Source organism: Lolium rigidum, chromosome 1 (genome assembly GCF_022539505.1).
Source record: "Lolium rigidum isolate FL_2022 chromosome 1, APGP_CSIRO_Lrig_0.1, whole genome shotgun sequence".
Lineage (NCBI taxonomy): Eukaryota > Viridiplantae > Streptophyta > Magnoliopsida > Poales > Poaceae > Lolium > Lolium rigidum.
The window spans coordinates 324,238,468-324,308,083 of record NC_061508.1 but is presented as its reverse complement, the minus strand read 5'-3'; the positions used below and the strand labels follow the sequence as shown (position 1 = coordinate 324,308,083).

The following is a 69,616-nucleotide window of genomic DNA, read 5'->3' as shown; positions in this document are numbered from 1 at the left end:
GAGAAGACGTTATTGTGGTTGTGTTGCTCGTGCATTAGCTCGGCTGGCGTTGATTCCACTTTGGTTTCGGTCTCATGCCGTCGCCATGTATGAGATATGCAGAGAAAGAGCAGGAATAGGGGCTAGTTCAAGGTACTGGTCCGGCACCATGGGGCAACACAACTTTATTTACATGTGCAGCCACTGTAAGGACAGTCGAGGCAGCAAAATGGCAAGATGGGTGGGACGGGAGGACTGGTGGAACATGCTGGTTTACACGTCCTCCGTCCCCGTTTCGCCACACATCAGTGAGATACTCAAGAAACAAGTGAAGCAAAGTCACAACGTCAACAAAGAGAACCCAGATCACATCCGGAACTCACGGGGTCGAGCGGCGCTGAAGAGCAGGCCAGAATTGTACGAGGAGCTGCGCTGGAGCGTGGACACTGGGCTCGGTGAGAGTATCCTCGTGTGGCACATCGCCACACATATCTACCTCAGCTGGTACGAGAGGAAACACGCACGCCGCCGCCCGCACCATCTTGCACAAGTGATCGGGAAGCTCTCGAACTACATGATGTTTCTCCTCGCAGAACGCCCCTACATGCTGCCTGACATTATTGGCCGCCACGGTTACCTTGCACTGTGCTACATATTGATCAATGAGCTCCAATGCTTGGGAGAGGATTTGCTTGGTTTACTACGGGACCATGGAGATGCTGTCATTTCGGGACAAACCGAGGATGCTGCTCGTGAGATTGGATCGAATACCACATTTGACAATGCATGTCGGCTTGGGGTCAAGCTCATAACCAAAGAGCTTGAAACACCCGATGCTAACATGATGGAGCTGATCAGCCAGGTGTGGGTGGAGCTTCTGTGCTACTCAGCCTATCAGTGCGTATCGGATTCCCATGCCAGACAGCTGAGCAACGGCGGCGAGTTCACCACCGTCGTTGCCCTTTTACTGGAGTACATGGAATATGATATTTTAACCTTTGAGTCCGTGCAAGATAGGTCTGAAGACTCCATGGCCAGCAGCGACACCGAACCATGTACAGAATACGTGTAATAATGAGGCACGATCAGTCTGACCAAAGTTAACCCATGTACCACACCGATGAATGATCTTATGTGTTGTATCTAAGGGATGTTTCATCTAAGTAGTTTACAGACCAAATTTATTTTATTTCATTTCACTGGCTTAGAGATCCAATTTGTATTTCATTTGATTGCTCCAGAGATTATATTTGCAATTCAACATTGTGGTCTAGCTTATAGCTTCACGATGTTTCATTTCACTTTAATCGGTTCGCAGATCATGTTTGCAATTCAACTTGTCAATCCAAGCACTATTAGGTTGCAATCTAGATGTCTTGATATCCTGAACATTTAGGTTTGCAATCATCCTAGCAGCGGCAGCAACAGGGAGCCTACTAGCTTTTTCACAAAGGGGTGGCTAACTGTGATTCGAGCCTCCGTGAGCGTGAACTATGCAACTTTGGCTATGCAGTTGAACTGTTGAAGAGATTTGGACCGTGTGTCGGACCGTGGCTATCCAGAGGGATTCGGTTCCCTGTTCATGTCTCCTCTTGTCTCTTCTTGTTATCTTGCCGCCTCATTACTTCCTTTTAATTTTTCCTGACGTATCTATATCAATCTGTGGTTGTCTGCACAAATTATTCATACCAGTGCAGTGAATGGTGTATTCATACCAGTGAATGCTGTCCCTGTGGGTTAGACGAACCAGGCATACAATGAAAATGGATTTAAAAAGTCATTTTGCATAACCATGATTAATAATTTGCTCTCAGGATTATTGTCGTAGACGTAAAGGTTTCATATACAGGCACGCCAGACATTCAAGATTACAAAAGATTCCGGAACTAAATGTGTAAACATCGAGTTAGCTAAGCCAGACTTCCCCTATTGTGAAGTCAGAGCTGCGGTAGGTCCTGCGGCATTTGTCTCGCATATCTCCTATTCGAAGCCCATCAGAATCAGAGCTGCTAGTGTACCACGCGAAGGTTCATTTGTTTGGCTTGGCCGATGTGGGCTTCGCGAAGCCGTTACTGCAAGAGGTGCTAGTCTACCATGCGAAGGGTCATTTGTTCAGCTTGGGCCGATGTTGGCTTCGCGAAGCTGTTACTGCAAATTCTTCCTAGGTGGTCATTCTTCGTACGCTCAAAAACGAAGGTGGTCATTCTTCGGTGAAGTCGGAGTCGCTGGCTCGTGTAGAAGTGGTGACGATGATGCCAGTCGGCAACCTCAACGATGACCCTCGTTTCAGTGGTTTGCGTTTGGTAGCCATGGCGGTTGTGTGTGCCGCTGGAAAGCTTTTACACAAATGAAGCATTTTTTTTTACACAAATGATATCTGAAAACACACAAACTAGACTGGGATGTTATAACCACATTGTGAGCAGCATAGTGCTTTCTCAGCAGGCAAATCATACCCCGACTATACAAGTTGACATGCCATAAGAGCACCATCGGCTCCAATAGCTATTTGGGAGCTGGTGTGGTTTTTGGGCTAACACCTCGTGAATCGGGCGCGTCGGCGCCTCGCGGAACGTCGGTTTTCGCGGGTGGGGCCACCTTGGCAGCGACTCAAAGCGATGGGTGCATCATAAATGTGACGCCTTGGCTGAAGCGTGGCCTGCCGCCGATGAAACCATCGGTCCACGCGCAGATGCCGCCGTAAATGCGACACCTTGGCTGTTGTGCGGCTAGTTGGCACCGCTATTAGTACGCGCTCCACCGCCGCCGCGCTATCCTCTACTCTCCACCTTCGCCGCGCTATTCTCTCTCCTCTCCACCACCGCCGCCGCGCTACCATCTACTCTTCGGCTACAGTGGTGGCGGAGGAGGCATCTGTGGTGCTGGCGCAACGACAGGCGCCGCAGCAAGCTTCGACTTCTTCGCCCCCATTTTCCTCTATACTGCGGCAGCCGCCGTCGACCGCTTCGTGACTGAAAATGCTCTAACCTCACTTAAAATTTCAGCACAAATTATAATCTACACAAAAGTATACCATACCCTAAGGCCTTGTTTACTTCTAGGGTATTTATGGGGATGGGCTAGGATTATTTCGTATCCCGAAAAATCCCCACTAGTCCGTTTACTTCTCCGATTTTAAACGACATAATCCCGAGATATCCCATTTCAGCCCCTCCCATCCCCACATTTTTTTCCTAAATAAAAAACTCTCCATCATACTAGTGTATTTTTGGGAAGGGTATTTGAGGGGATTGGGTAAACACCAAATCTCCTCTCATCCTCATAACCATTGGAAAAAAAATTACGAGAGAAGTAAACAAGGGCTAAGGGCATCTCCAACCGGGCGACCCAAACGGACGCGCTGGGCCATCCGTTTTGGGCCGTTTGGGTGGCCGAGCGGACACGCGGACAGCGGCTTGCGTCCGCGTGTCCGTTTGGGTCGCATGCTACGCCCAACGCGGCGACCCAAACAGACGCCACGTGGTTCGTCTTCAACGCGCGGCGCTGCGCCATGGCAGGCCTCGACGGGACATCAATGGTGGACGGTGGAACGCGCGGGAAAGTTCCCGCGCGCACCAATGTTCCCGCGCGCGCGAAAAGCCCTTTAGCGCGCGCTCGCGCCCAAGTTTCCCGCCAGGCCGCCGGCTATAAAAGACGGCGGCGGCCAGAGACCGCAGCACACCCTCTCCGCCGTCCTCTCCCCCTCCACCTTCTCCGGCGCCATGCCGCGCACCCTGCAGGCCACGTGGGCCAAGCTCTCCCTCGCCGCCCGGGCTAGGTTCCCGCGGACGGAGGAGGAGGAGCGCGCGGACGCGCGGTGGGTCGCCGACGACGACGCGCTCCGCGTCGCTGCCGAGGCGGCGGCGAAGAAGGAAGGGGACGCGCTCCGCGTCGCTGCCGAGGTGGAGGCGGCCGCGAACGGCTGGTACGAGGGAGCGCGGCCGACAAGAGCGCATGTGGCGGCGGAACGGGACCCACGAGGCCCAGGCCGCCGGCCGCGTCCGCCTGGAGGCGCGCACCGCTGTTGAACGCGCCGCCCTGCAGGAACTGGAGCTATGCGGGAAGCGGATGGTGCCGCCTCAGGAGGCGGAGCGCGAGCGCGGCCGAGGCGCGCGAGCGGAAAGGAGGAGGATGAAGTCCTCCGCCGCGCCACCCAGCTCATAAGTTGGAGTGGAATCCTCACGTGTACAGGCCGCCCGCGTCGAGTGAAATCCACGGCCCCGACGGCGAGCCGGCGAGGGAGTCGCCGGCGAGGCCACCGGCCCCGTACATATTAGGATAGAACTAGTAGGCTAAAAAAAATTGTAATGATTCCTTTGAATGAAAAATAATTCTATTTCTATGACACGCGGGCCATGGGCGGACAAGGGGCAGACGCGAGCGACCAGCTTTCGGCGTCCACGGCCACGCAAACTCGCCCCAGATTTGGGCTGGGTTTGGATCGTCTGGACGCCGCGGCCATCCGTTTTAGGGATGGGTCCGCGCGCTGGGCCGCGTTTTTGTCCGGCTCGACCCATCCGGACTCGCGGCGCGGTTTGTCGCCCGGTTGGAGATTTTTTTTTTTTGAGAAATATTACTGCATTACCAAGCATACATACAAAGATGATACATACGCAGAAATCTCGAGAACGCTCGAGAAGACACAGGAGACCTGGAACAAAAGCAGAAAGACCCCTGAAGAAAGAAAAAAAATACAAACAAGACCCTGGAAGATCTTTCTGCCGCCGACAACAAGGCCACGACCAGCCGCCGCCGCCACAGGACGCCGGAATAGGCCGCGAGCCACCATCAATCCCAACAGCCGAGGTCGCACCATCGCCGATATCTGGCTTTGTGAGTCGAAGAATGTCCCCGCCGCGACCGGTGAGGCACAGCCGTTGTGGCACGTCGACCGGGGATTACCCCGTGCTTGCTCAGCCTCAAACCAGTCGCCCCCATCGAGCACGTCGACGGAGCATCACCGGATCCGCCACCTCGAGCCACAAACCTTGCTCCAAGGCACCAGGTCACCCGAGCTCGGCGTAGGCGAAGCCAACACCAGCCACGAAGCTCCTGCAAAAGCTCCCGGATCCACGAGCAGAGTCGGAGAACACTTTGCCGCGGCGACGACAGATCCGAAGCACAGAAGGCCAGGGTTTGGCCGACGCCGCCGCCTTGCCGGCCAAGCCCGAGCACACCACCACCAGATCCGCGCCCGACGACGCCGGAGAAAGCTTCGCTTGACTCGGATCTGGAGGAACTTTATTCACCGGCGACGCCAACCCCACCGGAACGTGATGGCGTGTATTTCACACGTTCGTTGGGCAACCCCAAGAGGAAGGTATGATGAGCACAGCAGCAAGTTTTCCCTCAGAAAGAAACCAAGGTTTATCGAACCAGGAGGAGCCAAGAAGCACGTTGAAGGTTGATGGCGGCGGGATGTAGTGCGGCGCAACACCGGAGATTCCGGCGCCAACGTGGAACCTGCACAACACAACCAAGCTACTTTGCCCCAACGAAACGGTGAGGTTGTCAATCTCACCGGCTTGCTGTAACAAAGGATTAACCGTATTGTGTGGAAGATGATTGTTTGCAGAGAAAACAGTAGAAACAAGTATTGCAGTAGATTGTATTTCAGTAAAGAGAATTGGACCGGGGTCCACAGTTCACTAGAGGTGTCTCTCCCATAAGACGAACAGCATGTTGGGTGAACAAATTACAGTTGGGCAATTGACAAATAAAGAGAGCATGACCATGCACATACATATCATGATGAGTATAGTGAGATTTAATTGGGCATTACGACAAAGTACATAGACCGCCATCCAACTGCATCTATGCCTAAAAAGTCCACCTTCGAGGTTATCATCCGAACCCCTCCGGTATTAAGTTGCAAAGCAACGGACAATTGCATTAAGTATGGTGCGTAATGTAATCAACAACTACATCCTTAGACATAGCATCAATGTTTTATCCCTAGTGGCAACGAGCACAACACAACCTTAGAACTTTCCATCACTGTCCCGAGTGTCAATGCGAGGCATGAACCCACTATCGAGCATAAGTACTCCCTCTTGGAGTTAAAAGCATCTACTTGGCCGGAGCATCTACTAGTAACGGAGAGCATGCAAGATCATAAACAACACATGTATAACTTTGATAATCAACATAACAAGTATTCTCTATTCATCGGATCCCAACAAACGCAACATATAGAATTACGGATAGATGATCTTGATCATGATAGGCAGCTCACAAGATCCGACAATGATAGCACAATGGGGAGAAGACAACCATCTAGCTACTGCTATGGACCCATAGTCCGGGGGTAGACTACTCACTCATCACTCCGGAGGCGACCATGGCGGTGTAGAGTCCTCCGGGAGATGATTCCCCTCTCCGGCGAGGGTGCCGGAGGCGATCTCCGGGATCCCCCGAGATGGGATCGGCGGCGACGGCGTCTCGGTAAGGTTTTCCGTATCGTGGCTCTCGGTGCGGGGGTTTCGTCACGGAGGCTATTTGTAGGCGGAAGGGCAAGTCAAGAGGCGGCACGGGGGCCCACACCACGGGGCCGCGCGGCCAAGGTGGGGCCGCGCCGCCCTAGGGTTTGGCCACCCCGTGGCCCCTCTTCGTCTCGTCTTCGGTCTTCCGGAAGCTTCGTGAGAAAATAGGCCTCCGGGCTTTTATTTCGTCCAATTCCGAGAATATTTCTTTACTAGGATTTCTGAAACCAAAAACAGCGAGAAAACAGAAGCGGCACTTCGGCATCTTGTTAATAGGTTAGTTCCGGAAAATGCACGAATATGACATAAAGTGTGCATAAAACATGTAGATAACATCAATAATGTGGCATGGAACACAAGAAATTATCGATACGTTGGAGACGTATCAGCATCCCCAAGCTTAGTTACTGCTCGTCCCGAGCAGGTAAAACGATAACAAAGATAATTTCCGGAGTGACATGCCATCATAAACTTGATCATACTATTTGTAAAGCATATGTAGAGAATGCAGCGATCAAAACAATGTGTATGACATGAGTAAACAAGTGAATCATAAAGCAAAGACTTTTCATGAATAGCACTTCAAGACAAGCATCAATAAGTCTTGCATAAGAGTTAACTCATAAAGCAATAATTCAAAGTAAAGGTATTGAAGCAACACAAAAGAAGATTAAGTTTCAGCGGTTGCTTTCAACTTATAACATGTATATCTCATGGATATTGTCAACATAGAGTAATATAATAAGTGCAATAAGCAAGTATGTAGGAATCAATGCACAGTTCACACAAGTGTTTGCTTCTTGAGGTGGAGAGAAATAGGTGAACTGACTCAACATTGAAAATAAAAGAATGGTCCTCATAGAGGAAAAGCATCGATTGCTATATTTGTGCTAGAGCTTTGATTTTGAAAACATGAAACAATTTTGTCAACGGTAGTAATAAAGCATATGCATCATGTAAATTATATCTTATAAGTTGCAAGCCTCATGCATAGTGTACTAATAGTGCTCGCACCTTGTCCTAATTAGCTTGGACTACCTGGATTATCACCGCAATACATATGCTTTAACCAAGTTTCACAAAGGGGCTCTATGCCGCCTGTACAAAGGTCTAAGGAGAAAGCTCGCATTTGGATTTCTCGCTTTTGATTATTCTCAACTTAGACATCCATACCGGGACAACATAGACAACAGATAATGGACTCCTCTTTTAATGCTTTTAGCATTTGACAACAATTAATTCTTTTCTCATTAGAGATTTGAGGATATTTGTCCAAAACTGAAACTTCCACCATGAATCATGGCTTTAGTTAGCGGCCCAATGTTCTTCTCTCACAATATGCATGCTCAAACCATTCAACTCAGTGTAGATCGCCCTTACTTCCGACAAGACGAACATGCATAGCAACTCACATGAAATTCAACAATGAGCTGATGGCGTTCCCCAGTAAACATGGTTATCGCACAACAAGCAACTTAATAAGAGATAAAGTGCATAATTACATATTCAATACCACAATAGTTTTTAAGCTATTTGTCCCATGAGCTATATATTGCAAAGGTGAATGATGGAATTTTAAAGGTAGCACTCAAGCAATTTACTTTGGAATAGCGGGAAAATACCATGTAGTATAGGTAGGTATGGTGGACACAAATGGCATAGTGGTTGGCTCAAGTATTTTGGATGCATGAGAAGTATTCCCTCTCGATACAAGGTTTAGGCTAGCAAGGTTGTTTGAGGCAAACACAAGGATGAACTAGTACAGCAAAACTCACATAAAAGACATATTGAAAGCATTATAAGACTCTATACCGTCTTCCTTGTTGTTCAAACTCAAAACTAGAAATTATCTAGACCTTAGAGAAACCAAATATGCAAACCAAATTTTAGCATGCTCTATGTATTTCTTCATTAATGGGTGCAAAGCATATGATGCAAGAGCTTAAACATGAGCACAACAATTGCCAAGTATCACATTACCCAAAACATTTATAGCAATTACTACATGTATCATTTTCCAATTCCAACCATATAACAATTTAACGAAGGAGAAACTTCGCCATGAATACTATGAGTAGAAACCAAGGACATATTTGTCCATATGCTACAGCGGAGTGTGTATCTCTCCCATAAAGTGAATGCTAGGATCCATTTTATTCAAACAAAACAAAAATAAAAACAAACCGACGCTCCAAGAAAAAGCACATAAGATGTGGCCGAATAAAAATGTAGTTTCGGGGAGGAACCCGATAATTTGTTGATGAAGAAGGGGATGCCTTGGGCATCCCCAAGCTTAGACGCTTGAGTCTTCTTGATATATGCAGGGGTGAACCACCGGGTGCATCCCCAAGCTTAGAGCTTTCACTCTCCTTGATCATGTTGCATCATACTCCTCTCTTGATCCTTGAAAACTTCCTCCACACCAAACTCGAAACAACTCATTAGAGGGTTAGTGCACAATATAAATTGACATATTCAGAGGTGACACAATCATTCTTAACACTTCTGGACATTGCATAATGCTACTGGACATTAGTGGATCAAAGAAATTCATCCAACATAGCGAAAGAGGCAATGCGAAATAAAAGGCAGAATCTGTCAAAACAGAACAGTTCGTATTGACGAATTTTAAAATGGCACCAGACTTGCTCAAATGAAAATGCTCAAATTGAATGAAAGTTGCGTACATATCTGAGGATCATGCACGTAAATTGGCATAATTTTCTGAGCTTCCTGCAGGGCAGTGGGCTCAGATTCGTGACGGCAAAGAAATCTGAAACTGCGCAGTAATCCAAATCTAGTACTTACTTTTCTATCAACGGCTTAACTTGGCACAACAAAACTCAAAACTAAGATAAGGAGAGGTTGCTACAGTAGTAAACAACTTCCAAGACACAAAATAAAAACAAAGTGCTGTAGGTAAAAACATGGGTTGTCTCCCATAAGCGCTTTTCTTTAACGCCTTTCAGCTAGGCGCAGAAAGTGTGTATCAAGTAACATCGAGAGATGAAGCATCAACATCATAATTTGTTCTAATAATAGAATCATAAGGTAACTTCATTCTCTTTCTAGGGAAGTGTTCCATACCTTTCTTGAGAGGAAATTGATATTTTATATTACCTTCCCTCATATCAATAATAGCACCAACGAGTTCGAAGAAAAGGTCTTCCCAATATAATTGGACAAGATGCATTGCATTCAATATCCAAGACAACAAAATCAACGGGAACAAGATTATTGTTAACGGTAATGCGAACATTATCAACTTTACCCAAAGGTTTCTTTGCAGAATGATCAGCAAGATTAACATCCAGATAACAATTTTTCAGCGGTGGCAAGTCAAGCATATTATAAATTTTCTTCGGCATAACAGAAATACTTGCACCAAGATCACATAAAGCATTACAATCAAAATCTTTAACCTTCATCTTAATGATGGGCTCCCAACCATCTTCTAGCTTTTTAGGAATAGAGACTTCGCGCTCTAGTTTCTCTTCTCTAGCTTTTATGAGAGCATTTGTAATATGATGCGTGAAAGCCAAATTTATAGCACTAGCATTAGGACTTTTAGCAAGTTTTTGCAAGAACTTTATAACTTCAGAGATGTGGCAATCATCAAAATTCAAACCATTATAATCTAAAGCAATGGGATCATCATCCCCAATGTTGGAAAAAATTTCAGCAGCTTTATCACGAGGCAGTTTCAGCAGTTTTAGCAGTTTCGAGCAGTTTTTCGCGCTTTGCATTAGAAGTGGAAACATTGCTAACACCAATTATTTTATTAGTATGAGTAGGAGGTGCAGCAACATGTGTAGCATTAGCATTACTAGTGGTGGTAATAGTCCAAACTTTAGCTATATTCTTCTCTTTAGCTAGTTTTTCATTTTCTTCTCTATCCCACCTAGCACGCAGTTCAGCCATTAATCTTATATTCTCATTAATTCTGACTTGAATGGCATTTGCTGTAGTAACAATTTTATTTTCAATATCCCTATTAGGCATAACTTTTGATTTCAAAAGATCAACATCGAGAGGCAAGACTATCAACTCTAGAAACAAGAATATCAATTTTATTGAGCTTTTCCTCAACAGATTTGTTAAAGGCAGTTTGTGTACTAATAAATTCTTTAAGCATGGCTTCAAGTCCAGGGGGTGAATTCCTATTATTGTTGTAAGAATTCCCATAAGAATTAGCATAACCGTTACCATTATTATAAGGATATGGCCTATAGTTATTACTAGAATTGTTCCGGTAAGCATTGTTGTTGAAATTATTATTTTTAATGAAGTTTACATCAACATGTTCTTCTTGTGCAACCAATGAAGCTAATGGAACATTATTAGGATCAACATTAGTCCTATCATTTGCAAGCATAGACATAATAGCATCAACCTTATCATTCAAGGAAGAGGATTCTTCAACAGAATTTACCTTCTTACCTTGTGGAGCTCTTTCCGTGTGCCATTCAGAGTAGTTGATCATCATATTATCAAGAAGCTTTGTTGCTTCACCAAGAGTGATGGACATAAAGGTACCTCCAGCAGCTGAATCCAATAAATTCCGCGAAGAAAAATTTAGTCCTGCATAGAAGGTTTGGATGATCATCCAAGTAGTCGATCCATGGGTTGGGCAGTTTTTAACCGGAGATTTCATTCTTTCCCAAGCTTGAGCAACATGTTCAGTATCTAATTGTTTAAAATTCATTATGCTACTCCTCAAAGATATAATTTTAGCAGGGGGATAATATCTACCAATAAAAGCATCCTTGCATTTAGTCCATGAATCAATACTATTCTTAGGCGAGAGATAGCAACCAATCTTTAGCTCTTCCTCTTAATGAGAAAGGGAACAATTTTAGTTTAATAATATCACCATCTACATCTTTATATTTTTGCATTTCGCATAGTTCAACAAAATTATTAAGATGGGCAGCAGCATCATCAGAACTAACACCAGAAAATTGATGGTTCATAACAAGATTCAGTAAAGCAGGTTTAATTTCAAAGAATTCTGCTGTAGTAGCAGGTGGAGCAATAGGTGTGCATAAGAAATCATTATTATTTGTGCTAGTGAAGTCACACAACTTAGTATTTTCAGGGTTGGCCATTTTAGCAATAGTAAATAAAGCAAACTAGATAAAGTAAATGCAAGTAAACTAATTTTTTTGTGTTTTTGATATAGAGTGCAAGACAATAAATAAAGTAAAACTAGCAACTAATTTTTTTGTGTTTTGATTTAGTGCAGCAAACAAAGTAGTAAATAAAATAAAGCAAGACAAAAACAAAGTAAAGAGATTGAGAAGTGGAGACTCCCCTTGCAGCGTGTCTTGATCTCCACGGCAACGGCGCCGTGAAAATATGCTTGATGGCGTGTATTTCACACGTTCGTTGGGCAACCCCAAGAGGAAGGTATGATGAGCACAGCAGCAAGTTTTCCCTCAGAAAGAAACCAAGGTTTATCGAACCAGGAGGAGCCAAGAAGCACGTTGAAGGTTGATGGCGGCGGGATGTAGTGCGGCGCAACACCGGAGATTCCGGCGCCAACGTGGAACCCGCACAACACAACCAAGCTACTTTGCCCCAACGAAACAAGTGAGGTTGTCAATCTCACCGGCTTGCTGTAACAAAGGATTAACCGTATTGTGTGGAAGATGATTGTTTGCGAGAGAAAACAGTAGAAACAAGTATTGCGATAGATTGTATTTCGAGTAAAGAGAATTGGACCGGGGTCCACAGTTCACTAGAGGTGTCTCTCCCATAAGACGAACGAGCATGTTGGGTGAACAAATTACGAGTTGGGCAATTGACAAATAAAGAGAGCATGACCATGCACATACATATCATGATGAGTATAGTGAGATTTAATTGGGCATTACGACAAAGTACATAGACCGCCATCCAACCGCATCTATGCCTAAAAAGTCCACCTTCGAGGTTATCATCCGAACCCCCTCCGGTATTAAGTTGCAAAGCAACGAGACAATTGCATTAAGTATGGTGCGTAATGTAATCAACAACTACATCCTTAGACATAGCATCAATGTTTTATCCCTAGTGGCAACAGACACAACACAACCTTAGAACTTTCATCACATCGTCCCGTGTGTCAATGCGGGCATGAACCCACTATCGAGCATAAGTACTCCCTCTTGGAGTTAAAAGCATCTACTTGGCCGGAGCATCTACTAGTAACGGAGAGCATGCAAGATCATAAACAACACATGTATAACTTTGATAATCAACATAACAAGTATTCTCTATTCATCGGATCCCAACAAACGCAACATATAGAATTACGGATAGATGATCTTGATCATGATAGGCAGCTCACAAGATCCGACAATGATAGCACAATGGGGAGAAGACAACCATCTAGCTATCGCTATGGACCCATAGTCCAGGGGTAGACTACTCACTCATCACTCCGGAGGCGACCATGGCGGTGTAGAGTCCTCCGGGAGATGATTCCCCTCTCCGGCAGGGTGCCGGAGGCGATCTCCGGGATCCCCGAGATGGGATCGGCGGCGACGGTGTCTCGATAAGGTTTTCCGTATCGTGGCTCTCGGTGCTGGGGGTTTCGTCACGGAGGCTATTTGTAGGCGGAAGGGCAAGTCAAGAGGCGGCACGGGGGCCCACACCACGGGGCCGCGCGGCCAGGGGGCCGCGCCGCCCTAGGGTTTGGCCACCCCGTGGCCCCTCTTCGTCTCGTCTTCGGTCTTCTGGAAGCTTCGTGAGAAAATAGGCCTCTGGGCTTTTATTTCGTCCAATTCCGAGAATATTTCTTTACTAGGATTTCCGAAACCAAAAACAGCAGAAAACAACAACTGGCACTTCGGCATCTTGTTAATAGATTAGTTCCAGAAAATGCACGAATATGACATAAAGTGTGCATAAAACATGTAGATAACATCAATAATGTGGCATGGAACACAAGAAATTATCGATACGTTGGAGACGTATCAGAACGCGGCGAGGAACGCCGGAAACCCAAACTAGAAAGTCTAAACCTAGACTACAGCTATACACAGCCAGGCGCCAGATCCATTGACCCCCCTTCCACCAAAAAGCACGAAGCTCTCGGGCAAGAGGAGTCGCCGGAGCCAGCGCCGGCAAAGCGGTCGCCTCCCTTTTCGCCTCTGCTAGCACCGTAGAGAGAGAAGGGAACGAAAGTTCGCCCGGTTGGAGATGGCCTAAGAACAGTGAAGGCCTAAAGGAAAAAAAAAAGGCTGCGGATCGTCCTCCACCGTCCATCTCCTGGCGGCTGATATTTGCTCTCACCTCCCATCACGCGCACCCAAATCGATCAACCCACCATACCAAATCCCCCCAAGAAAATTCTCCCCCCGCGCCGGCGCCGCCGCAGCCGCAGCCCCAACGCCGGTTCCGCCCGCCGTAACCCACCAGCCCTCCTCCCGCCGAAGCGCACCTGCGCGTGCGTCCCCGGCCGCCGCCAATCGCGGCCATGGACGACGGGGACCTGGACTTCTCGAACCCGGAGGCGTTCCTGTGCCCGTCGCTCGGCGCCGACGCCCCGGGCGGCTGCTCCATGGACAGCTACTTCGACGACATCCTCAAGGACACGGAGCACCTCGCCTGCACGCACACCCACACCTGCAACCCGCCCGCGCACGACCTCTCGCACACCCACACCTGCGTGCACGTCCACACCAAGGTCGTCTCGGCCTCCTCCGACGGCGCCGAGTCCCCCTCCGCCGAGGCCGCCTCCAAGAAGCGCCGCCCCTCGGGCAACCGCGCCGCCGTGCGCAAGTACCGCGAGAAGAAGAAGGCGCACACGGCGCTGCTCGAGGAGGAGGTGGTCCACCTCAAGGCCCTCAACAAGCAGCTCATGCGCAAGGTCCAGAACCACGCCGCGCTCGAGGCCGAGGTCGCCAGGCTCCGCTGCCTGCTCGTCGACATCAGGGGCAGGATCGAGGGCGAGATCGGCGCATTCCCCTACGGCCGGAAGAGCGCCGTCGATTTGGTCCCTGGCGCTGGGGTTGACCTTGCTGGCGGCGCCGCCCAGGTCATGAACTCCTGCGATTTCAGGTGCAACGATCAGCTCTACTGCAATCCCACCGGGATGCAGATGAGGACCATGGGCGACGACGCCGCTATGGGTGCCCAGGTCTTTGGACAGGGCCCCGGTGATTTCTCCAATGCTCAGTGCATGGGGACTGCGAAATCTGGATCCACAATGCCACCGGGCTGTGGGGGTATGGGCACGATGCCTTCGGGCTGTTTGCCCAATTCTGAACGGAATTGAAGGTTAGTTTGCTGCTATTCTGCTCTTCAGACATTCTTTTCTTGAAAGACCATTCCAGGACATAATTACTTGATTTTGGCCTTTCAATACTGCTCTCATCCCGTAAAATTTGTAAACTCGTGAGGTTATGAAAGAGCAGATGCTTGTGCTGTCCATAGGAGCGCACCTCAACTCTCGTGTTATTGAATCCCGTAAAATTGTGTAAACTCGTGAGGTTATGAAAGAGCAGATGCTTGTGCTGTCCATAGGAGCGCACCTCAACTCTTGTGTTATTGAACAGTTATCCTGCTTTGCATTTACGTTGCCGCGTTCTAGTTCGGTGCACTTTGATTTACTAGCAAATTGGCTACTTCAAGCATCACAGACTTGACTGATACAAAGAATTGTGCTATCCATAGTCTCAAAAAATGGACAAAAAATAAATTCATCAGGGTAAAGGGCAGATGCTTTTGCTATCCATAGTCTTCTGGTAAGAGCATACCTCAATTCTTGCGTTATTGAACAGTTCCCGCTTTGCATCTAAGTCGCTGCAGTCTAGTTGGATGGATAGTGATTTAGCAACTTGGCTACTGCCTCTTTAAAAGCAGCGTAGACTTGACTGATACAATGAATACTACAAAGCTAAGTAACTACCCAGATCAATCAGCTTTGTTTGGGAGTAAAAATAACATGTGGTTTTCCGACAAAACAATTAGAACTTATTGTTGTGAGGTTGTTCATGGTTGAACTTATCAGTATCACAAACTGACAGGGGTAAAGGCTACTTATCTGTTTGTTGGTAGCAACTAGCAAGTGATACTAAAAAGTAAAAACTGCAACTGTAAGGACCCAGTTTGCTTCATACAACAATCTGAGTTTACCTGGTGTTCAGAACCAATGGTTGGTTACAACAATTATCCTGCAGTGCATTTAAACTGCATACTTGTTGGTTGCATTTCGATATAGCAACTTGGATACTGCCTCGTTAAAAGTACCATAGACTTGATCCGTACAATGATACTAGAAAGCTAAGTAACTTTTTATTTGATCAAGTAGCTTTGTTTGGGAGTAAAATTAGCACATGGTTTTATGAGAAAGCAATTAGAACCTATTCTTGTGCGGTTGTAAAGACTATCGGTATCACAAACTGACCGGAATGAAAACTAGTCATTTCTTGGTATCAAGCGATACTAAAAGGTAACGGCTTCAACGGCCTAGTTGCCTTGTACTATAATGTGTTTGGGGTTCAGCACCAATGGTTGCTTGCTTCACTTTCTTATTTCATCGTCATTAGGTTGGCAGCAATGCTTCGTAGTACTGTAGTACCATACTACCATTATCCTGCAGTGCATTTAACTTGTTGGCTTGTTGCATTCTAGTTCGATGGATTTTGATTAAGCAACTTGGCATGATGGAACTTATTAGTTATCACAAACTGATCTCTCATAAAGCCTATTTGTCCTTAAAATCGTTGACTTTTTTTTGGCAAAGGTAGATTCTTATACCTTAGCTGTATTATAAAATTGGAATAGAACAGCGAAGGTTAGCTTTCCCCATGTGCAAAGATGAGGCACATATATCATAGACATATTGGTGTCAACTGTCAAGTTGTACAAAAAAAAATACAAGAGCCTACTGGATTCATGCAATAAAGTGTGCCCGTTTGCGTCTATTAATTCAGCACTTCAGCTCCAATTGTGCACTTTCTTACTTCGTGGCCTTCTAGGTTTCTAGATATGCATCTTATGTTCTTACCACTGTAGTACAGTATCAATTTGTTTCTTGCGAGAAGACTGGGTCGGTAGCTAGGTTTCCAAACCAAAGGCGGGCAGTTATTGCCAAATTCTGACTGGTGGGTTTTTTTTGTGGTCGCTTGACTCGGGATGTATGATTGGCCGTGACTTGTGACAAGTTGACTGGTTGCTTGATTCGTGAGTCGAGTCGACCGCCGAGTAACAATTTGTTGACTAGTCTGTTCCTACTACTGTAGTACCATAATCATGCAGTGCACTTAATTTATTGCATTCCAGTTGGATGCATATTGATTAATCAACTTGGCATGATGGAACCTTTCGGTTATCACAAACTGATCATTCATAAAGACTAATTATCTTTGAAACCATTGACTTTTCTTACAGAAAAGTAGATCCTTCTACCTTATTTGTATTGTAAAATTGGGACAATTCAATTGGAATATAGCAGAGAATATGAGTGTGTCCATGTGCAAGTGTGAGATAGATATGTCATAGACATATTGGTGTCAAGTCATCAATTGCTACACAAGATCTTAGGTGATTCATACAATAATAATGTCTACTTGTTTGGGTTTATCAGTTTAGCTCCAATGGTTGCTTCATTTGCTTATTTCATTAGCTTTTAGGTTATTAGAAAATGCATCTGACATTCCTACTACTGTAGTACAGTACTAATTCTGCCACAAATATTATTTCGGTGGAGTGTGCACTGTGTTCAGCCTAGAGTATGCTTTTAAAATTATAATTATGACATCAAATGTTGTAAGGTTGTTCTAGATACCAAAGAAAACAATTGTTTGTGAAGTAACACCTCCAATTTTTTATAATTATGAAGACTTCTTTTTTCATAGGCATTAGTTTTAGCAGTACTAGTCTTTAGAGATTATAGATTTATCCTTTTCGTTGGGTTGGTCGGTTTTGTGAAGTGTTAGTAGTAGCCCAGCGTATATTTATAAAATTATAATGCACCGACTGTTTTCTTTAAAATAGTCTAAGCTTTTTTGGCTTAGACATTCTCGTGTGGTATTGTGTAATATATACATCTGATGTTCCACTTGTTAATAATTTTTAGTGCCAATGACAGCAGTACAACATGTATAGAGAGTAACACCTCCACAGTTCACCATGGATGCAATTTTGTTCATCTCTAGTCATGTAATTGAGGTCATAGGAAAAAAATGAGCTTGTGTATCAGCAAACAATGAGATGTTGTACGGCTAGACTAATACTTGCTCATTCCTATAAACCTTGTGTTGTGTGTTTGGTCTTACCTAGTCCAGTTACAGTGTGCCAATCTGTTGTGAACTTGTGATGTGGCTAATTTTGCTACTCTTATATTTTCTGCAACCTTTAGTTAGTACTGATGTTTGATTCTAAGTGCTTTTTTCAGGACTTGCGAGGTGCTTATCTTCTCCTTGCCGGAGACTACCAGTCTCCGCATGCAAGGAAGACTGTACAAAGTGCTAGCTTCTATCTGTAGTGTCGTGTTCTGTCTTGAGCTGTCGGAGTGCTTGTGATGGCGTCGCCGATGACGTCTCAACGGTGCCTGAGGCGCTGCAAGTTCGTTGGCTCACAGGGGCATCCCCCTTTGTGTTTCATGTTCAGTTTTGTTCCTGGAGTTCGAAAGCCTTTCTCCTATCCCCTAGGTACTCTCCGGCAAAGAGTAGAAGTGGGCAGGATTCGACGGAACCGTGAATAAGTAGATGCTCACCATCTGTGAGGTCCAGGCCTCAAGCTAGATATGAACTTTGTGTAAAACTCTGTCCTGCATGAACTCTTCCTGAGTTTCGGGTAGGTGGTAATGGTATGCATGCGTTGCAATCGTGTCCGTGGTTCAAGCACAGGAGTAAAATTATTCTCTGGATGCTACATTATTTGATTCTTGTGCAGAAATATGTACCAGAAATAAACACGCCGCCGCTTTTGAAATTGAAGTGGTATTTGGTACTGTGAAAGTTAGGGCCTAAACTCGCCCACCACATAGTCCTCCCTTGCTGAACATAGGTGAACTTGCCACACAGTGCATCTATTTTAGGTAAAAAAAAAAGAGTTTTACAGTATATGATATGAACAGAATTTCAGTCCCTGTAAATTGCAGATGAACTAGCTAGCGGATATCTGAGGATATAACAGAATTACAGCCCTGGGAACACTAGCTAGCCAGCTAGGTCGTGAGCAACTCCATTGCTTTCGAGTCGCAATTCCTGGTTCCTTGTTGTGAAGACTGAAGAACTGTACGGATACTGATGTTATGATTCACTGTGTAACACGAAACAGATGAATTCTGAAGGAGCGCCGCCGCCGGCCAACAGCCTCCCCACGCTCTCCCACCTCCCCCCTCGCAGATCCCCGACCCCCGCGTCGTCCTCCTGGGCGGCTGGGGAGAAGCGGGTTAGCACAGCTGGGAGCCACATCTGCCATCACTCGCGGCCAGATATGTTCGCGGCGGCGGCGGGCCTTACTTTTTTTAAACGGAAGGCATAAATGCCCAACTTTAAATTAATAAAGCCATACGGCCACAGGTACAAGGATGCTGATAACAGCTTACAACACCACGCACAACACAAGCAAAAACAGATATGCAACAAGCCCTGCTTGCAATGGCGAGGTCCTTCACGCTCGGTGTCGAGGAAGAAGCTCACAGCAGCTAAGACCAGCCAATCGACCTTGATCACACCTCCAGAGGATCAGCACCAAGGAAACTCCGGCAGCGCACAAATCTCCTCCCTTGCTGCAGAGGGCCCCTGCCCTCTCGCCCTGGATCGAAGAGCGTCACACCGACGTACGAGGGTCCGTTCACCCTTGAACAAGGAGAATTATTGTCCAAGAGACAGTCACAGGATGCTCGATCTTGCAGGGCCTTCTCGCGGCGACGAGCACACCAATGCAAGCAACGGCTTCGACGGGAACAGCCGAGAGGAAAAGGGAAAACTTGGGGGCAGCCATCGAACACGGAGGTGCAGGGGAGTCGAGCGAGGGCGGGAGGCGCCCTAGCCCAGCAACCCTACCAGCTGCAGCAGCAGCCCACAGATCCCTCCAAACGGGCAACACTCACCAGCTACCGCCGGCCCCAGACGGCGCCTCCAGGGAGGGTGCGACGCCGTGACGCCGCCGCCGTCCAATCTGACGGATTTTGGGCTTTCGCCCGGGACGGAGGTAGGGGGTGGGAAGCAAGGGCCTCGGCCGGTGCCTCCGAGGAAGGTGAACGGCGCCCTCGGCGTCGCCACCGCCGTGGTCCACGACCGGGGATTTCTCCCGGCCCGGAGCACCCCACCGGCCTCCCTGCACTCGGCATCAGCGTCGGCGCCGAAGCCGTCGGCCGCCAAGAACCAAGGGGAGGAGAGAGCCTAAGAGGGAGGAAAAGATCTGACCTTCGAGATCTGGAGCAGACGGAACCGCCCACGCCCAGCTCGCACCCGCCGTTGCCCCGCCGTCCGCACGACCAGAGCACCGGTTAGCAGCACCCGCGAGCGTCACCGGCCGCGCGGTCAACGTCGCCTCACCACACGAGGCCGCCGCCTCGCCGCCCGACAGAGCCCCCGCCGGAGAACTACCAGAGGAGGCCACCCGTACCAAAGGCAGAGCCAGAGGCCAGCCACAGAGCAGGGGATCTCATCGAGCAGCAACCGCGGCCACGGCGAACCCGGCGCGGAGGTCCTCCAACTAGACACCACGCGTCGCGAGCTTGGCCGGCGGCGTCTCTGGGGGCGACGAGGAGGATGGGGGACGGAGGGAGGAGCGGCGGCGGCGGACCTAGGGTTTCGCCTCCTCGGTCGCCTGGAGGAGGCGACGCGAGGAGAGCGAAACGGTATCCCCGGCGGGCCTTACTCATCCCCGAAGGTGGCTGAGGATCGTGTTGCCTCTGCTCTAGCGATGGAGTCCGGATGATGGGGCGGCATCCTCGGGTCAGTGGTGGCGGCCGGCGGTCACAACGCTTGGCAGCTGTGGTGAACTGGCCCGACTGGTGTGGCCGCCCGAGACCGTGTTCCATCTGCTCGGTTCGTTAGCGATCTCGTGGCTGGTGATTATGATCTGAACAGCGGCAATCCTCGTCGGCACGTCGGGGAGTCTAACCCATGGTGGTGCCCGACGGGCTGTTGCTCGCGACTGTTGGACGCCCGATGAGCACAGCAGCTGCGTCCGATTCTTCATGATCAGAAGAACTGAAGAAGGCGTGGTCTGCTTTCAGTTCAGGTGTATCCAACACCGCAAATCCTTCATGGTTCCTTGCTGTGAAGTATTGTAATGGAGTATGTGATTCAGCCGTGTCTTTATTCTAACCTTCCCTCAGGAAAAACAAAACAGCCGTCTTTTATGCCTTTTTTTAGTATATGCGCTAGAGCTGCTCTGATGCCAGGCTTCGAAGAGCGTGCAAATGATTATGATAACCGGGCCGGGCAGCTTTTCATCAATCTCGATAGTTTTCTATCCCCAGCTCTTCAGTTTTCACCCACCTGCCGCCGTGAACCGAGGGCGGCATCCAGGGCTTGGTCTTCCGCCTTGGGCATCCAGGAGCATCCAGACGCCACCACTCCGTGCTTCAACGACATCGAGCAGGCCTGTTGCTGCAGCAGCTGAAGGTTTAGCTACAGTGCGTGATAAGAAGAAGAAGAAGAACAGCAAGTGAGTGTCTAATTTCTTATGCCAGATTGTTGCCTTGCTAGATTAGGGGCATCTGAGGATATTTTATTGAGTGAATACCTGATGCACAATATGCCTAATGGTTATCATGTTAGATGGAGGCTTGTGTGAATATGTGAGTGAGGATCCGTGATGTATGTTTCTTTAATTATTACTGTAGGTTAATTTGCACAACGATTCAGTGAACTAGTTAATTTGTACTGTGATTTCAGTTTCTGTACTCCCTCCTATTCATATTATTTGACCTTAATATAGATGTATCTAGACACATTTTAGCTATAGATGCATCCATTTTAATGGCAAGTAATACGGATCAGATGGAGTACTATCTTTTTAAATGCCATCAAACATCTTAATTCCATGAAAAATTCCACTCTCAGTTTACTGTTCACACTTTGTAGTGAATGAAGCATATTGTTGATAAACCATCCTTATTCTCTTGCTTGCTGCTCTTTGCTGGCGGTTTTATATTCCTCTTGATAACTGCTTGTTAACTATAGTCGCTTGCTGCTGCGGTTTGTTGTGTATAATAGTATAGCACAAGTGCTGCTACACTTCTGAAAAAATGTTGCTTTTTGCTGTGTAATATAGCAAAGACGGGTGTGGGAAACCTGTGAGGTTTGGTTTAAGTATGTATACACTTGATCGGTCATTCCATTCTTCTTATACCCCTCTCTTGAGGTCTTCCTCCTATATCTAGTAATTTTGTTGTGGTTATGTGTTATAGCTTGCTACCATAAGCTGTATCTACGTTCATATTGTATGCTTTCATAAATTTGCACGCGTGTGCTAGATATTATTAGATATGCATATGGTTTAATTTCTCGCTTGCAGGTTTGCGTATCAATGGTCACTCCAGCTGGAGCACCGACGCAATCTTGGCTAGAGAAGTGGAGTGAATGGGAGATCCAAGCTGTTGTTGCTGTCAGCTTCGGCCTGCAGGTTATCCTCTTCTTCCTCTCAGGGATCCGCCGGTACAGTGTCTCATCTGTTCTCAAGGTCTTTCTCTGGCTGGTATATCTTCTTGCTGATACCGCTGCGATTTATGCCCTGGGGCACATGTCTGCGTCATTGTCGAGAACATCATCTGACAAGCACCAGCTGGTAGCGTTCTGGGCGCCGTTCCTCCTGTTGCACCTCGGCGGCCAGGATACCATAACCGCCTATGCGCTGGAGGACAATAAACTCTGGCTGCGCCACCTGCTAACTATGTTTGTGCAGGTCGCCGGCACCGGGTATGTGCTCTACAGGCACATGATTGCAGACAGAGCGAGCCTTGTATCTGCCGCTGTGCTCGTTTCGGTGGCAGGATTTGTCAAGTACGGCGAGAGGATATGGGCACTCAGGTGTGCAAGCAAGGGTTCCGGTGGGCCTAATCCGCCTGTTCCGAAACTAAAATACGAAGCGAGTGACTGCTTCACAAGAAACAAAAAATTTAGAACTTATGCATTTATTGTGAAGACAGCGCACAGATTGAAGTATGCATTTGTCAAGCCTTTAATCATATACAGGAATTCGATATCCGTACCTTGGAATGATGAAAAATTATTCTATCCAATAACCCATGTAGATGAATATATTGGAATGGAAGACAAATCGGCACAGGAGAAGAGTTGTATGGAGGTGGTGTATAGAGAAATCGAGGTGGAGCTGGCCCTGACTTACGACATGCTGTACACCAAGGCAGAAGTGATCCACAAATGGTATGGCTACCTCATCCGTGGTATTTCCTCTGGGTTTTGCTTCGGTGCTCTTCTTGCCTTCACAAGAAGCAAAAGGGATCGTTATTCTACACCCGATACTGTTATCACTTTTGTTCTTTTGGGTGGAGCTTGCGCACTGGAGGTCGCATCAGCTTTCAAGGCGATTGGGTCAACCTGGACATATGCCATCCTCACAGCCCACAGATGGAAGTGGCTGGCCAATGCAATTCTGTTTGCACGTTACCACTTCATCGTCCTCAAAGATGGAAGGTGGTCCAATTCCGTCGGGCAATATGACTTCTTATCCTTTTGTGCCAGCGGCAAGACCCTCAAGGGAAGAATTGCCGGATGGATTGGGCTGGAGGACTGGTGGAACAAAGCTCACTACACCAAACATGCCAAGCTGTCACCTGCCCTCAAGGAGTTTGTATGGGGCTTGCTCAGAGGTGAGAAGAGTAATATGGTACAGATTGAAGACATGGCCACTCGGAGTGGGTTTTGGGATCGCAAGTTCAGGGGCTTCAACCAAAGCGAAAAGCTTGATTGGAGCTTGAGGTTGGAATTTCATTATTGTGTGTATATCTGGCACATAGCCACAAGCACCTTCCTCAGCGACCCTGTTGTCAGATCAGAGCTGGTCGACCAGGGCATGGCCGAAGCGATCAATACTCTTTCTGACTACATGATGTACCTACTCGTCCAGCACCCTGACGTCGTGCCCATGAATGTAGCTGCTCGTAGCCTGTTTAAGCAAGCATACCGCATTTTTGTCCGCGAATTTAACCATAAGAAGCCTACTATGGAGAAAGGAGCCCTGGATGCACCTCAGCAGGTAATTCTGGGTTTGATGGAATTGTATCGAGATGAACGCAATGTAACGGATCCACACCATGAGCTGAAGCATCTCGGCGACTATGAATTTTACCCGGCGTTTCCTGTGTTGGTGAAAGCAAGCATCCTTGTTCACACATTGCTCGACATGGAGTTGGAACTCACACATAAACTTGCAATACTTGGAACAGTGTGGAAGGAGATGCTGTGCTTCACAGCAGATAATGCATCTGGGGATTTCCACGCCAGGCAATTGAGCAATGGTGGCGAGTTTGTTACCCACATGCTGCTCCTGAGTAAATATAGCTTTGTTATGGGAGATGCTGATTACAACCCTGTGGATGTTGCTGGCCACGTCGAGCTGAATGTGCAGAATGATCACCAGGAAGAGATCGCTGAAGTCCCATGACCGATAAAGCTAGCGTGGTGACAATCTGGGAAGCTGTTCCCCTCAAATCCAGTATTTGTAATTCCATTTTTCTTGTTGCGTGAACTTGTAATTCCATTTCGATTTTAGTTATATCGGAGGGAGTACCATAGTTCGTGAAGTATGTAATATCATCTTTTTCCAATTTGTAATTCCCGCCGAAATCATAACTAGTATTATAATTGGGATTTCACTAGCTGTATCATATCGAAAAGTGCAGGCTCTAATGGTCACTGCTTTCGTATTGGACCAACCATTTCTGCACTTATGCACAATCGGGTTTTATCAAACGTTGGAATCTCGTCAGTTTTTAAGTGATACGTGATATCATCCGGATTCAGTACTTTTTTTTGGATGTTTTGTTACTTATTCTTGAGTAAACAGTGTGCCATAAAGACATTTCATATTCTGAATGTCTCACTGGAAGCTGTAGCTCTGTCACTGAAATCATTGCACTGAGGCACGGTTAGGCTTGGGCGGGATTCTTGCTGGATGCCTGGATCCGTAGGGTCGTGTTTTGTTTCGAACTATGGGTGTGTTCGTGATGGACTGATGGTGTGTCGCTGATGATGCCTCTACGGTGCCTCAATTAAGCGCTGCAAGTTCGTTAGCTCTAAACCTACAGGGACATCCCCAGTTTTTCCTGTTCAGTTATGTTCCTGGAGTTCGACAGCCTTTCTCCTACCCCCTAGGTACTCTCCGATAAGACCTGGCGAAAGGGAAGACTGTGATTGCGTACAAGTTCAGTGGAGTCAAGCCAGAGAAGAAGGAAGCTACGGATCGAAAGCAAGCTATCCAAATTAAATGGTGCAAGCCAGCCCCATGTTGGTCGAAACTGAATGTTGATAGCTCTTGGGTGGCTAATGACGCCACGGGCATGATCCTCCGAGATGACCAGGAAGCTGTCATTCTTACTGCTTGCCGGCACCTGGTTTCTTGTGACAGTCCGCTCGCTTGAAGCTGAGCTGAGGGTATATGCCGATGGTTTATCCTTGGCCATGCAGTTGTCAAACCGTCCCACTCTTCTGGAAAGCGACTGTCTTGAAGCGGTTCAGATGATCAACAAGGACGGAGTGAATAGATCTCCGTATGCTGGGTTGATCAATGAAGTGAAATACTTTCACAGTAGTGCTAGAGAGTGCAACGTTGTGCACATTAGTAGAGAACTAAATGGTGCAAGTCATAGTCTATCTCAGTTTGGGCGTGTCCAAACTTGCACCTATGTCTGGATAGTTTGTAATCAGGATGACATTCCTATTACTTAATTAATACATTATTTTGGATGTTGATGAGAAGTGTTTTCATACTACAAAGCTACAACATGCTGAGCCGGTCGTTCTTTGGAGTTCACCTCCTGTTGGATGGCACAAGCTTAACACCGATGGGTCATATGGATCAGGAGGTCATGTGGGTGCTGGTACGATAGTACGCGGCCATAATGGTGAAATCATACTCTCAGCGCGCCGTCAACTCCTGTCTTGTCGGGATGCACTATGTACTGAACTTTCAGCACTACAGGAAGGTTTTATCTTTAGCTTTGCATTGGAGTAATCTACCGCTAATCATCAAGATATATTGCTCGGAGATTGTCAAGATTTTGAAGAATAAAGAGATTGATCGTTCTACCCGCACCATGGAGACTGGTGTTTGATTAAAAACTTGCTGGAAGTCCATCAGGTTTGTATTACTCATGTTAAGAGATGTCAGAGTGATAGTAGTCATTTCTTGGCTAGAAGCCTAGAACAAATTCTCAGACGGCAGCGTAGGGTCTAGCGAGCACATGTCATGGAGTTTTGTAATAGGTGATGCTTTGAGTAATAGAAGTTTCAATCGCAAAATGGAGTAACCCCATTTCCCCCCTCCCCTCTCTCGCCCTGCTACAGTAGTTGAGAGTCTTTTCTTCCCCGCCGGGCCGCTCCGATGTCCTCTCCGCCGGAATAGCCGGCCGGAGTAGGGAAGGAGCTGGCGCCGGAGTACATAGCTGTAGTGGTAGGTTTAGGTCTTGGTCCTTTATGGCGTCTGGCGTCTATGCCGGGAGGGAGGTGGCGGATCTTCTCAGTCAGATTTGGCGCCGCACCTTCTTCTTCCCCTGCTTCAAGGTGCTCCAGTGGTCGGAGCCGGTGTTGAGGAGGTGGAAGGGAGAGGAGATCTCCTTAAATAAGGCTGATTCGGCGGGATCTGGTGGTCAAGGCCGGAGCTGCAAGTTTCTCCCCTCGATCTGTCATGGTGGCGTGATTGGGGAGGGGAGGCAGCTCTTGGTCGACTGCCCACTGGATCTGCAGCAGGGGAGCGGCAATGCTTCTCACCGGAGGTTCTCTACGGTGCCACTGTTGCCGTTCTACATGGCCGAAGGGTGGCCCCTCCAACGGGTCTTCTTTTGGAGGTTTCCTACGGCGCCTCTGTCGTCGTTCATCTTGGCCGAAAGGCGGCCCCTCCAGCCTCGAGCGACGGCACACGGCCGTCACTTCCAGGACTCAATCAACCTCCGGCGGAGGTTCTCTAGCCTTGTCGTGGTTAGCTCCCACCTCCTTGCCCCAAGTGGTCTTGTCCCCGGCGGCTTGCAGGTTGACTACGGCGAGCTCTGCAGTGGTGGAGAAGGAGCTGGACCGGATTGCTTTTCCTATTTCTTTCTTAGGGTCCTCGGTGCAAATTGTAAGGGTCGGTTTGTAATTTCTTGTTTTTCTTTGATCCTTTCTGTAATTTGTACTGCCACCGCTTTGACTGGAATGAAGCTCTAGGCCCTTCGAGGCCTCCCCTGTTCAAAAAAAAAAGTTTCAATCGCAAAAAAAAAAAACTGTATAAGAAACTCAGCCATCTATCTATGTTGTGTGCCAGGATCGTGTTCAGTTCTGCCGTAGGCCTCAAATTTGATATGGACCTTTTGTGAACTCTATCTTGAAACTCACTTTGTTGGTACACTGACTGATGTGCTTCTCGCTGGACTGCTAACGGTGCCGGTGGCCCAGCGAGCCCAAAAGTCGAGCATTTCTACCGTGCCGTCCGACGTACGGTGACGAGTCAACACCCGTTGACTGGCAGGTAGGGCCCAGACCCACCCATCACAGCGTCGGCCCCACCACAAGTCCCCCTCCCCGAACGAATTATCCACAGCGCACGCCGGCCCCGAACATTCTAGCACATCGACGTCGACGACCCAGCCCCAACCAACGAGACGCCGCCACGTGCCCTCCGCTCCACCCAGCGCACGAGATCCGGACCGTCCGACCCTCCAGCTCGGCCCAACGGACGGCGCAGGCCGCTCCCGGGCTCGCGCTCCACGTCAGGCGCGCCGGGGCCGCCCAGTAGCCGCCCGCCGCGTGGACGGCTCCACATCGCGGCCGTCCGTCCGTCCACGTGGCCCGATCCCGCCCGCGCGCGTGCGGGGTCTCCACCAGACCCGTTTAAAATGGGGTAGGCTTCTCCTTCTCCCTCGACAGAAGACGAACGCGGCGACGAACGAACGCAGCCCAGTTCTGTTTGCAGCGGAGTGAAGCGGAGCGGAGCCGAGACGGGCACGATGCGGAAGTGGGCGCTCTCCGGCGCGCTCCTCCTCGTCCTCCTCCTCACCACCCTCCCCGATCCAGGCAAGCCCCCTCTCCCCCCTCCGCCCGCCGCCGCCGCAGCGAGAGCTGTCTGCTCCTGATTTCGTGCTGATTTTCGTTGCAATTTTAGCTGGTAACCTGTGATCTGTTCGGTTTCGAGAGAGCGCCAGTAGATTTGACCTCAGTAGACACTCAGTTCCCCAGTTCGCTTGCCCTTGTGAATTCTCGTGCCGCTCCGAAGTCTGAATCGCAGTAGCGCGATGGGATCAGCTCCTAGTGAAAATCCGGACTGCGACTGCCCCCAGTTGCGTGATCCGTTCGTGCGGAGGCCTGTGCTACCGGATGCGATCTCTAACTGGCAATTCCGGTCCAGATTCCGTTGTAGATCTCGCGGCAGAGTTTCTGGCTCTGTCGCGATGCGAGTTCGCGGAGGCTCCGATCTGATGTGGTGGCGGGGGATATGTCGAGTTCGCCATTACTAGCTTCTCTTGGTTCTTAGTAGATCCGTTGTGGGTTACTGCATCTCCGCTTTCTGGGTAAATTAAGGAGCTAGTTAAGTCCGGGGTTTAAATAGGGTTTACTCCAGTGGCTCTATCGAGATTTAGATCAACCTAGCGTGTCCTCAGCGAAAATCTAGTGCTGCTTGCTAGTGATCTAGCGCCCTACCATACCGTTCTCGGTGAATTCAAAGTTCTCGCGGCTCGCTTTTTTACTTATGTGCTGTAAATGTACACCGAATTTGAACCTTAAGTCACGTTCTGACCCACCCGCCTTGATGTGCTGCAGCTAAGAGGCTCCAGGTCAATGCTGAGGAGAGCACTGACGAGTTGGGCGACCTGCCCAAGGTAGAGGAGAAGCTTGGGGCCGTGCCCCATGGCTTGTCCACCGACTCCGAGGTCGTCCAGAGGTGTGCACAGTCCTCTGATCAGTGCTGTTGGTTCCCTACTTGTCTTGCTGTTGGCATTTGTGTTGATAATGTGGTTTTGGTGCGTGAAGGGAGTCCGAGTCAATCTCGAGGAAGACCCTCAGGAACTCGGCCGAGAAGTTTGAGTTCCAGGCCGAGGTGTCCAGGCTCATGGACATCATCATCAACTCGCTCTACAGCAACAAGGACATCTTCCTCAGGGAGCTCATTTCCAATGCGTCTGATGTATGCAGTGAGCTTAATTTTGATCCCCCCTGCATTTAGGTTTCGTTGGGGTTTGCTGGAAACTAACGGGTGGTTTCTTCTGTGTTGTAGGCTTTGGATAAGATTAGGTTCCTTGCCCTCACTGATAAGGATGTCCTGGGCGAAGGTGATGCTGCTAAGCTTGAAATCCAGGTACAGTGGATAGCAAAGCCAGAGACTCTTTTCTGCTTGTTATTACTTTTTTTCCTTTAGATATGATGGACATTAAGTAAACTTGCATGTGCAAATGCAGATTAAGTTGGACAAGGAAAACAAGATCCTCTCCATTCGGGATAGGGGTGTTGGTATGACCAAGGAAGATCTGATTAAGAACCTTGGAACCATTGCGAAATCTGGAACTTCAGGTACTGCTTGTTTCTACTTATTGCTCAGCTCTAGGATATTTGAAATCTCGAACACCGATTCAGCATCATCTATATCTTTCTGTAGAAAATCATACCAAATATCAGCTAATGTTAATTGCTTGCAACTTTTGCAGCTTTTGTCGAAAAGATGCAGACTGGAGGTGACCTCAATCTCATTGGGCAGTTTGGTGTTGGCTTCTACTCAGTATACTTGGTTGCTGACTATGTCGAAGTTGTCAGCAAGCACAATGATGACAAACAGTAAGATGCCTTGTGCTTTTGGTTCATTCCTTTACCTTTCTCTTTGCAGTTTTCTTGATGTTGTTTGTATTTTTTTCTAATAGATATGTGTGGGAGTCCAAAGCTGATGGATCATTTGCTATCTCGGAGGATACATGGAATGAACCCCTTGGCCGTGGAACTGAGATCAAACTGCATCTCCGCGAAGAAGCTAAGGAGTACCTGGAGGAAGGCAAGCTAAAGGTATCGCTATATTAGCATGTTTGCTTGTTATTGCGGTTCAATATTTAAGTTAAATTCTTGCCGCAGAAGAATTTATGATGTGTGCACAGAGGTAATTGTAGAGTGATATCAGTTGTCCTCTACTTGAAGTGCAGTGGATATCAATTGCACTTTTACCTTAAAGTTAAAGGCTCTGTTTGGCCATGTGCACTGTAATGGCTTTTGAAACCAGTTATTTGTGTCTACTTTTTGGTTGCAACTAGAATAATATTATTTTAGTAGCTATTTGCTAGAATTAGTCCAGCTCAGCATATATCTGGATTCCACAGTACAGTGCAGCACATCACAGCTCACGAAAATTTGCCTGACCAGTACATTCATTGTCATTTGGCTCATTTATCAGTTTCCACTAAACAATTTTTGTGATATGTTCAATGGAAAGTGGAATCGTTTACTCCCATAGTATTGAAGAAATTATACATAATACACATGCTATTCTCAGCATTCTCATAATTTGTTTATGGTGGGTACTTGCAGGACTTGGTGAAGAAGTACTCTGAGTTCATCAATTTCCCCATTTACTTGTGGGCAACCAAGGAGGTTGATGTTGAAGTGCCAGCTGACGAGGAGGAATCAAATGAGGAAGAGGATACTAGTAAGTTACCGGTCAATTATTATTCATTTTTCAGAATCATATCGAGCTGTGCTCATGCAATAACTAATACATCTTGCTATATTTTATAGCCCCAGAGACCTCTGAGGAAGAAGAGACAGAAGATGGGGAAGAGAAAAAACCCAAGACGAAGACAGTAAAGGAAACTACCACTGAATGGGAGCTTCTGAACGATATGAAGGCTGTATGGCTTCGTAACCCCAAGGAAGTTACTGAAGAAGAGTACGCGAAGTTTTACCACTCACTAGCTAAGGTACTTAATTTTCAGATATGAATTTATAGGATAACTTTTTTGGAGAAAGCTTTTATGCCTTGCAGAAAAAAATAAGAAATGTTCCTAATTTCAATTTGTTTTGTAGGACTTTGGGGATGACAAGCCTATGTCTTGGAGTCACTTCAGTGCCGAGGGAGATGTTGAGTTCAAAGCTTTGCTCTTTGTCCCCCCGAAGGCTCCACATGATCTCTACGAGAGTTACTACAATGCTAACAAGTCAAACCTCAAGTTGTTTGTTAGAAGAGTTTTCATCTCTGATGAATTTGATGATCTTCTTCCAAAGTACCTCAGCTTCTTGATGGTACTGCATACTATTTCATGAAAGGGATATTTTGCCTCTCGAAATATTGACTTTTGCAGATTAACTTACAGCATGCTATTGTTCTCTCTAGGGTATTGTTGACTCAGACACGCTACCTCTTAATGTATCACGAGAAATGCTTCAACAACATAGCAGTCTTAAGACCATCAAGAAGAAACTGATCCGCAAGGCTCTTGACATGATTAGGAAACTTGCTGAGGAGGATCCCGAGGAGTACAGCAACAAAGAAAAGACAGGTAATTAGGTTTCTGAAGAAGTCAAGACACATACTATATATTTATGATGATAGTCCTTACTGACCATCTTCTGTAAGCAGATGAAGAAAAAAGTGCAATGGAGAAGAAGAAGGGACAGTATGCCAAGTTCTGGAATGAGTTTGGCAAATCAATCAAGCTGGGGATCATTGAAGATGCAACGAACAGGAACCGTCTTGCGAAGCTTCTGAGATTTGAGAGGTTTGTCCTTTACTCTGCATTCCTTTAGTCATGGTGAAGTTTCTATAGTGTGGCAGAGAACTGATCTTGTATCTGTTTCAGTTCCAAGTCAGATGGCAAACTTGTCTCTCTTGATGAGTATATTTCAAGGATGAAGTCAGGGCAAAAGGATATCTTTTACCTTACAGGAAGCAGCAAGGAGCAGCTAGAGAAATCTCCGTTCCTTGAGCAGCTAACCAAGAAAAACTACGAGGTATGTTTTTGTGATGCCCCCTCTTCATCTCATACAGTCCAGTTTAGTAGTACTCAGTGTTCAAAGGGTTCTCAACTTCGTGCTGTGATTTGTGAGCTTGATAAATTATAACTATGCGATAATTGTGCTTCGTATTTCTCCCACTAATTCATTTATACACTCTTTGGTTACCATTATTAGGTTCACTTGATAATTGGAACTATTCAGAATATCTACTAGCCATTTTATCCATCTAACAGTGATGATCCCATAGTATGTAGGCATGCACCATATTAGAGAGGATAAAAGATTATAAGAATCTGTTTGAGGCCAGCTTGCAATTCTTGCACAAATTTACTTACAGCATGTAGTTACCATTAGTTGACTCTAGTGCTGCCAGAGAGTAACTGTGCCCCTTTCTCAGATTATACAGTACACGAAGGATACAGCAAGCGAAATGAAAATAGTCTTCTATTCAGGAACACAACAATGCTAATGTGGAATCTGTATCAAGCTTGTGAAATAACCCGGTACCCCATCTTTTCTTGCAGGTTATCTACTTCACCGACCCTGTTGACGAGTACCTGATGCAGTACCTCATGGACTACGAGGACAAGAAGTTCCAGAATGTGTCCAAGGAGGGCCTGAAGCTTGGCAAGGACTCGAAGCTCAAGGACCTCAAGGAGTCCTTCAAGGTGCTGACGGACTGGTGGAAGAAGGCCCTGGACACTGAGGGCATCGACTCAGTGAAGATCAGCAACCGGCTACACAACACCCCCTGCGTGGTGGTGACCTCCAAGTACGGGTGGAGCTCCAACATGGAGAAGATCATGCAGGCACAAACCCTGTCGGACGCGAGCAAGCAGGCCTACATGCGTGGCAAGCGTGTCCTGGAGATCAACCCCAAGCACCCCATCGTCAAGGAGCTCCGCGACAAGGTCGCTCAGGATAGCGAGGTAAATATACGGCCTCTAGTTACTTATCTTCGCTTCTGAATGCTCAAGAAACGACCATGCTGAATTGCTGACGTGGTGTATGCACACAGGACTTGGGCCTCAAGCAGACAGCGAGGCTGGTGTACCAGACGGCGCTGATGGAGAGTGGGTTCAACCTCCCCGACCCCAAGGACTTCGCGTCCAGCATCTACCGGTCTGTGCAGAAGAGCCTGGACCTGAGCCCTGACGCTGCCGTTGAGGAGGAAGAGGAGGTGGAGGAGCCTGAGGTGGAAGAGAAGGAGGCCACCAAGGCTGCCGAGGAGGAGCCGGAGTACGAGCAGTACGACAAGGACGAGCTGTAGTTCCTCTTCTAGCTTGTACTCTGCTGTTGTTTGGTCATAGGTGCAGAAGGTGACTGCTGGAAATGTGATGGTTTTGGTGGACGTCCATTTTTCCATGATACGGGTTTTGTCAATGTACCTACCTAGCTTAATGATACTCTAGCTAGCTCAAAATTAGCAGCTTGCCTTTGTTTCAGAAGCGCCCTTTTGTACACTTACTGCTTTGATTTGTTAACAGTGCTGTAGTTACAGAATGAATAATGGGGGTTCTAAGGGCAGTTTTAGCTTTTGGAGTTACTAAGCGGCAAGCTTGGTTAGCTACCTAGAGTCAGCCTACTTACCAGAGCCGAGCTGCGTTACTGAATTCCAAGCTCTCATCATCTGTGACTCAGTGACTGACCGCGTAAACATGCGATAGACTTAGGGCTCCTTTGATTCATAGGAATATGAAGAGTGTACGAATAAGTAGAATCATATAGGAATATGATATGTCTTTAATTGTAGCAAAGGAATTTTTTCATGAGGATTTGTACTACAAGATTCCTATAGGAATTATATGTTCCTATGAATCAAATGACTTGTATAGGAAATTTCCCTATAGGATTCAATTCCTACATAATTCCTATATCAATCCTATGAATCAAAAGAGCCCTTAGAGTAATGCAGTCTTTCCATTCTACTCCTTTTGATTCATATTACCTCCATTCCAAGGCTTAATGTTTATATATTTTTTGAAAAGTTAAATTAAATAAATTTTGACCAAACTTTTAAATAATCTATCAACGGATATAATATTTTGTAATTACCATATAAAAATATATTTTATTATCTATTTAATAATTTTGATTTTATATTTTACATGTTAATGATTTTTTATAATAGCTTGGTTAAATTTAATATAGTTTACATAAAATGCGTCTAGCCAATTTTGTTTTAGATCACGTGCCTAGTGTAAATTTGTGATTGAATAATTGAAGTCGAATTCACTTTTAAATACTATTTTTTTTTGTTATTGAGAATCAACATGTGGTTGGATGGTTAGGATGGCATTGACATCTCTACTAGGGTTCAAATATTAGATTTGACACTTCGATGTCTCATAAAGGCGAAATATTTTTTCAGAGAAAGGTGATGTTGTGAGGCGTGTGTGGTGACTTCGTGAAAATCAAGACCTCCGAAACAGTTAGACGCGGTCTCTCTCGTAAGTTCTTGTAGGAGTAGGTTAATTTTTTCTACACTTAGACAATCCTAAATGTAATATGTTTAATTTTAATGAAAACAAAAATTATGTCCCTATGACACACGGGTCAGGAAGGACGCGAGCGGTCAGCGATCAACCCCCACGGTCACGCAAACGCGGCCTAGATTTAGACCAAGTTTGGGTCGTCTCGGACACCACGGTCATCCGCATTTAGGCTGCGTTGGACCATGGTTTTGTCTATTTTGATCTATCCGGAGGCGCGGGCGCTGAATGGGTAGCCGCGTTAGGATGTCCTTAGAGCATCTCCAGCAGACGCGCTATATCGCGGCGCGCTAAAACCAAGAATCCGCGCGCGGTAAACAGATATCGCGCGCTGTGACGTTTTTTCCTCCGCCGGACGCGCCATTTTGCAGCGCGCGTTGGCGCGGTAAAATAGCACCTCCGCCGGACGCGCCATTTTGCAGCGCGCGGACGCGGCGCAAACAGCAAACACACACAAATATGCATCCAAGAAGATCAAACAATATATAAAAATTCATAAATATATTGTACCATCCAAATACAATACATTGTTCACAACAATACTTCACACCAAATACAACACATACAACAATACAACATGGTTTTGAGACAATACAACACATAATTTTCAAACAAATACAACAAATATGGAACTATTGTTGTCCATTCCAATTCCACCATTCTTCCATGAGATCTTTTTGAAGATCATCATGTGTGTCGTTGCACCGAATGGCATGGTATGAGGCAATGAATTGGGCAATCCTATGTGCGGACCTCGTCACTTGCACGGGAACCCCCATCAAGTCGTAGTGGGTATGATCCAGATCTTTTCCGCGATCATCCTCTATAATCATGTTGTGCATGATTACACACGCGGTCATGATATACCAAAGGCATTCTTGATCCCAAAATCTAGCCGGTCCTCTAACTATGGCAAATTGGGCTTGCAAAATCCCAAATGCTCTCTCTACATCTTTCCTAGCCGCCGCTTGTGCATTGTGGAATTGAGTTTGCTTTTTACCTCTTGGTTGAATAATTGGCTTCACAAATGTTTGCCACCTTGGGTATATGCCGTCGGCGAGGAAGTAGCCATAGTTGTACTTGCGGCCATTTGCTTCAAACTCCACCAATGGACCTTCCCGCATTGCAAGTCTTGTCATTAGTGGTGACCGTTGAAGAACATTGATGTCATTGCAAGATCCGGGCATTCCAAAGAAAGCATGCCATATCCAAGTCTCTTGGTCGGCCACCGCTTCAAGTACTATGGTGGCATCCTTCTTGTAGCCTTTGAATTGTCCATGCCATGCCGCTGGACAATTCTTCCAACTCCAATGCATACAATCAATGGAACCAAGCATACCGGGAAATCCTCGGTTGGCGTTGATCTCCAAAAGCCTTGCCGTGTCTTGAGCATTGGGGGCTCTCAAGTATGTGGAGCCAAAGACATTGACAATTGCAACGACAAAGCGCTTCACACACAAGATAGAAGTGCTCTCTCCCATGGCCAAATGATCATCAATAAGATCTGCCGGTATACCATATGCCAACATACGCAAGGCGGCGGTCACCTTTTGATATGTGCTATGGCCAAGTTCTCCGGCGGCATTCCTCCTTTGCTCAAAGAAGCGATCATATTTGGTGACCTCCGCTGCAATGTGCTTGAACAAGTTGAGACTCATCCGGAAACGCCGCCGAAAATAGCTTTCGGGAATATCGGATTCTCATTGAAATACGACCGCATCAATTTCTCATGCCCTTCAATCCTTTCTCTCCACAACTTCGTCTACCAAACACCGATCCACCAAATTTTGGCCTCTTAACGGCGCGGTATGCTAATAGTATCGATATGTTCTCCTCTTCTTCTTGGTCGAACTCGTCATCCGATGAATCATATGAGGAACTCTACAAACATATGTATCATATTAATTCACTATAAACTATTGTAGCTACTTGACGAGTAGAGGCCGGCCGGCGGAGGTTCATACCTTGCGAGCAAATGGGCGAGCACCATGGGCGCGCCAAGTTGCAAGCAAGGCTGCTCGAGGACGACGAGGACGACATGTCGACGCCTGCGTGGAGGAGAACGCGACGGCGGCGCGAGGGGCGGCGGAGAAGGACCGCCGGCCGCAACTCGTCGGCCGACGGCCGCGCGAGCGACACGGCGCGGCGGAGCGTCCGCCGCCGCCGGGGAGGAGGTGCGGGCGACGCGGATCTACGACGCGGCGGCGCGCGAGAGCGGGGCGGCGGCGGAGTCGACCGGCGGCGGCTGGATTTCGCGCCGGCGGTAGGTGGGGAAATGAGGGCGCGGGCGCGGGGAGGAAATTTCCGGCCGTTGGCTTTTTCGCGCTTGGACGAGCGATGCCGCGCGTCGTAGCCAACGCGCCGGATATGCCGCTCCGGATTGTGCAAAAAGCCGCGCGCCCTAAAAAATTTACAGCGCCGCGCCGTTTACCGCGCCTGCTGGAGCGCCTGATTCTGTCCCGCGCGCGCTATATCGGACGTTTTTATGCCGCGCGGCCTATATAGCGCGTCTGTTGGAGATGCTCTTAGTTTCTTCCACTTGAGAAGATTGCTGGGACTGGGGCAGTGGGGCGTGTACCTAGCCGAGCCTCCACTTCACACTGCAGAGCGTCCCGTTGGCACGCCCCAAAAGGGTAAGCGGACTGAGCTATGGCCGATCTTGCAGCAGAAATGGCCGGAGCCAGAGAAGCTCCTCCTCGTCGTCCTCAATTGGATCTAAATCATCCAGTAAGCAGCACTCCCATCCTCTAACCTCGCCTCTCCTCTGGGCATTCCCGATGGATTGATTGCGGAGTCTGTTTGTCCATTAACCTGCCGCGTCGTTCCTCTCTGCCTGCAGCCGATGGATGAGGATGCGCCGGCGGGGAAGCTGAGCAGGATGGAGCACCAGCGCAGCGTCTGCGGCGAGCCGTCCTTCCGGATGGAGAACCTTCCTGAGGTAACTTCCGTTCCGCCAATCCCTTCCTTTTCTTCTCCAGAAGGAGAAAGGAAATCTTGCTTAAACATCACCGTTTCCCTCAAGATTCAACCTTCCTGAGGAATATCACATCAACGAACTAATTTTACACCAAACTTCCTGCTGAATGAGCCTCTACACACATTATAACTCGGGTAAAACGGAGCGATACCCCCCTACGTTTGTTACATAAATCGTTTTGGTTCGAACGCATACAGATGATACAGGTTGCCTGAATGTGTTCCCTGTGTTCGGCCTTGTGTAAGCCAGCTCATAGATTCATCGCTCCACAAATTGGAAAAGGCACATTAGTACAAAATCCCCAGGAAACATGCCTTGTTCCTTGTTTTCCAAACAGCCCCCAAATGAGCAAGGTAATCCATAGCACTACTAAATTGCGTTCTGAAACAGGAAACTGCAAAATCTGACAAGTACAAGACTGATAGGTAGAAACAACAACTCCACAGGTACTTGGCTAGAGGACAGTAAATATACAGATGGCCAATAGTTTCTGGGGCGCCACCACTCTGTAGTACTATGCCATCCAATATCCATGTCTCAGCGAAATGCCCAGAGTCGAAATTCTGATACTAACCAAAGGAAATTGTTTATCTTTCTTTTTGGGCATGTATCGTATTCCATATAAATTTGCAAGTGAATCAATTATCTTTAAACAGAGGAATTGGAGAAATTGACTGAAAACCGTTCCGCTGCCCGGTCCATCTTTTGTTTCCAGCAGGCAGGGAAAGTAAAATCTAGCTTAAGCATGTCACTAATACGCTCAGGATCCAATCAGTGTGTATAAAAAATAGCCTTCTATGTGAACTTCTTAGGGCAAAAAATCTGGTGTTCTTTTGTGTAGTTCACGATTTTCATTTTAAAGCAACGCTCAATGCTTAGGGACTTTGGGTCTCTTGCTCCAGTTGTTTGCTAGACGGATATGGTATCAGCTTGACTGAGCTGCTAGAGAGAGAGGAGAATCAGTGCACTACTCCCGGCTGACATTAAGAAAACCAGCAAACTAAAGGCTTCGTCAGGACACCACAAAATGTGCCATCAATCTGCTTTTTATTTTCTCTGATCGTCTCGACAGTTGCAAGGCTGCCTGCTGAATGTTTTTCTTATATCTGTAACCCAGCCCACAGATTCATCCTCCTCAAATCGCGGAAGAAGACACATTGGTAGGATTCTCACAAAGAGTACTTGAAAAACTTGCTTTGTTCCCTATTTTCCAAACATACAAAATCCAAGGAGGACATGGCTCATAAGTCAAAACAGTAATGGAATTGCACCAAAATTAACAATAGACTATTTACTCCACCGGCACTTGGCTAGAGGGTAGTGAGTATACATATGATCAGTAGTTTCAGGGGCATCGCGAAACATGCACTCTCATTACCATGCGATCCATGTTTCAGCCAATTGAACTAAGTAAAATTTCTGATTCTCACAGCTAAACAAAGGAAATTGTTTATTCTCTCTAGTAGCCAGAAGACAGGCACACACAACTATCTTTTTCCTCTGCCAAGGTCACGCCCCCACAGAGGTTGCCTCTATACACCTGCAACGGCATTGTGGAGTACATGCAAGATTGTTACGAAGAATACTGTAAAAACACCAATTGAAACTAAAAAGTTGCAATTTGCATCTTGTCAGATTTCTCTTTCCAGTGTATACAGTTTCAGCTCAATGTGTTCCTTGATTCGAGTAATTACTGACTAAACTGCAGACTAATTAGATTTTAGTTGAAATTCAACCCTACTAAACATTTGAGTCCTTTCTTGTCGCAGGAGATTCAACCTGTTGTGATGTCACTTCTCCCACTGAAAGAGGCGGTGAGGACAAGCATTGTTGCAAGAAGTTGGAGAATGCTCTGGAGATTTCACAGTAATCTGTGTTTTTATTGCCCCGATGATGACACCGATGAACAAGCCATTGATGATTTTATCAAAATAAAAAGAGACAATTTCATTGAGGATGTAAATTGGGTTATCCAACGACATAGTGGAATAGGAATCAATAAGTTCAGAATCAGGTGTGGCCTGCACAAGGAGGACTTCGATCATCTTGACAGGTGGATTGCCTTTGCTGCTTCATCGAAGGCAAATGTCATAGAGTTTGACCTGAAGATGATTAATTATCCATCCAAAAAAGTTTACCACTTTCCTCTTGACGCCTTAGATGTTCAAGGCAGCTCTTTTGTGCAGTCCTTGTTTCTTGCTGATGTTTCTATAAAGCCACACTCGGATGTACGTGGCTTTTCTATACTCAGAAGGCTTGTTCTGCAATATGTTCAGATATTTGGGGATCTACGAGGGTTGCTAGCAAATTGTTCTGCACTTGAGGACTTATCGATCATCGAGTGCTCTGGTGTGGCCAATTTAAGCATGCCCCACAAACTTGATAAACTTCAACATTTGCTAATTGACAAAACATATGTTAGGATGGTTGAGTTTCATGCTGCCGATCTTGCTCATTTTGAGTACAAAGGACTAGAGATCCCTATAGTACTTCATGGTTGCTCCAAATTAGAGAAGGCAACAATTATGTTTAAAGGAGGTAAAGGATTGGGCCGCTTATTCACTCTAGTTCCAAGCATTTTGCCAGTAAAGATACTACACGTGGGAGCTCATATACTTGGATATGAACAGGTGACCTGGTTTTAATTCATCTAGTCTTGTTTGCTTACCACATAGTTCTTGAAAAACTGGGTTGTAATATCATCTTATTTTTTATTGTCATGTTTCAGTTGCAGAAAATGACAACAAGATCGCTTGGCATGTTTACATGTTTGAGGCATATAACTTGTCAATTATTTGTCCGGGTCCGCCATAGCGAACTAAAGGCCGATAACGGAGTTCTTCAAGTGGCCCATTGTTTAAATGCTGCACCTCAACTGGAGACGCTCCACCTTAACGTGAGTGCCATTTTCTTGGCTGTCGCATGCTTGTGTTTGTTGTTCTACTCTGACCGACTGATTGCTAACTTCTGAATGCAGATGATATATTTGATCAAATATGGTCAGATGAGTCATCAGGTGGCGGTGGAGGAGGAAGATTCTCCTATGCGTCGCCATGATAATCTCAAGACTGTCTACATGAGCGGGTTTCGGCTCTACAAGGCTCAGAAGAAGCTGGCATTCTCCATCTTGGAGAATGCCTCTGTTCTCGAGCACATGCAGTTAGAGCCGAGGGTGAAGGCCGTAGCCGACAAGGCCGCGATATGCTATATGTTGAATGACCGCGTCGAAAGAAAATTCGTACCACAGGTCTGTGAATGGGCGCGGCTTGCCTCGCTACGCTTCGGGAAGGTGGTTACTGCCCCTTCAGAATGAGTAAGCTGTTCCTGTTCCCTTCTGTGTACTGTCAGATGATCTTATTATGCTTTTTTGAACTTTCAAGAAGTTATGTGTCCCCGTCTAGTATAGTTGAAGGCTTGAAGCTATTACATGAAGAATTTGAGTTATGAAAGATCAAACAAAAGTGCAATTATCTGTGATCATTTACATTTGCCAACTCTTGTGAAAGAAGTAGGACCTCTAGTTTCTACCCAGGTGAACAAAAGCTAAATTTCGCTTCAAAGCAGTACTCCCTCCTGCCCAAAATATGTTGCATATAAGCTTTGGTCAAAGTCAAACTTCGTAAAGTTTAATCATCTATATTGACAAAAATATAAACATATACAACAAAAAGATAATATTTTTAGAGTTGTTATGAAATATAGTTTCATATTGTATGCATTTGTCATGGTAGATCTTTGTATTATTATTTATATTCTTGGTCAAAGTTTGCACAATTTGACTTGCACGAAAAATTATGCGCAACATAAAATGGGCAGGATGGAGTATATGCTAAGGTGTTGAACTTCGAGCCATATAAGCGCCTGCACAAAATTAGTCACATTGCATTCTACTTGGTTGGCATCCGCCTGAACACACTCTAAAACTAGAGCGATTTCGCAGCGGTTCGGCTTATGGATTGATTCACGGTTTGTTGTGGTGAATGCCAAACCAAGTGCGGTGTTGTCCTGAATATTTGAGATCGTCACAGATTCACTGCATCGACATCGCATGGAAGATGGTCATGGCCACGAGGAGGAGAATGATGGCGCATCTGGTCATTGCCGGATCTGCATCCGCCGATGAGAACACCATTGGCGGGTAGGCTGTGCTTGTTGATGGGGCCACCGCTGCCCCGGGATTCGCACCAGGGTTCAGGCTGCGCGTGCAGAATGAGGTGAAGGTATCAGTATTGGGTCATGAATGAATGAATGAATGCTGTACATGTATATATAATTGTGGTAAATTGTTGTTTGCTGAATGTTCTGCCTGCCAAAGGGAAGCTAATGACGCTGTCATGTTCAGAAGGTGATGTGTGAGACAAAACCACATGATCTTGCTGATCACCGTTGTCGAGATTACGGCCGTTTGCGGTCTTTTATTAGGTCTCAATGGACTGAGATTTTTCTTAAGTATATCTAAAAAATGTACTGTACTTTTTCTGAAATGTGCCAGAACTTGAAAAACTGAATTGATTGAGATAATGAACCCTTAGTTTGCCCGTAATTGATCATTTCGTTCCTACCTCCTACTGGAGCACACCGCAACGACTAGCCATGATACCACGCGCGCTGTCCACATGCACGTCCAAAAAAGGAATCGATCCAATTGCCAAATGGCGACGACGTGCCGAGCCAGTCCAACGATAGTTTTCCAACGCACGCACCTTGACCCGCCGGGGCAGAACACGACGTCGTACCCGCCGCCGTCTCGGGCGCCGGCGCAGGTGAAGGTCGACGTGGCGTCGTCGTAGGCGTAGCTGTATGCGAGCGGGCAGGCCGCCTTGAAGAACCGCGAGTAGGCCGTTGGCGGGCACGTCGCCGGCGTCCCGTGCGCGCCGCTGCAGCAGTATTCCGCCGTCCCGAACGCCTCGCACGCGCTCCGGCACGCCACTGTTGCCATGGCACCCGCACCTGCCACGACGCGCAGCTCCGGCGGGCACGACGCGTTCAGGTCGGCGGGGCAGCCCGTGGCTTCGCACGAGCTCCCGTTCACCGGCGCTGAGGGCGCCACGAGCACCGGCACGTTGTAGCCGTCGACGAGGCTGACGTCGTAGAAGTCGTTCTCGCCAGCGGCTCCGGCGAGGGTAAACTCCGCAAGGGTGGCCGGCGGTGAGGCGCCGCGGCCGGAGCACTCGACGGTGCCCGAGCCGCAGTCTCCGGTCGCGCACGCGAAGGCGCCTGCGACGGATGGCCCGCATAGCGTGCGTCCCCAGATGCGGCCCGACCATCCATCTGCGACGGCCACGGCTCGGGACTGGGCCGGGGAGAGCGCGAATCCAGTGGTGGCCGGCGGCGGGACGCCGGCGTTGGAGAGGATGCCCGGCCACACAGTGTAGCTGCAGCCGTTCGTCACGGTGAACGTCGCCGGCCGCGCTACTGCCGATCATTACAAATCCATATTAATTTTACATCGACACTTGATTATCAAGGATGCAAGTCAAAAACAACACCAGCTTAACATCAATGATCAAACAAAGAAGGGTAGTTATCAAGGATGCAAGTAAAGAACAATATTAACGATCCTATTAACAATGACACAAGAATGCAAACAGTGATTAGTCACACTGTACCTGGAAGGAAAGAGAGGCAGAGCAGAGAGAGAAGTGCTCCTCCTCCCATGGAGATGGAGGAGAGGGAGACACACAGAGAAGAGATCAAAACTTAATCAAGACAGATGATGCCCATGCTAGAACAAACAATAAAAATTCTAACGTGCCAATACATGTGATGTGATCATCTAATTAAGTAGCAGTACTAACTAACGAAGTGATGTCCGAGAGTATTAAACTAAGGCATACTATATAACAAGTTTGGTGTTGCTTGGAAGAAACATTCAAGGAAGGTTCATTTGAGCTCCAGTGTTAATTTGCTGTATAGGTTGAGAGATGCAACGTCAGTAGCGGAAATCCAATTTTAATCCAGGGTGCATATGCTCCTGCTATCACAAAACATATTTTAAAATAGTTCGGTTTGTAGGTATGTGTGCCACTAAGTATTTTTCTTTTCTTTTCTTTTCTTTTTTCACATTCTTCCTAACACTGGTGAGTTGATGCAAATCAAATATCCGTATCCACTTCGAATTTGTTCTACTCCCTCCGGTTCATATTAATTGACTCTAATATGGATGTATCTAGACACATTTTAGTTCTAGATACATCCATATTGAAGTCAATTAATATGAATCAGAGGGAGTAGAAAAATCTCAAACAAGCATAGCAGAAGAACCACAAGACACCCTTCGACCTAGCCAGTGATGAAGGGTGTATAGAAGATTCTTTTGGTTTCTTTAGGAACATGAGAAAAGTCTTAAGGTTATTTTTGGTAGGGGTGTGAAGAATATAGTGAGACTATTCAATTCGGCTCATGGGTGCGTATGCACCCTCTACCAAAAAATCATATTTCGAAATGTCGAAAAATTTTAACAAAAAATTTTACTTGTACATCTTCATAATATATGTTCGTTCGTCAAGTTTCACGAAAAACCAATTTTTTTTGTGGTCTATATAAAAAAGAGAAAACTTATCTTGTGGAAAACATTATTTTTAGTACTGAGTTTTGTCTTTTTACACACGTCACATGATAAATCGATTTTTATTGAAACAACTTTGTAAGCGTGTAGCACGAGAAGATTTACATGCGAATTTTTCGTTTCAATTTTTTTGAAATTCAAAATATGCGTAAGATGCATTTTAAAATAGAGGGAGCATATGCTCCCATGTTCCAAAACACCAATATGGATTATATAAATATATATGACCCATTGATGACATGAAGTTGCTCGTGCTTGTTGTAGGCTCTTTTTGTTAGTGAGCTTGCGCTCTAGTGATGTGGTCGTTGGTGTCGCTATCAACATAACAGTTCGTGCATACTCTATCCGTTTTCCTTACTAAGTTTTCATGTCAATGACATATGAATAAGGGTCCAATTGTTTAGTCAAGTGTATACACATGTTGTTTCACCGTTAAAGTGTAAAAAATGGTTTGATATCCACCAACATTTATATTCAATGCATTTTTTGTGTTAACTTGTATGTGTTATCACCAGAATTTGACCGGATCAGAGGTGGGCCGCGATTAAAAATGGGCTTGAAGAATATACATAGAAGAAATACATGAACCGGCCTTGTATATAAAGTTTGGGCTAGTTTGCCCGTGTATCTGTAAATATAGTAGGATACGTGTCGGTTAGATAGACTTTGGCTCGTGCACGGTTGGGATTATTCCCACGTTAGAAAGTCTACGGACTATAAATATGTATCTAGGGTTTCTGAAATAAACAACAATCATGTTCACCACAAACCAATCTAGGCGCATCGCCAACTCCCTTGTCTCGAGGGTTTTCTTCCGGGTAAGCATCATGCTGCCTAGATCGCATCTTGCGATCTAGGCAGTACACGTTTATTCGCTGTTCATGCGTTGCTCGTGCTGAAGCCTTGTTGATGGCGAGCAACGTAGTTATCATAGACGTGTTAGGGTTAGCATTGTTTCATCGTATCATATGCTTTCGTCCGTGCAACCCTTAGACGTCTAGCCGCCCTTACACCTATCTTAGGTGTAAGGGCGGCACCTCGCTTGATCATTATTTAGTAGATCCGATCCGTTATGATTGCTCCTTGTTCTTCAAGGATTAGTTTAATATCTGCATATTTAGGCCTTACAAACGGGTTGAAGGATCCAGTGGCACGTAGGGTGTAGTTTGCTAGCTCTAGACAAGATGTTCCGGGGATCAACTTCATGTTGGTTTTTAGGCCTTGTCTAGGGTCGGTTTATGATCACCGTGCGTGGCCGCCAGGCTCAATCACGCGTAGGATGTTCCGATTATGTGGTGAAAACCCTAAATCGTCGTAGGTCGTTTTAGTTTTGTATTGATCAAGCAGGACCACCATGTGATCGTACACCTCGTACGAATCATGGGTGGATCGGCTCCTTGAGCCGATTCACAGGACAACCTGAGAGCCGATCGAGGCTCGTATTTAATGTTTACGTGTATGCCACGCAGGAACTAAGCGAGGCAAATTCATCACCTTCCCGACCGGGTATAGGTCAGGTGGCACGCCCTTGCACCCAGCATCGGACGTGCGTGCCGAAGCTTTGCGGGCCGTCGCTCGAGGGACCAGGGCCAGCCGCAGTCCCGGGAGCCTCCCGGCTCTATCGTGTTGCCCGTCGCTGCTCGCCGGTGGGTTTCGACCGCAACACATTCTCGGCACGCCCGGTGGGACAGCTCTTCGACATCAACTGCATCGCCATCTACATCTGAGATGGCGGAAGGTACTCCGGTCACGTACGAGGATCTGACCGAGGAGCTCAAGAAGAAGTATGACGAGGTCAAAGCGATCCTCGAAGCCGACCTCATCGACTCTTTCCAGAGAACCCGCTCACACGGCATCAGGTGGAAATGGTTCTCACCTGAAGGCGCGCTCGATGGAGTGGACCTGTCCGACCCGTCAGAAGAACGCACCAGGTCTCTGCGTCAGGAGATTAACTTCATGGTAGCTCATTCGCTGCACCACCATTCTGAGAGCCTGGTGAACACTTTGGAGCGTGTCGCTCTTCGGGTGATCCAGGAAATCATGAGGCATCAGTACTCTCCGTCGAGACCAGCTCTAGGGACTCACCAAGGAGAGATGCCACTCCAGTCCCGACCACCGCTGCCGTTCGTGTTGGCAGCACCAGAAGTGCCGAATTCACCGGCATACGTCGTCTACAAGATCGGTGGTGACCCTAGTGATTACCAGTTTTTGTATGAGGCGCCTAAGGAGATCCCTCACGGATACACGTGCACATACGTGCCGACCGCAATGAATCGGGCACTCACGAACCGGACCGCAACAGCGAGGGACTTCGGAACAGCCAGGAGGAACTTCGGGAACAGTACCTTGAGAAGCGTGACGTGGCTAGCCAAGTATGCCACTCCGATAAACCTCCGCGAGCTCAACTCCTGCAGCTTGGCTCGTAGCTTGAGAAGCAAGCGTGGCTGGCTAAGTATGCCACTCCGGCGAATCTTCGAGTTCGACTCCCGCAGCCAGCACCGCGGATCAGATCGACACAATCTTGAGAGACCAGTTCGGCATGGTGCCGAAAAGGAGGGCAATCGGCTATTCCAAGCCGTACCCCAACGAGTACGAGTTGATCCCACTACCACCCAAATATCGGCTCCCTGAATTCTCCAAATTTAGTGGATCAGATGGTTCCAGCTCAATCGAGCATGTGAGCCGATATTTGGCACAGCTGGGCACGATCTCAGCATCAGATGAGCTGCGTGTGAGGTTCTTCGCACAGTCCCTCACAGGATCGGCTTTCAGGTGGTACACATCGCTGCCACCAGACTCAATCCGGACTTGGAAGCAGTTGGAAGAGCAGTTCCACATGCAGTATCACTCAGAGGCTTCCGAGGCCGGCATTGCCGATCTAGCACAAGTACGACAGAAGCGCGGAGAAACGGTATCGAATACATCCAGCCGCTCAGACCGTTAGGAACCGATGCTATTCGGCTCGTGTGACCGAAAAAGAAGCGAGCCGAGTTGGCGGTGGTGGGTCTCGCATCACCGATCAAGGATGTGGCCTCCCAAGCGGATTACCCTTCACCGGCGCACATGGTGCAGAAGCTGTCATTATATGAACAGCGCCACCCAGAGGTATACCAGGATAAATTCAAGCGTGCGGTGGTCCTAGTTGAGGCAGATGAAGATGAAGGCTCTGCGGGAGATCAAGAGGTAGCAGTGGCTGAATGGACTCGGGGGGCAAGCCCCGTGTCCTTCAAGTGGATTAAGCCACAAGGTCCTCCAAGAGGGTTTGACTTTGACGTAACCAAGGCTGAACAGATTTTCGACCTCTTACTTAAGGAGAAACAGCTAAAGGTACCCGAAGGCCACAAGATCCCCACGGCGCAGGAGCTGAACGGAAAGCCATACTGCAAGTGGCATAACACGTTCACCCATGCCACCAACGACCGTAGGGTGTGGCGTCGCAGGTCCAAATGGCGATAGAACAAGGGCGTCTAATTTTCAGCCAGTACGCCATGAAAGTCGACACACACCCCTTCCCCGCCGTTAACATGGTGGAGTGCACTTACCCTGGGAGGTGCCAGCCAAGATTCTCGTGCAACATCAATATGGTAGGACCTGGGCACCACACTGGTAAGGACAGAGACGAGGGCAGCTGCTCTCATAACGAGGACAAGGAGGAAGCCGTTCCACGCGATCGGCTCCGTCACGATGGCAAGCGCTACATCACGGAGGGAGAAGTGAAGAATGTGAGATATCAGCGACCTCTCTCTGATCACCTCCTCAACAAATACGTGAGTCAATACGACCAACGCCGACGATACAACAACGATGACGAAAGAGATCGTCTGGCTAGCAGGGACGCCAGGAGACATCGTCGGCATGATCGCGGCGAGGAGAGATATGAGCGCCACGCCAAGGAAAAGTCAAGAGAGCAAGACGACGTGGATAGGCACTGGGACTGTCCCTTCTTCAGACACTGCTGGGATTCAGGAATGAGCCGATTGCCTACAATCGGCAACTCCCGTAATGTAGACGAAGAAGAAGGATGCAGACTAATGTGTCCGTGTTCAAACGTCTAGGGCCTCTCCCGCCTCGGAACAAGCACGCTGAGTCCTCTCGGGTGGAAGATCTCGAGGAATTAGAAGACGATGATGAAGAAGAAGAAGATAAGTACCACCGGCCAAGGTGGTGCCCTGATGGACTCAGCCGTTCCCAAAAGCGTAGGGTTCAGCGACTACGTGGTTTGGAGGAAGCCGAAAGGTTATACCTGCACACGTTAAGGAAGGCGCGGCCTAATCTGGCCGCGAAAATTCAGCGAACTCTGGACGAAGAAGGACGGCCACAAAAGAAAGAGTGGCGCCCGCACAAAAGAAAGCCGATGATGAGACATCGGCGAGGCACAAACATGGTGTTCATCCTTCCGGCGGAGTTTAGTGCTCCAGGATTAGACGAAGCACCCGTGGCACAACTTGACTGCGGCCCACGGCCGGCTATCTTTGAGAAGCCACGCGAAAGAAGCTAGCGGACACCCGAAGGCCCCGTACTTGCGAGGTTATATCAATGGGCAGCCTCGTCAACAAGATGCTCGGTGGACACCGGAGCGGCGAGTCAACATTATGCCATACTCCATGCTACGTCGGTTGGGACGCTCTAGCTCGGACCTGATCAAGACCAACGTTACATTGAGCGATTTCAACGGCCAAGCATCTGACGCACAAGGTGTTCTGAACGTGGATCTGACCGTAGGAAGGAAAACCATCCCTACGACGTTCTTTATTGTCGATAGCAAGAGCACCTATGCTGTCCCGCTAGGGAGAGACTGGATCCACGCCAACTGTTGCATTCCATCCACGATGCACCAATGCTTAATACAGTGGGATGGAGATGAAGTAGAGGTCGTCCACGCAGATGACTCAGCCGAGATTTTCAACGGCTGGCATGAACGTTTGGGAGACGACAGGCCAAGAGCCACTCTCAGGCATCAATTTGGACGACTGCGAGCGCATCGACGTGACGAAGAACGGAGTGAGGCTGGTCTTATCCACCGGCCTGACCGTGTAACAAGAGCAAAATCTATGGACGAACGTGGTGAGGCCGATCCTTGTGATCGGCCTCAAAGATCTATGGACGAACATTGCAAAACCTTCATTGAGCGATTCAATCAACATGGAGGCCAATTCCAGCAATCGGCCAAAATTATCCTCACCATACGTTTTGCCTGTGTTCAACGTCGATCTAACGGGCAACGGGTTTACGTCGGCTGATGAGCTGGAAGAAGTCAACATTGGTCCTAACGGAGCCGACGTTCAAATACGGTGCCTTGGCTAACTACGAGTTGATATCCGCAGCTACTCGGCGTATTCGGCTCGGGGGGCACCTAATCAGATGAACATGTGCGATACATGTGCAGTGAAATATTGGGGGCCGATAGAAAAATCGGCTAGTAAAAAAATCTTTCATGATGTACAGCCGATGCACAGACATCGACTCTAGTACAAATTACACAGGATCTACCAGCTGCATGTTCAAGACGCGGATTTCGACCAAGTCGGTCTTCAGTTCAGCTTCGAGGAACAATGAGAGCTTCCTCAGCTTCAATAAGCTGATTTTGTTGCCCGAACCTTCTCTTCGAGGACCTCCAACCCTTTGCGCAAGGTCGCCAGTTCAGCAGTACTGTCAGAGGTGTCAGTTTTGGCGTACAAGGCAGCCTTTTGCTCATTAAGCCGTTGGTGTTTCGTCGGCAATATCGGCTTTCAACGGAAGAAAAGGTGATCGGCTCTGGTGCATCTATCGTCGGCTTGGCCAAGTTGGCCACCTTCTCAGCTACACTCGTAGGAATGGCTAGGACCAGAGTGGCTGACCTTTTCTTGGAGGCCGATGGTGGCAAGTCCGGCTGGCTCGCGTGGTGGTTTTCTCGCATTTGCTCGAGCTCGGGTCCATTTGTCCGAACCGTGTGTCCTCGCCGCTGTTCTCGCCTTGACCGAGGCTCGGGGGCAGCTGACCTGGTAGATGCTCTGTTTTTAGAAGCCGATTGGGGTGTCATCGGCTGGCCCTGCATCATAACCTTCTTCAAAGGTGGTGAGTTCTTGCAGAAGAGGATCACTGAAGCTGGTGGGAGGAATTTAAAGGCTCTCTTGAAGGCATGGGTCTTCCACATTATCCACCAGATCTCAAAGTCATCAGTCGAAGAGATGAAGGATAGATTGTGAAGGGCCGATGCGTTGCCATCGGTTCATTGAGCATTGGCTAAGTTGACAATTGGCAAAGTCAGTATGAGGGGAAATCGGCTAAATTAGCATAAAGGAAATCGGCAAAATCAAATTGAGGGAAATTCTTCATTGATAATGGGATTCCTTACATAAAGAGCTGATTGTTCTCAAAAGGAAGTACCAGGGGATACATTGCCCCATCTACTACTACTGATCCTATGCTAAGGGTCCTATCTATGGGCCGTCGCTGCCCTCGTCGTCGCCGTCGTCGCCGCTGTCGGCGCTACTCCCGGCGGGCTCGTCGTCGCTGCTGCCGCGGCCGCCGGCAGGGCCCTCGTTGTCCTCGTCCTCCTCGTCAGCGTCGTCGTCGCTGTCGAAGTCGCTGAGGTTCCCCGGCCAGGGGCAGAAGCGCTTGGCCGGCGGTTCATCAAGGAGGTGTCGTCCTCCTCCTCCTCCTCCTCCTCCTCCTCCTCCTCGAAGGAGGTGAAGTCGTCCCAGGAGAAACGATCGTCATCGCTCTCCTCCGTTTCCCCGTCGGCAAGGAAGCGGAGGTCAGTTTCCCCGTCGGTCGAGGACTTGTCGTCCTCAGACCAGACGGAGAAGTCGTGACTGGACTCGTCCCCGTCTTCTATGGCGCGGCGAATGTGGGCCTCGTGGGCCTCCTCCGGGTCCCACTCCGGCGTCGGCTCGCGGGAGGGGGAGGACTGGGTGGAAAGACCCGACGAGGCAGAGGAGGAAGAAGACATGGTGGCAGAGGAGGGCTTTTGGAATGCTAATGCGAAGGGGATGAAGAAGTGAACTGCAGGATGCGATTAAAATAGAGGCGATATAGTGGAGATTCAATGCCACAGCAGTTTCCGAGGAAGTGGTGCCCAAAGAAAAAAAAAATTTGCCGAGTCACGCGGAGAAGTTGAGGAGGCAAGGCATCATGATGATGGATACCGCGACGGTTCCCGCTCCGCCATGACATGACCCGACGAAGAAAATGCGAGTGATTTTGGAATTGTCATTTCCAAAACCAGGGGGCATGTGTTATCACCAGAATTTGACCGGATCAGAGGTGGGCCGCGATTAAAGATGGGCTTGAAGAATATACATAGAAGGAATACATGAACCGGCCTTGTATACAAAGTTTGGGCTAGTTTGCCCGTGTATCTGTAAATATAGTAGGATACGTGTCGGTTAGATAGAATTTGGCTCGTGCACGGTTGGGATTATTCCCACGTTAGAAAGTCTACGGACTATAAATATGTATCTAGGGTTTCTGAAATAAACAACAATCACGTTCACCACAAACCAATCTAGACGCATCGCCAACTCCCTTGTCTCGAGGGTTTTCTTCCGGGTAAGCATCATGCTGCCTAGATCGCATCTTGCGATCTAGGCAACGCACGTTTATTCGCTGTTCATGCGTTGCTCGTGCTGAAGCCTTGTTGATGGCGAGCAACGTAGTTATCATAGACGTGTTAGGGTTAGCATTGTTTCATCGTATCATATGCTTTCGTCCGTGCAACCCTTAGACGTTTAGCCGCCCTTACACCTATCTTAGGTGTAAGGGCGGCACCTCGCTTGATCATTATTTAGTAGATCCGATCCGTTATGATTGCTCCTTGTTCTTCAAGGATTAGTTTAATATCTGCATAGTTAGGCCTTACAAACGGGTTGAAGGATCCAAAGTGGCACGTAGGGTGTAGTTTGCTAGCTCTAGACAAGATGTTCCGGGGATCAACTTCATGTTGGTTTTTAGGCCTTGTCTAGGGTCGGTTTATGATCACCGTGCGTGGCCGCCAGGCTCAATCACACGTAGGATGTTCCGATTATGTGGTGAAAACCCTAAATCGTCGTAGGTCGTTTTAGCTTTGTATTGATCAAGCAGGACCAACATGTGATCGTACACCTCGTACGAATAATGGGTGAATCGGCTCCTTGAGCCGATTCACAGGACAACCTGAGAGCCGATCGAGGCTCGTATTTAATGTTTACGTGTATGCCACGCAGGAAACTAAGCGAGGCAAATTCATCACCTTCCTGACCAGGTATAGGTCAGGTGGCACGCCCTTGCACCAGCATCGGACGTGCGTGCCGAAGCTTTGCGGGCCGTCGCTCGAGGGACCAGGGCCAGCCGCAGTCCTGGGAGCCTCCCGGCTCTACTGTGTTGCCCGTCGCTGCTCGCCGGTGGGTTTCTGACCGTAACAGTATGTTGATTACATTGAAAGTTGCTAGCTCCTTTGCAGGTTTTGGTTTTGTATCTAGCATATGTATGTATATGTTACGCTTCCTATTTTGCTTAGTTTGTGTAATTAAGCATGTGTATGTTGTATTGCACATCATACGCTTATGTTTGTTGATTTGAGATTTGGTTGTATCTTAATCATATCTTATTTCACTCTTATAAGAAATAAATGTATGATCGCATTATGATCTGTAGCTGGCCTGCGACCTTCTTCCCCGACGAGATACTCCGGCGGTCGAAGTCGAATGCGGTGAAGATCTGGGCGGCGGGCTACTCCACAAATAAAGGGCCTTTATCTGCTGCCAAGCTCAAGCTTCTCTGGGTGGTCTATCTCCTTTCCCTGGCCGGCCGTGGGGGCGAGGCGGGATGGGGAGTTGTGGCTGTTCAGGGAGATGTGGCTTGGAGACGGCGGGGAACATCTGCTGCGCCGGAGAGCTTCTATGCTCTCGTTTCTGGAGTTCTTCAGCAGAGGACTGAAGCCGGCGGTTACCTCCGCCCTGCCTCTGCACATCATAGTCGAAAGGCGACCCTCCTAGGCCTCGCTTCGATGGTCTATCTTCCTCCAGGCTTCAAGCCGACGTGGAGGATCTTCAGCTCCTGCTGCTGCGCACTTTCCAGTGGTGCTGGCCCAAATGGTTCGTCCCTGGTGCTGTATTCCTGGCGCGGCGGCGGAGCTCAGCTCTCGATGGTGGAGAAGGATCCTGAGGACCCGATTGCTTTTTATCTTTTTTGTCCTGAGGGCCTTGTTGTACTTCCTGGGGTCTTTTCTGCAGTCCCTACTTTATCTGTGGACTCCCCTGTAACTTGTTCATCCACCGCTTATAAATGAAGCAGCTTCCGGGTCCTTCTGGACCCGTACCCGTCGAAAAAAAAAGGGTAGAAAATATTGGAGACGGTTAGTATTCTTGGCCATCTAAGGGTGTAGTTCTTAGAGCCGGATGAAAACCAGCGCAGGATAGTTCGATCTTAGAGACCGAGGTCTTGAGCCGAAATCGAAAACCGACTGATGACTATATAGAATAAGCGGCTCTAAGTGTAGGTTCGGTACAAGTAGGTGTACAACTATACAAGGTACACTATTGACCTATCTTTAACAGATGTTGCTATTGTAGTTAAGAGTGATTCTCGAGACTAAAGACATCTTTGGTCACTCTCTTTGGTGACCCTTGAGCCAATTATTGGTGACGTGAATGTTTTATTATCCATGACTTAGGCTGCTCATAGTGGGGAGTAACTTAGACTAGTAACATATGCCATGTTACTAGTCTAGGTTACTACCTTCATAGTGGGTAGTAACTTATATGTGGTATCATGCATTGTGTCATTTATTATGTTGTAGACTCATTTTGCCTTGGGGTGTGTGATGTTATGGTAACATGGCTAGTTACCACCTCACTCTCTTTCTTCATTTATTCGCATGCCATGTCACCAAAATGCCTTGAGATGTGTGATGTTACTGCTATGTTACTCCCACTATGAGCAGTCTTAGTGCACAAGTGGTGTAATTATACTTTCTTCCTCTGCAATTTTAACCTTACGAAGTGTGTGCTAATTTGCAACACACACACTGAGACACTCAAGCTTACTTTTTTTTTCGAAATGGGGTAGACCCAGCCTCTGCATCGGTTGATGCACGCCTTTTATTATTAAACCGGAAATTCAACGTTTACAATTCAAGGTCAACGAGGGTCGATACAAAAATCAACCATCAAAAAAGAAAAATATTGCTTACATAGAAGCAGATCATCATGCTTTCTTCATCCCCTCTGCAAAAGTATCAAAGTTTCCATGTGAGGATCCCCCTTCTTGAATGCTCTCGTGCGCCGCCTTCTTCATGGCCTCCACCCTCTCCCTCATGTCGGCATTCCCCATCAGCTCTTCCACACTGTCGGCTATGTGCTCCTTCGTTATTACCCCAGACTCGTCGGCGATGGCCTTGAGGCCGACCTTCCAGATATCAGAGATGTAGAGCTGGTTCACAAACTGGTCGGCGAAGTAGGGCCAGGCAAGGAATGGCACGCCATTACGGACGCCCTCCATGGTGGAGTTCCACCCGCAGTGCGACACGAAGCATGCCACTGACGGGTGCGCTAGCACGCGTTGCTGGGGCGACCATGTAACCAGCTTGCCTCGGCCACCGGCACCACACACGCGGTCCAGGAAGCCCTCCGGGTAGTCGTGCTCAGCGCCGCCTTGGAGAATGTCGGGGCGCACCACCCACAAGAATGCCTGGCCGGAGAGCTCGAGCCCCAGGGCGAGCTCCTCGAATTGGTGCCGGTTGAACATTGTGAAGCTGCCGAATGCGACGTACACGACGGATCTCGCCGGTTGCGTGTCAAGCCAGGACATGCACTCCTCATCCTCGGGCTTCCAGAAGTGGCCGACGGCCTTGCCGCTGCGCTCGCCGGTGAGGAGCGGGCCGACGGGTAGTACATTGGGGAAGAGTGAGAATGCCGCCGGTTCTGCATCTTTGAAGGAGTTGCAGATGACGAAGTCGCACTGCTCGATTGCGCGGACGCCCTCGACGAGATACCGGAAGAGGGCCGCCTGCTGGTCGTGGTCACCTATGCAGTTCCATGAGAGGTGGGCACTGTGCATGAGAGGCATGTCGGGGCTCAGCTGAAAAGGTTTGTCACCCAGTGCAGACCCTGCAAAGGCGGACTGGTTAATTAGTATATCCCCACTTTCAGTGTTTCAGCCGGGTAAAATCATCAAAATCTTAGTTACAATTTACTCACTCTATCGTGTCTAAACTTTAACCACCAATTTGAAAAATTAAACATTTTTATTATTATAAAATTTATAGGAAATTGGGAGTGGTGTTTTGGAACATGGGAGCATATGCTCCCTATATTTTGAAATGCATGTTACATGTATTTTAAATTTCAAAAAAATTGAAACAAAAAATCCGCACGTACATCTTCACGTGTTACGCGCTCACAAAGTCGTTTCATAAAAAATGAACTTATCATGTGACGTGTGTAAAAATGACAAAATTCAGCGCTGAAAACAATGCTTTTCACAGGATAAGTTTTCTCTTTTTTTTACATAGGCCACAAAAAATATTATTTTTTCGTGAAACTTGACGCATACACATATATTATGGAGATGTATATGAAGAATTTTTTGTCAAAATTTTTCCACACTTCGAAATATGTTTTGTTGGTAGAGGGAGCATACGCACCCGGGAGCCGAATTGAATTTCCGAAATTTATACCATTAAAAACTTTCTTCAAATACTATGTTATAACATACATAGCATATAACGTTTGGCTGGTCAAATCGATGACCAAACTCAAATCTTGAAAATCTGTGCGCTACTTAATTGGGACAAAGGGAGTAGTTGTGACTCATGCACAACTTATATGTTCGCGTGAATATGAAGCAAATTCAATGGTCTAGATTTTTTTATCTCATTTGCAGTCCACGTGTAGCTGGAGAAATTTTAGTCGCAACCCATGTGCAACTAGAGAAAGTTGCAACTCCTATGCAGCTGAAAAAAATCTTAGTTGAAGATAATCTTTTAAAGATCATGTCAAAGTGGACACACATTCCTAACACACTAGGACAAGTCCTCTCAGCATACAATTCTGCACTGACACATACCCTCAGTTTCAACCATTGCCATTGTGACCCTTTGTACACTCCGCAGTTTCTCTACCAGAGATCGAATATGGAGTTGTCTCAAACGCCTCAGCTTAATATTTTCTCCGTCTAAAAATAAGTGTCTCGTTTTTGTCTAGATACAGATGTATCTCATATCTAGATGCATTTTAGTTAGAAATACATCTGTATCTAGATAAAGTTGAGACATCTATTTTTAGACAAAGGGAGTATTTTAGTGCGTGAAAATTAGGTTCAATACTAGGGGCATGATACCCGGTTGATCCTTGAGATGACGTCAATTTACCCACCATTGCCATGACGACTCGTATATGGAGTACTTCATTTCGTGCACCGTATTTATCTAATGTCATAGTCGACTACAATTTTCTCAAGTCTTATCCAATTTTGAAATGCGCAAAGTACTTCAGTTGAAGTTGTATTAAGTTGTGCCCTTGGGCAGTTGGGCTAAAGAGAATTCAGTAGCTAGCGTCCACGTACTTACCGTCTGCCGGATCAATGATCTTATCCTCGATGAGCTTGTTAAAGCCCAGCAGCGTCGCCAGGACGGCGGTCGACGCCGGCCACACGGCCGCCGACCGGATCCCGGTCCTGCGCGCGACTTGCAGCGCCCACGACCCGACGTTGTAGTCGGTCACCATGCACGTGATCTTGCCTCCCGCGCCACCGCCCTCGCCGCTGGTGCGGACGAGCTCTTCCACCCGCGGCGCCATGAACTCCTCCATGAGCATGGTGAGCCTCACCAGCTGGTTCCGGTCCTCCCCGGGGGCCATGCCGTCCGGCACCGCCACAAACCGGACCCGGCCACCGTCCTCCAGCCCGGCGCCGGCCGCGACGACGCGGGCGTGGTTGAACTCAGTGTTTACGAAGGTGACGGCGAAACCCCTGTCGGCCAATGCGTGCGCCACCTCCAGCAGCGGGATCACGTGGCCCTGCGCCGGGTACGGGATCACCAACGCGTGCGGCGGAGACACCATTGCCGACGATCGTAGATGAACAACCGTGGTCGACTTAGCTAGCTAGCTATCGGCGACGATGGTGCATGCAGTAGGCATATACCTATCGATATCGATCGTCCAAACAGTCCGTAGAATTTATAGTGAGAGACGAGAGCGTGGAAACAAAGAAGTGACGGTTATTTTGTGGCTCCAGTAGTGATTAATTAACTAAATATAAGCTCCGGCCTTCTTCTTGTTGGGGTTTTAGTTCCAGAGCAACAAGAACAGGTCGGCTGATAGATCAGCTGGCATTTTTGTGTTCTTATTTACGGATCCATTGCCAGTTTCTTGTAGACAGACACACTTGGCAAGTGAGGGCTCACCCTCACCAGTTCGTCACTGGTAATTATTCTACTTACTGGAGACTACTTCAAACTTCATGTATGCCTAGTGAGAAGCACCAATAGCTTCGCCCAAGATTGTACATTCACTACCAAGAGGAAAACAATGTTGCTGGAGGATGCCAACCGCAGCTGTTGGTTATGGTGAACCTCGCATGAAGGTGATCGCAAACTTATTAAGGACGACGACCCATTCTCCATTAGTTGGTCACTACAAGCTTAATTGATTCACAACTACAAATTTAACATATCCAGCGTCCAGCAAATTGAAGCAATTAAGGATACAAGAACAATACTCCTAGGTTTATTAGGCGCGCGCGTACCCCTAGGTCACCAATTTAACCTATATATTTTTAATTATATAATGCAAAAATTATATCATTAGAAAATAGAGCATCTAAACTTTCTAATGATATAATTTTTGTAACATATAACTAATGCTAACTTGATCAAATTTGCGACCTAGGGGTACGCGCCATGGGCGGCGCCAGGGGTATGCTGGTATATGCAATTGAATACCCGGCCATGATTTGGGCAGAAAAAAAATTGAGTACAGGGAATATGCGGCCCGTTAGCCCAACCTCAGCGCCTTAGCCCAACCCAACCTCATGACGCTGCGTTGTCTCGCTCACGATTCGCACGAAGTCAGTCACGAACAGAGCACACGCAGAGGAGAGAAGAGACGACACGGGCAGCAACCCTAGGGCGATTCCAGTCAATCCAAGCGGAGGCGGCGGCGGGCCGGCGGCGTGGCGCGGCGCGGCTACGAACAGCGGGCGGCGGCCGGCGAACCAGCAACCGCGGCGCGGCGGACGGCCACCGGCGAGCGGCGATTCGGCGACGCGATGTCCAGCCAGAGCCACGACAAGGGGAAGGGGCCAAAGCGCAAGGTAATATTTAGACTTCATTTCCTCTCTGTTTCTTCAGATTTCAGTCTAGATTTAGTCTTTAGGCCTTGTTTTAGGATATTGCTGCTAGATGCACATTTAGTTGCTAGTTTTAGGATATTGTTGCTAGATGCAAGTTCCTAATTTGAGTAATTTTCTCAAATTTTCGTTTGTTTACAAGCTTCTTAAGTTACATGGTAATAGGATCAATTATTCTATCAAGAAAAGGTACTGCTTGTATGCCTCAATGCAAATGATTAGTTGTATTTATTGATAATTACTATGGATTTATGGTTTTATGAACTTATCTATTTTGTGCTGTTATTTGACTGAAATATTGTTGGTACTAGCAAATTTGTGGCCATATGTCATATATATATACTATATAGCTTTTATTTTGTTCACATTGAGCTTTGAGCTTTTTTTGGGGAGGAAAATGAATACCCTTCACCCAATTCCTGGAGCCGCCGTTGGTACGCGCGCACCTAATAAACTGTGAGAGAGGGAGTACTAACTACGTGTTACCAAATTAGACATAGTTAAAACCGTTGTTATCGAGATCAGAGTTAAACTACTGGCGACCCAGCATCTAACTTCCACTTAATCAAGTACGTCATCTCATGTGCGCTACAGCACTTGCATGACGAAGAATGAGCCATGCCCAGTATTAAAAAAATTGCCTTATGCTCAGCGATAAACCATCACCAGGTTACATACAGACCACGACTTTTACCGGCACGAGCTCAATTGATGATGGTCCATAACCTGCTAGGTTTAGTTTAACTAACCACGTTCACACTCCAGCTATTTCGTCTTCTCCAATAGCATATGTTTCAACATATAGTAAGAGCATCCCCACTCGTTTGGCCTCCCCACGCCGAAATCCGGACGAAACTACCGCCGGATTGGACGAAATTAATTCGTGGGGAGAACCATATTTCCAATCGTCCACCCGGAGTTCGGCGGACAAATTCGAAATTCAAACAAGTCGTCGTCCCGCTACAAATTCGATCGGCAAAAGGATCAGCCACAGATCGGCGATCGGAGGGAAATTACACTAAAACAGGGGCATCGGCAGTCCCGTCTGGCACGGCGGTGTCACACGCCGTGGTCGAAGTGGTGGCCGACGCCGCGGCCGCAGTCGACGTTGAAGCAGCGGCAGTCGACGTCGTAGAAGGTGAGGACGATGAGGTAGGCGCCGGAGACGACGAAGAGGGGCGGAGGATGTCGCTGCGATGTCCCTCGTATCAATTCCTCGTCTCCTCGTCCATCAGTTCCGTGTTGCCGCCGCCCATCAGGAACGCCAAGTCCGTGTTCCTCTTCTTCGCCGCAGCCGTCGTCTTCAGCAGGGCGATCCGGGCGCCTTGGTTGGCGAGCATCTCCCTTCACCTGCCGTCGAACTTGTCGTCCCTCCCGGCGGCGTGCGTCCTCGCGTCCGCCCAGCACTTGTCGAACGACGCCTGCATCCTCTCGGAGGGATGGCCCATCTTTTTAAGATCTTTGAGCTTTTTCTGGCCGAGTTCCGGGCGGCCATCCGACGAGCCTGGCAGCGGAGCGTCGGGGTTGTACTGTTCGGTTTTGCTCTTCGAGAGGCTCGTGCGGGTTTCCGTCCACTTCTCGCACTTCTCGATGCGGGAGTAGACGTTGAAGAACTTGAACTGCGAGCCGGTGTCGTCGTGGTACAAGCCGAAAGCCCGTCGCACCTGGGGAAAAAGAGGACGGCGATATGGGTCAGCTCACGCCGATCAGCAGGGTCGACGGAGGACGCACGGCGTATGCATACCTTGGCTTCAAAGTCTTCGCCGCTCACCGGCGTAGTTTTGATCTCCTCCTGTATGCCGTGCCATTTGCTGCACGCCGTATGTATGACGCCTAGTCCAGTCGCCGACTACAAGGGTCCACACGACTCTTTCGCGCCAAATTCTTTCGTCCGGAGTCCCCGAGCGCGCCTCGGGAGATTGGGGGTGGCGTGGGCTCGCCGGATGGATTTAGGCCCAAATCCGGACGAAATCGAGGAACCGGGGGCGCAACTGGGCCGAATTACACCGTCCGGATGGGAAAAACGTCGCTCGGGGGGCCTTATCGGGGAGACGAGTGGGGATGCTCTAAGCAATTGTTTGCCGTACAAATTTCACATGCATATCTAGATATTTTATGTTGGCATACAAATTTTTGGGAAAATATAACATTTTTGTGTCCCATGTAAAAAAGATAAATTTTGATGCTTCAACACAATTATCCACTGAATATTTTTTTGTCTTTTTGCACAAGCAACATAAATTGGTCGTATCCCCGAAAACTTGTGTGAGAACATAGAATGTCCATATGTATATGTGAATTTTTTATTTCAATTTTTTGATATTTTGGGATATTATATTTATGCATTTTCAACAATAGATTTATATGCATCTACAAGTCAAAATGACCTCCCATACGGCCAGATTTGTTATATAGATGTTGAAGAACGAAATCTCCTCTCGCGATCAGCAAACCGGAGACGGCTTGTACCTGGGTAATTTCTTTATTTTTTGTAGCTTGACAATGATCTAAACCTTTCTTGCAGTCCACTATCAGATAACTAAAAGGGGGCGTTAACAGACATGGTGCTTTTGCACCCAGGAGCACATGCTCCTGGTTTTCAAAATGAAATTTAGACATATTATGGAATGTTAAAAAATTCTGATAAAAAATATAACTTATACATTTTGATGTTCTATGTGTTCACAAAGTCGTTTCACAGAAAATCGATATGGTTTGTGTTATGTGCAAAAAAGACAAAAGTTGGTGCTAAAAATAAGTTCTCCACGAGACATTTCTTTGTCTTTTTTACACATGCCACAAAAAATTATCGATTTTATGCGATACTTGGCATACGCACATAGAATGTTGACATATACACACTGAATTTTTGTTCAGAATTTTCTAGATATTGAAAATGCATTTTCTAGCTGCAGGAGCATATGCACCCAAGATCAAAAATGCATTTCCGGCGGCAACATCCCTAGTGTCTGTGTACCCACACACTGGCTCAAGAGGTGCCTTTGATGTTTTGTTGGGACCAAACTTGGTCTCAAGGAGCGCTCGGAGGCAGCCTACTATCTCTAGATCATCCACTGAAGTGAACAGCGATGCCGAAGCCTGATTCAGTCGCTGCTCAAAGAAATGAAAGTTGCTAAACCTTGACTGCTTTTCTTCAACAATTTTGGAGCTACGTGCTTGACTGCAAATCATGTCTTCGATGCTCGTACAAATTCGTATGAGAAATATTAATTTAATGTTGGTCACTTGAGTGCCTTGTATCTAAAATTATTAATTTAAAGTTGGGTTCTTGAGTGATGTCTAGCTAAATATCACGATATTGGTATACTTTATGCGTTTATTAAGAATATCTTATGATATACTCCTTCCATCCCAAAATGTAAGGCGTCTAAGAATTAATCAGAAGTTAACATGTTTTAAGTTTAACCAAATTAATACACAAAATATGAACATTTACAATATTGAACCAACATCAATAGATACAGCATCAAGTATATTTTCTTAATATCTCTATTGATATTGTAAATGTAAATGTTTTTCCTAAATATATGGTCAAAGTTTGTAATGTTTGACTTTTGAATAATCCTTAGACGACTTATATTTTAGGATGGAGGGAGTATCTATTTTCTTTTTCTTGTTCCACGGCAACACACAGGTATATGGCTGATCTTATTAGGTGGTAGCACAGCAGATCTGGCTATCATGCTTTCTTCATGCCCTCTGCAAAAGTATCGAAGTTTCCATGTGAGGATCCCCCAGATTGAATGCTCTCATGCGCCGCCTTCTTCAAGGCCTCCACTCGCTCTCTCATCCCGGCGTCCCCCATGAGCTCCTCCAGCCTGCCGGCGATGTGCTCCTTCGTGATCACTCCGGACTTGTCGGCGACAGCCTTAAGGCCGACCTTCCAGACGTCGGAGATGTACACCTGGTTCACGAACTGGTCCGCGAAGTAGGGCCACGCGATGAAAGGAACGCCGTTCCGGACGCCCTCCATGGTGGAGTTCCATCCGCAGTGCGACACGAAGCATGCCACCGCCGGGTGCGCCAGCACGCGCTGCTGCGGCGACCACGCCACGAGCTTGCCTCGGCCACCGGCGCCACACACGCGGTCCAGGAAGCCCTCCGGGTAGTCGTGCACGGCGCCGCCCTGGAGAATGTCGGGGCGCACCACCCACAAGAATGACAGGCCCGAGAGCTCGAGCCCCAGGGCGAGCTCCTCGAACTGGCGCCGGTCGAACATCGTGAAGCTGCCGAATGCGACGTACACGACGGATCTCGCCGGCTGCGCATCGAGCCAGGACATGGACTCCTCGTCCTCCGGCTTCCAGAAGTGGCCGACGGCCTTGCCGCTGCGCTCGCCGGTGAGGAGCGGGCCGACGGGGAGGACGTTAGGGAAGAGCGAGAAGGCTGCCGGCTCCGCGTCTTGGAAGGAGTTGCAGATGAGGAAGTCGCAGTGTTCGACTGCCCGGACGCCCGCGACGATGTACTGGAAGAAGGCCGCCTGCTGGTCGTTTTCGCCCACGCAGTTCCATGCGAGATGGGCGCTGCGCATGGGAGGCATGTCGGAGCTTAGCTTGAAAGTTTCTTCACCTAGTGCAGACCCTGCAAAGACACAGACTGATTAATCAGTAAATATAACTCAGACAAGACTAGATGTAAGATTCAGCTAGCTTCCCCTAATAAATAATTTTATGAGACCTCATCCATAAATTCACCATCGGTGTATCAACTACAGCAATTGAGTTAATTGCTGGTGTTGGTCCACGTAGGTGAATTTGTTCACCAAGTTCTCTAAAACTGTTTTTCCGCTTCCTCCTACCGTCTTCGGCATCGATGATGTTGTCATCAATGAGCTTGTCATAGCTGAGCAGTGTCGACAAGACGGCGGCTGATGCCGGCCACACGGCTGCTGACCGGATCCCGGTCCTCCGCGCGATGTCCAACCCCCATGCCCCGACGTTGTAGTCGATCACCATGCACGTGATCTTGCCTCCTGCCCCGCCTCCCTCACCACTGGCGAGGACAAGCTCCTCCACCCGCGGAGCCATGTGGTCTTCCATGAGAATGGTGAGCTTCACCAGGTCGGCCCGGTCGTCCCCGGGGGGCATGCCGTCCGGCACGGCCACAAACCGGACCCGTCCGCCGTCCTCTAACCCGGCGCCGGCGGCAACGACGCGGGCATGGATGAACTCGGTGTTGACGAAGGTGACGGCGAAGCCCCTGTCGGCCAGCGCGTGAGCAACCTCCAGCAGCGGGATCACGTGGCCCTGCGCGGGGTACGGGATCACCAGTGCGTGCGGCTGAGACACCATTGCCGACGTAGATAAAGTAACTGAGATTCAGCGTGATCCTAGCTAGCTATTAGCTATTGACGATGATCGATCCCGAATTACTGAATTTATAGAGAGAGATGAGAAGCGTGGAGACAAGGGACGGTTCTTTTGTGGCTCCACTGTAACTAAACTTCTTCTTGTTGGGGTTTTAGCTCCAAGGCAACAAGAACAGGTCGGCTGATCGACATTTCGTGTTCTTATTGGAGGATTCATTGGAGTTTGCTCTAGATAAACACACTTGGCGAGTGTGGGCTCATCAGTTCGCCACTGGTATTATTTTACGTTTCCTTTACCAAGTCTTCTTGACACCCGATAATATGCCAGGTGAGAAGCAACAATAGCTTCGCCCAAGATATACATTCACTGTGCAGTACCGGCAAGATATGCGACGTTAGGGTGAGTGGCGATTGGCGAAACGCCATTGTTGGAGGATGCCCGGCCGTAGCTGTTCGTTACAAACCTGCAGGCCGGCTGGTCATTGCATATTTAGTTTTTCCGATAGAGGGAATATATTAATATCAAAAGATACCAATTACATCCAGTGTCTGCAACAACGTAATACGTACCCTAATTGATGAGTTGGTATTCTTAAAAAAGAGAAGCTTCGCTTATCAACTTTAATTGATAAGCTGGAGGCGTTCGCTGAAGTTAGACCGCTAACAGCCTTGAATTGGAACTAAAAAATCAAAAATGCTCCCAGCGTTCAAAAGCCTAATTCATTTTAGAAGGAGATTTAAATATCAGATATTTTCATGGGATTGCCAATAGCTGTCACAGGAAAAAACGTATTGAATCTCTAGTACAGGATGAGGGGTTAATTGATGGCCATGAACAACTCAAATCTTTTATTACTAATTATTATAAGGGTCTATTTGGTCCACCAGATGAGAGTTCTTTCTCTCTGGATGAATCTCAAATAGCCGACATACGAGGTACAGCTTCAAAGGACCGCTCATTTCCCCCCTCCTCTCCTCTCCCTCTCTCTCTCGTTCCCTCCGCCCAGTTGAGAGTCGCTTGTAGGGCGGCCCCGGCCCGCTCCTCTCTCTTCTCCGACGGCGATGCTGGTCAGCGACGAGGTGGATGCGTGGTGCGGGTTGTACAGAGTAGTTTTAGTTTTAGGCTTAGATCTAGGTTGGTTTTACCCATGTGGAGAATCGGAGTTCTTCCGCTTCTGAGCTTCCTCCTGGCGCCGGCGAGCAGCGCTGGGACAAGGTGGATTCGATTCCTTCTCCGGCGTCCGTGGTGGATGAAGGGAGGGATCGAATCTGGCCGAGGCTCTCCTCTCAATAAGCTCGCTTCTATGTTTCGGGTGGATCTTCTCAGATCTGTGGCTCTAGCCTCTTCTTCTTGCCATCAAGGAGATGGAGGAGGAAGGGGATGGACGGCAGCTGCTGGAAGGTCTTCGCGATGGGGAAGATCGGCTGCTTCTATCATTTGGAGCTCATCATCGGCGGCACTTCATCGACGACCTCTGGTCGTCCTGCCGTCGACTCCTATGGCCGAATGGCGGCTGCTCTGAGCTCTGGCGTTTCCAGCTGATCTTCGGATCGTTTGCTGGCGTCAACTCATCAACAACCTCCTGGCCGGCGTGCCAAAATGGAGGCCCTTCATCTCCAGAAGTGCGGCGCTCTTCGGTGGTTGCATCCCAAGTGGTTTCGTCCCCGGCGATGTAGCTGCTGGCCGCAACTGGAGGATTCGACGCGTCGATGGTGGCAAGGGACCCGATTGCATTTCTATCTGTTTTTTGAGGGTCTTGGTTGTAAAAGTTGAGGGCTTGTCTGTAATTTCATATCTCCTAGAGGTCCTCTTTGTAAAATGTGTAGCCACCGCTGAAATTTAATGCAGCTTCTCGGTCCTTCGGGACCTTTCCCTGTTCAAAAAAAAAACAAATAGCCGACATACCCCAAGTGTCTCGAGAGGAGAATGCTATTTTAACGGCTCCTTATTCAGAGGAGGAAGTTAATAAAGCTATCTTCCAAATAGAACACAACAAACAACAAAGCTATGCTATTTTAACGGCTCCTTATTCAGAGGAGGAAGTTAATAAAGCTATCTTCCAAATGGAACACAATAAACAACAAAGTTCTGGGTCCATATGGCTTCCCCGCTGAATTCAATCAGGAATTTTGGGACACCATTAAATCGAACCGGCTACATATGTTTAGCGTTTTACACGCGGAACAGTTGGAGTTATTCCGTCTAAATTTTGGTGAGGTCATATTGTTACCTAAGGTTAAGGAGGCAGAAAGGATTCAGCAGTATAGACCCATCTGCCTCTTAAACGTGAGTTTCAAGATTTTCACGAAAGTGGCCACCATTAGGTTGAATACAGTGGCTGATCATGTGGTGAGACCGTCACAGACCGCTTTTATGCAAGGACGTAATATCCTAGACGGGGCAGTAGTCCTACATGAGGCGGTTCATGAACTGCACACCAAAAAGATGAATGAGGTTATTTTAAAACTTGATTTTCAGAAAGCTTATGATAAAGTTAAGTGGTCTTTTCCTTCATCAGACACTCAGGATGAAAGGTTTTTCACCAGAGTGGAGAGCTTTGATCGATGATTTCGTGTCTGGAGGAAGCTTTTTCCAAACAAGAAAAGGCTTGCACCAAGGCGATCCTCTATCAACACTGGTATTCAATATTATGGCTGATATGCTTGCCATTTTGATCTAACGTGCTAAATCTGATGGTCAAATTGAAGGGGTGATCCCACATCTGGTTGATGGGGGTTTATCAATCCTTCAATACGCTGACGATACAATTTTATTTATGGAGCATGATCTTGACAAAGCTCAAAACTTAAAGCTAATCTTGGCGGCTTTTGAGCAATTGTCGGGTCTCAAAATTAACTTCCATAAAAGTGAATTGTTTTGTTTTGGCGAGGCTCGGGACTCAGTTGCCGAATACACGGAACTGTTTGGTTGTGGGTAAGGACAGTTTCCTATCAACTATTTGGGTATTCTGATTCATTATCGAAGATTAACAATAACTGAGTGGAAGCTAGTCGAGGAAAGACTTCAGAAACGCCTAAGTAGTTGGAAAGGAAAAGTGCTATCCCTGGGAGGAAGATTGGTACTTATTAATTCAGTACTCACCAATATGGTATTGTATATGATATCATTCTTCCTTCTGCCAAAAGGTGTATTACACAAGCTCGATTATTATAGGTCGAGATTTTTTTGGCAAGGGGGTAGTGAAGTATCGACTCGTTAAGTGGAATGTTGTATGCTGGCCCAAAGATATGGGTATATTGGGGGTTCATGGACTGGAGGTAAAAAACTCAGCCTTATTAGGTAACTGGCTTTTCAAGCTATTAACTGAAAATGGCATGTGGCAGACACTTTAGAAGAGAAAGTATATTGGCGAGAAAGCATGCATTGTCCCAAATCCTTTGGAAACCGGGAGACTCGCATTTCTGGGCTGGCTTAATTGCTACGAAGAAATTCTTCTTCAAATATGGTACTTTCTCTATTAAGGATGGATCGCAGATATGGTTCTGGGAGAACTCCTGGTTAGGCAATACACCTCTCTTTGAACAATATCCGGCGTTATATAGCATTGTGATCACAAAAGTGATATCATTGCTTTAGTAATGGCGACCTCACCTCCGTCTGTGACATTTAGACGAGATTTATACGGTCCGAGACTTCTTGCGTGGAATGCCTTACTGCTACGTCTGGAATCCATTCAACTGTCTGAAGGACCGGATGAATTTCGTTGGAACTTACAAACCAACGGAAAGTTCACAGTAAGTTCAACGTACAATGCAATTATCCAACCTGAAATTCCGGTTGATAAAAACAAGAAGATTTGGAAGATGAAAATTCCGCTAAAAACAAGATTTTTGGCTGGTATTTACGTCGAGGAGTAATTTTAACCAAACATAATCTTGTGAGACACAATTGGCTTGGAAGCACACGGTGTGTCTGTCATCACACTGAGACGATTAAACACTTGTTCTTCCAATGCCGCTTTGCCAGATCTATATGGTCATGCATCCAAGTAGCTTCTGATCTGTATCCCCCGACTAGTGTGGCCAATATCTTTGGTAATTAGCTTCATGGTATTGATCCCAGGTTTAGAACGCTTATTAGGGTGGGAGCGCTTGCCGTTATATGGTCGCTATGGCTATACATAAATGATAAAGTTTTTAATGATAAGAATTATTCTCTATTGCAGGTTATTTACAGATGTACTGGTACTCTCCGTTCGTGGTCTGCGCTGCAAAGGGTGGAGAACCCCGACCTCTTTATGGAGGTTTGTACACGGTTGAAGGATACGGCGAGTGATACTTTTTCCCTACATGGACGGCAGCATATTCTACGGATTGGTCCACCACCATCATCCTAGGCGTCCTACAATTGCTCAATGATTGATATGTAATTCGCCTCTTTTTTGTTTTCATTCGGTGTCTGAGACATTTAAACGGTTGTGTGCATCTTAGCTATGCAGAGATCGGGTGTAATTGCTTATCAAAGTAATAAAAGCGCCCATTATAGAAAAAAATGTAATACCCTAATGGCAGTACGATGCACACAACAAAAAGTTAGAAAATAAAACTAAGAAAATAAAAGTTCTACACGGTATTCCAGCCCTAGCATCAACATTACATCCACCACCAATACAACGCCTGGACTCTCCAAAAGTTAGTGGCGGACCTAGGAATTTCTCGAAGCCTAGGCGCGTCGCAAGCCTAATAATTTTTTTTTCTCGGACAAATATAAGCATAATATGGACCTCGGTAGAGACGGGCACGACGAGACTAGCAGCGCCATCGCTCGTGAGGCATATACTTAGGCTTTAGGGTGCAGTGGGTACATGTGCAGTGTCGAGCTTCTTCTTTGTCTTCGGTGGTCGATGGGGTTAGGGGTGGTGGGCAGGCTAGGGCGGCGAGGCAGCACGACAACAACAGCGGTGGTCTTCGAGCGGTTGCATGCGAGTCTACCAGCGCGGTGGCGAAGCATGGGAAGCTACGGTCATGGCGGCAGTTTTATCACTCAGGACAATTTAGCATATTTGGTTAGGCTAATTTTTAGGGTCCAAAATGGAAAGCAGAAGTTTTTTTTAATTGACCCACTTCAACGTTGAAGAGAAGTAGCAATTCTGAATCAGTTGTTGTGTTAAACAAAAAGAAATTCTGTATCAATCGATCTTGACGTGGATAATGGGCTGGTAATCTGTCTGTTCTTGATGGGCTGCTTCCTCAGTAACTTGAACGCGTTAACTTTCACACAAGGAAAAACAAAGCAGCGCTCGTTTGCAATGGCCAGTCCTATACACCGACCAGGTCGGTGCCGATGCGGGTTGCCGCACACCCTGGTCGGGTATTGGGCCTGGCCCATTTAACGTTTTTCGCTTTCCTTTTCCCTTTTCTCTTTTTTTTTCTTTTTTTCTTTTTCCGTTTTCTGTTTTATTTTCTTTTCTTTCTGTTTATTCTTTCTTTTGTTCAAATTAGAAAAGTCTATATTCGAAAAATGTTTTCGAAAAACGTCAAATTTGAGAATTCTAAAATTTGAAAACTGTTCAAATATGAAAACTGTATAAATTCAAAAATTGTTCAAATATGAAAATCATTCATACTCGAAATTTGTTCAAATTTGAAAATTGTTCTAATATGAAAATTGTTCAGATTCGAAAATTGTTCAAATATAAATTTTGTTCAAATTCAAAAATGTTCAAATTCGGAAATTGTTCATAGAAAAAAATACATTTTTGTTCAAACTAAAAAATGTTCAAATCTGAAAATGTTCAGATTTTTAAAAAGTGATTTATTTTTAATTTGAATTTTTTAAAATTTACAAATGTTCAGATTTTTAAAAAAGATTCTTTTAAAAAAGAAAACAAACAACAGAAAAAAAAAGAAACGAAAAAGAAAAACCGCCTTACCTGATGTTGGGCTGCGGCCCAGTTAGTAAAATCCGGGCGCGCGGGGTGTGCGGCGATGGCTTCCGCGCCGACCAGCTCGGCATACAGCAGCTCCCGTTTGCAATCGCCAGGTCGTGCAGATCGGTGCTGGATGTACAACGTCTTGCGTCGTTCCGCGTGAGGCGTGAGGGGCCAAAGCCCGGGCACTGCCCATTCACCATCAGGCTTTGTTCGGTTGGTCCCAACCCTGCCGGGATATGGCCGCAATACCCGTGTGTTGGCCGGGATCGCACGGGCCGGGAATCAATACCTATCCATGCTAAAATGTGTGTTCGGTTAAACCGCGTCGGGATCCCACCCCGTTCTGTTCCCCCTCAATTCCGTCCATACCACCGGGATTAAAAAACTCTAGTCCCACCCCGTGGACCGAATCCCCAACCGGCATCTGTCTTTCTCGCTGGCGATAGGGAGACGACGGCAACGCAGCGACGCGACCGCCGAGGACCTCTCTA

At 47.4% G+C, this 69,616-nt stretch overlaps 7 protein-coding genes across 7 annotated transcripts; 4 read left to right on the top strand and 3 right to left on the bottom strand.

Moving 5' to 3' along the window:
* Positions 1–13,778: 13,778 nt before the first annotated feature.
* LOC124698903 (basic leucine zipper 19-like) lies at positions 13,779–18,391 on the top strand. The gene is made up of 2 exons (XM_047231301.1): positions 13,779–14,726; positions 17,848–18,391. The coding sequence occupies exon 1, from the start codon at positions 13,924–13,926 to the stop codon at positions 14,722–14,724; it is 801 nt and encodes a 266-aa protein (XP_047087257.1). The 5' UTR covers positions 13,779–13,923; the 3' UTR covers positions 14,725–14,726; positions 17,848–18,391.
* Positions 18,392–20,975: 2,584 nt separating this feature from the next.
* LOC124662629 lies at positions 20,976–24,041 on the top strand. The gene is made up of 2 exons (XM_047200444.1): positions 20,976–21,080; positions 21,933–24,041. The coding sequence occupies exon 2, from the start codon at positions 21,945–21,947 to the stop codon at positions 24,039–24,041; it is 2,097 nt and encodes a 698-aa protein (XP_047056400.1). The 5' UTR covers positions 20,976–21,080; positions 21,933–21,944.
* Positions 24,042–27,515: 3,474 nt separating this feature from the next.
* Positions 27,516–33,061, top strand: LOC124698892 (endoplasmin homolog). Its single transcript, XM_047231290.1, has 15 exons — positions 27,516–27,643; positions 28,388–28,508; positions 28,598–28,751; positions 28,842–28,922; positions 29,023–29,134; positions 29,269–29,395; positions 29,479–29,617; positions 30,134–30,251; positions 30,341–30,522; positions 30,629–30,844; positions 30,936–31,101; positions 31,182–31,320; positions 31,402–31,552; positions 32,083–32,487; positions 32,577–33,061. Exons 1-15 carry the CDS (start codon positions 27,577–27,579, stop codon positions 32,826–32,828), a joined length of 2,430 nt encoding a protein of 809 aa, XP_047087246.1. The 5' UTR covers positions 27,516–27,576; the 3' UTR covers positions 32,829–33,061.
* A 3,831-nt stretch (positions 33,062–36,892) lies between these two features.
* On the top strand, positions 36,893–40,340 carry LOC124662618 (F-box/LRR-repeat protein At2g42730-like). Its single transcript, XM_047200435.1, has 4 exons — positions 36,893–36,988; positions 38,797–39,657; positions 39,756–39,923; positions 40,005–40,340. Exons 1-4 carry the CDS (start codon positions 36,893–36,895, stop codon positions 40,338–40,340), a joined length of 1,461 nt encoding a protein of 486 aa, XP_047056391.1.
* Positions 40,341–41,057: 717 nt separating this feature from the next.
* Positions 41,058–42,685, bottom strand: LOC124662607 (thaumatin-like protein 1b). The gene is made up of 3 exons (XM_047200426.1): positions 42,637–42,685; positions 41,731–42,442; positions 41,058–41,223 (listed from the first exon to the last, which is right to left on the bottom strand). The coding sequence occupies exons 1-3, from the start codon at positions 42,683–42,685 to the stop codon at positions 41,058–41,060; spliced, it is 927 nt and encodes a 308-aa protein (XP_047056382.1).
* Positions 42,686–53,759: 11,074 nt separating this feature from the next.
* LOC124662597 (UDP-glycosyltransferase 83A1-like) lies at positions 53,760–56,614 on the bottom strand. Its single transcript, XM_047200416.1, has 2 exons — positions 56,122–56,614; positions 53,760–54,661 (listed from the first exon to the last, which is right to left on the bottom strand). The coding sequence occupies exons 1-2, from the start codon at positions 56,612–56,614 to the stop codon at positions 53,760–53,762; spliced, it is 1,395 nt and encodes a 464-aa protein (XP_047056372.1).
* A 4,988-nt stretch (positions 56,615–61,602) lies between these two features.
* On the bottom strand, positions 61,603–63,214 carry LOC124662587 (UDP-glycosyltransferase 83A1-like). The gene is made up of 2 exons (XM_047200408.1): positions 62,722–63,214; positions 61,603–62,504 (listed from the first exon to the last, which is right to left on the bottom strand). The coding sequence occupies exons 1-2, from the start codon at positions 63,212–63,214 to the stop codon at positions 61,603–61,605; spliced, it is 1,395 nt and encodes a 464-aa protein (XP_047056364.1).
* Positions 63,215–69,616: the final 6,402 nt, after the last annotated feature.

What these genes read in the sequence shown, in the direction of transcription:
- LOC124662597 (XM_047200416.1), bottom strand. Translation starts at nt 56,614, where the DNA reads ATGGTGTCTCCGCCGCACGCGTTGGTGATCCCGTACCCGGCGCAGGGC. An exon ending in GATCATTGATCCGGCAGACG is followed by an intron (nt 54,662 to 56,121) that starts GTAAGTACGTGG and finishes CCGCCTTTGCAG; the next exon opens with GGTCTGCACTGGGTGACAAA.
- LOC124698892 (XM_047231290.1), top strand. Translation starts at nt 27,577, where the DNA reads ATGCGGAAGTGGGCGCTCTCCGGCGCGCTCCTCCTCGTCCTCCTCCTC. An exon ending in TCATTTCCAATGCGTCTGAT is followed by an intron (nt 28,752 to 28,841) that starts GTATGCAGTGAG and finishes TCTGTGTTGTAG; the next exon opens with GCTTTGGATAAGATTAGGTT. An exon ending in TGGAGGAAGGCAAGCTAAAG is followed by an intron (nt 29,618 to 30,133) that starts GTATCGCTATAT and finishes GGGTACTTGCAG; the next exon opens with GACTTGGTGAAGAAGTACTC.
- LOC124698903 (XM_047231301.1), top strand. Translation starts at nt 13,924, where the DNA reads ATGGACGACGGGGACCTGGACTTCTCGAACCCGGAGGCGTTCCTGTGC.
- LOC124662607 (XM_047200426.1), bottom strand. Translation starts at nt 42,685, where the DNA reads ATGGGAGGAGGAGCACTTCTCTCTCTGCTCTGCCTCTCTTTCCTTCCA. An exon ending in CTGCCTCTCTTTCCTTCCAG is followed by an intron (nt 42,443 to 42,636) that starts GTACAGTGTGAC and finishes AATGATCGGCAG; the next exon opens with TAGCGCGGCCGGCGACGTTC. An exon ending in TTCTGCCCCGGCGGGTCAAG is followed by an intron (nt 41,224 to 41,730) that starts GTGCGTGCGTTG and finishes CTGCACGCGCAG; the next exon opens with CCTGAACCCTGGTGCGAATC.
- LOC124662629 (XM_047200444.1), top strand. Translation starts at nt 21,945, where the DNA reads ATGGTCACTCCAGCTGGAGCACCGACGCAATCTTGGCTAGAGAAGTGG.
- LOC124662587 (XM_047200408.1), bottom strand. Translation starts at nt 63,214, where the DNA reads ATGGTGTCTCAGCCGCACGCACTGGTGATCCCGTACCCCGCGCAGGGC. An exon ending in CATCATCGATGCCGAAGACG is followed by an intron (nt 62,505 to 62,721) that starts GTAGGAGGAAGC and finishes GTGTCTTTGCAG; the next exon opens with GGTCTGCACTAGGTGAAGAA.
- LOC124662618 (XM_047200435.1), top strand. Translation starts at nt 36,893, where the DNA reads ATGGATGAGGATGCGCCGGCGGGGAAGCTGAGCAGGATGGAGCACCAG. An exon ending in GGATGGAGAACCTTCCTGAG is followed by an intron (nt 36,989 to 38,796) that starts GTAACTTCCGTT and finishes TTCTTGTCGCAG; the next exon opens with GAGATTCAACCTGTTGTGAT. An exon ending in ATATACTTGGATATGAACAG is followed by an intron (nt 39,658 to 39,755) that starts GTGACCTGGTTT and finishes GTCATGTTTCAG; the next exon opens with TTGCAGAAAATGACAACAAG.